Source organism: Microplitis mediator, chromosome 1, assembly GCF_029852145.1.
Source record: "Microplitis mediator isolate UGA2020A chromosome 1, iyMicMedi2.1, whole genome shotgun sequence".
In the NCBI taxonomy this organism is placed as follows: Eukaryota; Metazoa; Arthropoda; class Insecta; order Hymenoptera; family Braconidae; genus Microplitis; species Microplitis mediator.
Window position 1 is genome coordinate 19,137,959 of NC_079969.1, and position 72,089 is coordinate 19,210,047.

Below are 72,089 nucleotides of genomic sequence, written 5' to 3' on the forward strand. Positions count from 1 at the left end.
ATATAAATTTAAATATTTATACTCATACGGTGAAAATATCAAAATTCCCTCTAATTTAACAGAATGTTGCGATAAATCCGATTATACGAGACTTTATAATGAAGGTAGAACACGTTTCACTACTCACCATGACAAAGTTTGTGAAGCGAGCAGCAAAGTCCACTGATCCATATTCATAAACTCAAATCTCCTGGAAATTTAAGCTGTCCGATGAGAAATAGGGAGTAGAAACAAAACGTTGCTCTCTTCTGTCCAGCTATCTGTTGGTGTCGAGGATCGAGGAAGATACAACCTAAAAGGCAATCATACAAGCAACGGCAGCAGGAGCACGAGGGTATGATGACGATTGAGCTTTTCTAATGAAAGGGGTTGTCGGAGCGCCGTAAAGCGTCGTTAAGATTAACATGGCACACCCTACTTACCTCCACCCTACACTCTGCTTATTCTGTACTCCTGTTCTACTGCTGAGGTACAAGTTCTATGATCAATAACGCTCCACCTATTTATATTGAGACATTGTCATTTTCTCTTTATTATATGGGTCATTCCATGTCAAATCGACCAATAGTTGGAATCGACCCCTTCCGATTTGGATGGAATTTGGTCACAAATTTGCTTGTGTCATAAAACAGTTGTGTCAAAGGAAAAAAATGAAAAACATTTTTTCGAAAAGTTATGCGAAATTTCACCATTTTCAGGTTTTAAAATTTATTTTTGTAATATCTCGAAAACTATCATAGTAACAGACATGGGTTAAAGTTCAATTTAAAAGGGATACTTAGGACTATATATAGACCTATTTTATATATGAAAAAAACTCTTTTTTGAGTAAAATTTTCTGATTTAAAAGAGCTGTTCTCAATAAAAAAAAATCGGTCTGTCAGTTGACCCTGCGGGCCAGCCCCAAAACTTCCCGCTGTTTTCGAGCACAAGAACCTCGAAAACATTATTGTGAATACATTTTCGAGCTCTTCGAGCTCGAAAATACGTTTGTATGCTGTTGTTTTCGAAAAAAAACGTTTTTCACCATTTTTTCTTCAACGATATCTCTCAAACGAATCAACCGATTGAGACGTTTGAGGTGGCAATCGACGCGTTTTATCAAGTCCTAAAGCTGATCAAATTTTGAATTCGATTTATCGAGTCGTTTTTGAGATATTTGAAAAAAAATAAAAAAAATTTTTAACTTCCCGCTAAGAAAATTATAAATTTTCAAAAATTCGGGAAGTTATTGGTTTCGGTCCGATTTACGAAAATCGAATTTCCATCAGATGTCGACGTTTCGAGGTCCTAGGAAGCTATCCTGACTAATTTCACGATGATGTCCGAGTGTATGTATGTGTGTACGTACGTACGTACGTACGTACGTATGTATGTATGTAAATATTCATAACTCTTGAACGGATGAACCGATTTTGATCGTTGAGGTGTCATTCGACGCGGCTTGTTAATGTCTTGAGGCCGTAAAAATTTGAACTTAATCGGTAGGGTGCGTTCAGAGATATTTCAAAAATAAAATTTTTTCGAAAATGTTTTATTTGGATAACTTTTAATTTGCTCGATGGATTGATTCCAAAATCTAATCAGCTCTAAAACTCTATAAGCCGCGTCGAATGCCACCCCAACTATCAAAATCGGTTCATTCGTTCAAGAGAAGCCGTTGACGAAAGAATTCAAAAAAAATTTTTTCCTTGGTTTTTTTGAAATTTCTCAAAAACGGCTAAATAAATCAATTTCAAAATTTGATCAGCTTCAGAACTTGATAAAACGCGTCGATTGCCACCTCAACCATCAAAATCGGTTCATTCGTTCAAGAGAAACCGTTGTCGAAAGAATTCAAAAAAAATTTTTTCCTTGGTTTTTTTGAAATTTCTCAAAAACGGCTAAATAAATCAATTTCAAAATTTGATCAGCTTCAGAACTTGATAAAACGCGTCAATTGCCACCTCAACCGTCTCAATCGGATTATTCGTTTGAGAGATATCGTTGGAGAAAAAATGGTGAAAAACGTTTTTTTTCGAAAACAACAGCATAGAAACGTATTTTCGAGCTTGAAGAGCTCGAAAATGTATTCACAATAATGTTTTCGAGGTGTTTGAGCTCGAAAACAGCGGGAAGTTTTGGGGCTGGCCCGCAGGGTCAACTGACAGACCGATTTTTTTTAATTATTTTTAATTATTTCGACAACGGTTGCTCTTGAACGAATGAACCGATTTTGATGGTTGAGGTGGTATTCGACGCGGCTTATAAAGCTCTAGAGCCCAGTTTATTTTGGAATCAATCCATCGTGCACATTAAAAGTTATCATAAAAAAAACACTTTTGAAAAAATTTTATTTTTGGAATATCTCTGAACGAGCCCTACCGATCAAGCTCAATTTTCTCACGGCTTCAAGATATTGACAATCCGCGTCGAATGACACCTGAAAGTTCAAAATCGGTTCATCCGTTTAAAAGATACAGGTATTTACATACGTACGTACATACATACATACATACATACACTTGGACATCATCTGGAAATAGTCAGAATAGCTTCCTAGGACCTCAAAACGTTGACATCTGATGGAAATTCGATTTTCGTAAATCGGACCGAAACCAATAACTTCCCAAATTAATGAAAATTTACAATTTTCTTAGCGGGAAGTTGAAAATAAAAAATAAATGTGTTCGCTTAAATTACGATGATAAAGTATGTATTGTTTCTTTACTTCATGAATCATTGGATTCATAAAAATTGAAACATAAGCACTGTGTATATATTTTTTAGATAATTTTGAATTTTATACTAATGTTTAATTTTTAAGAAACAAAATTGGTGTGTACTAAGTATTTATAAATCAACATATACGTGTAAGTGGCTGTGTTACACAGATATACGAGTAATATATCTATATACAGAGAACAATATAGTGTGAATCTCCCATTACAGTTTATTTGTTCTTGTAACTAACTGGTTCATACATGTCTATACTCTTTCGTCCAGTAGCGCCAAGTGTATCAAGTAGGTGTATGTGTGCGTGAATCTAACATTGCAGTTTACTTTTGTGGGTTGTGACTTACTGGTTCATGCGTGTCTAATTTCTTTTGTTTTATTATTTAACTAACAAATAAAAAATATAATAAATAAAGTAAACTTGTCACACTCAAATTTACTTGTCTCGCGCAGATAATCGTATAACCCACAAAAATGTAGCGGCAACAGTTGAATAAGCAAAACGCTACTTGGTGAACAAAACAGCGAGAACTAAAATAGTACTCATATCCCATTAATAGTAAAAAAATGTATGTTCAATTCGTGTGGTGTTGCCGATTACCCACACGAGCAAATGAGTGCACTCACTTCGTTCGTGCGCTCAACTTTGCTCTTGTGGGCAATCGACAACTTACTGCACTAGTTGTACAATATACTATTGTTGCATTAAAATTTATTCACGTAAATTTATATTTTTATAGAATCTTTAAAAGAGTTTATAAGTTTCAAAATTAGTGAACAAACTGCGTTACTTTAGCGTTCTTTACTTAATGAGAAAAAAAGCATGCAGTATGATTTAAAAAAATATGTAGACGAAATAAAAAATAAATTAATAGCCAACAAAGCAGATACAGATCCTCGACAAAGTGCTCAAAGTGCGATCGAAACCCTAAATATGGAACTTTCATAAAAAAATCTTGAGGACTTTCAAAAGTATGATGCTGACCTAAAAAACACAAAATCTAAAAAAGAGGCATTGATAAATATTATACACATTATTATTATACTTCATTACTATACTAACTTTGAAAATGAATTTGCATTCATTAAATATTATAATTTAGCTAACTTAATTAAATATTATCATTTTTAGCTTACATTCTTCCAGGTCAAAATTTTTGGAGAAAAAACAGATAAAGGATGCATCAGTAAAATGTCAACTGCATTGATGACGAAAAATATTGATAAAGAATATTCTGGAACTGGCGAAAAATCAAAAGGCGTTGGAAAGCTTAATTTCAGTGCAACAGAAACATTTAAGTGGATGGAAGGTATGACAAATAATATTTATACTGATACTTCAGTAACGATTTTTATATAATTGCGTTTTTTAGCTCATTAAATTATTTTTTCTTTGTTTTTATTATTGTAGTTGTAGTGAAAGAAAAAATTGGTGATTGTGACGATTGTAAAAATTTTGCTGGAAAAGTTGGGCGGTGGTTGTCAGGACAAGGAGACCGAGAACATGGTCGAAAAGAAAGATCCGTGTCTTTATAATATACAATATTACATACTTTAAAATCATTAATCAATTACAAACTTTAAGAATATTAATAAATTATAAACTTTAAAAAATAAATAAAAAGTGTAAGTAATTAATTACAATAATTATTATCATTCCAGCGATCAGCCATTGAAGGGCCAACGATTCAAATGATAATCGGTATACAACAGCTGGCCATTAATAGGCTGACAGTTAGAATAATGTCTGGTCTATTTCTGTTTGCCATCAATGGGCCGATAGTTAAAATAATGACTGGCCAATTGCTGTGTGCCATCAATTGGCCGACATTATCATTCCGGCCATAAGCCGTTTATCGGCCAATAAAAATTGCCGTTGCTGAGCCATTAATCAACATTCTTGGCCCGATCTAGGGCTGGTTTCCAAATTTTGTATGGGTATAGACTATAGACAATTGAGTTTTTATGTCTTTTTATTTAATAATTAAGCTATTAAGTGATATTTATAGAAAACTTTGATTATGCAATCTAAATATCTTTAAGAATACCGACAAAAGATACACTAATAGAAAATTTATATTGACTCAAGAAGTATTCTCTTGAACCAAGAATTTATTTCGGAAGAAAGTCAATTATCTTGCTTCGAGAAATTCTTGTCTTGATTTAGAATTTTTTTTTGACTGTAAAAACTTTACATCTTCGATGGATAACTCTTGTGTGTTGAGAGTTTAGAGATCAGTGGCGTGGATGTTTGCATGCGTGCTAGTCTTGGGCCTAGTCGGTCACTAATGAGAGCGCTCAATTTAGTTCATGATCCAATGGCGAACTAGTTCGCTCTATTAGTTCATTAGTTCTTTTTTTGAAATAATTTAGTAAAAACAATAAATAAAGAAAAGAATATATTTACGATTATTGCAAGTTCTGTTTACTTTTATTTAAAATGTACAAAGTATTAGATAATAAGTTCATACGTCTATTTATGTAACATAAGATTTTTTATTTAAATTATAATGGAAAATTAAGATAAGTTATATTAATAATTAGTCAACAACTAGTCTCGTTCTTAGTATAATACGGAATCATATTAGAAAACTTAGAAAGTACGAATTTTTACAATTAAAGTTGACATTTATTTCATAGCAAATAAAATCTTTCACTTAAATAAAAATGAAAAAATAAAATAATTTATATTAATAATTAGTCAACAACTAGTCTCGTTTCGATTATAATACGTTGTTATGTCCGCCGCTTAATTTTTAATTATTTATCCGGGATTTCTCCCTTTGGTAGCGATAGTAATTTAGGACAAGCGGGTTGGAGGGTGCGGACAACAATAAAGAATACGAGGAAGAAATTATCTTCCTATAATTTATTATTTATAGTGGATCTTTTCGAAAATTAAGAACCCGAACGTCTTCAAAGAGACTGGTGCTCTTGTTTAAGCCAAAGTATTTTATGATGATAGAAAAATAGTTCTTTCACCTACCTATCGATGTCAATTCTTCTAGTGCGGCAGCTACTATCCCTCCAGGACTAAACAGCTCACTCGACCTTCCTGAGGGTTGGTAGAATGGGTGCGGCTGGGTTGGTAGGATGATATCTTATGTACTACTTTCGAATGAAACCGCAAGGTTGGAGTGATGAACTTGATCTTTTATTAATTATTTCAAATTACAACGTCTTAACTGAACGTCACTTGTTCACTCTAGTTTTTCACAATTTTATAATTAATTTATTTTATAGGATTATTTATCCTTAACTGATATTTTTATTAAGATTTTAATATATATTTAATGCGTCCTTTTTCACACCCGAAAAGTAGTTTTATGCGCAAATTAACTCGGCACGAGATGGAATCACAAATTCACGTGATTTGCGTCACTGGTTCGATCGTACCGGATGGTTTTTAAAATCCGACAAATATTGTACTAGACGAACGATTACTACAGTTGCGTCAGATCGAATTTTAGATCAATATTTGAGGCTTTTTAATATAAAATTTAAATCCCTTACTGACTTTTCGACGCCTAGGGCGGATTCCTGCAGTAAGGTTAATAGAATTTAGCAATCTTTGACTATTTCTTATTGACTTTTCGACGCAGATGCGGATTCCTGCAATAAGAATTAGCCTAGATTATTTAAGAAGTGCCCTATTGACTTTTCAACGCATATGCGGATTCCTGCAATAGGGTTTAAGTTAAAAATTATTAAAAATCCTCTTATTGACTTTTCAACGCGTAGGGCGGATTCCTGCAATAAGAGTGCACGAAATTTCGACGTTCGAATATTCGCGGACCGTAAGTTTTAAGAACCGACTAGCCCTGAGCTATGGGTGCTCAGGCTTTTTATAAACTTTGGTTGGTGATTTGATGGGGAATTTATAATCATTGTCATTGGTGGAAAGTGACGACAGTTTATTATTTATTCGTTAAACTTATTGCAGGTGTCTTTCCACTATTCTTTGCCGCATAAAAAGGTGAAAAAGTTGACGCTGCGTTTTCGCGCGCTTTGCAAAGAGGAGCTCAGAAATAATTATTTTAAATAATTATTGAAATAAAAAAAAATTTCTTTGGACATAACAACGTAATCATATTACAATACTTAAAAAGTGCGAATTTTTACAACAAAAGTTCTCACTTCTATTTATGGCACATAAAATCTGTTATACAAATAATACTAAGAAAATAAAAAAACAAAATAATTTATATTAATAATTAAATAAAAACCCGACTTGTTCATAGTATCAGATTAAAAATATCACGATAGTCATTACACGTTAGGAACTTTAAAGACTATTTTCTACATATTACTATGTAAAAATAAGAGTGTCGAAACTTTATTCGGTTTCGATAATTGGCGGCGTTGAGTAATGATTTATCCTGCCCCTGAGAAAACTCGTTCACAAGGAACAGATGTTGCGACGATACAAAATCTTCTTAGAATATATGCATACAAGTGAGGGTATGTATTAGACTATCTCAAATTAAGGAACTATTTTTTTTTTTTTTTTGAAGAACTTTGAAAAATTAAAAGGGTATCTTAAAATATGGAGACAGTTAAAATTTGAGCTCTTAATATTGATATTTAGTGGTGGCTGTTGATAATTATCGATTTTTCATTTAGTAACATGGTAAAAAATACATAACTTCCGAAAAAATCAAGATATAAATAATTTTTTCACACATTTTGTAGCAAATTTACTGATCTATGTTACGTCCTCGTCACCCTTCAACACCTTTTTCAAATAAACCTACCAAAATTATCATTATTATTCTGGGAAATGCCCAGCATGAACAACTCATACGGACCATCCCCGTATGATACTTTCACAAAACTTATATCTCAGAGAAAAATGTAAGTTTAAGTTAATAATTATATATATATATATATATATATGATTCGAAAAGTGTACACATATGTATTTATATTTATATATGCGTACATAAGAGATACATATATATATATATATATATATATATGTATGGATATATATATATATATATATTTATATATAACTTTTATTATTATTAAGAAAATGTATAATATCGTTTAAATATAAATAACTACGACATACATAGAAATATATATTAAGAAGATAAACAGGTCTATAGGAATTTTCTACCAATAAATAAATAAAGTTAAAACAAACATTTATATCTGTACATATACAGATGACATATGTACATATGCGTACATATACAATATTATGTATATGTACTTATAGAAATATATGTGTAGGTATAAATGCAACAAAAATATCTAAAAATTAGTTCCAAAATTAATTATTGATATGAACATACATATTAAATTTAATAGAGAGATACCGCATGTATGACATACATACACAAAACATTTAAAATGCAGCATGCATAAACATAATTTAATTAATTATAATACTTATAATAACAATTTCTAAATACACCATCTTTGTACGAAAGAGAGCATACGAGTAGGCGAAACAAAACATGAGTGGGCGTTAGGAATACCATACGGTAACCTGAGTACCGGGCGGAGTAAAACAATAAGAGCAAGGCCCAAGAATAATGAAAAGAAACGCCCGCAGCCAGAGTAACCGACCAACTTACTCTTGCTGCTATCCTAATACTAAAAACCAAGAAAAGACAGTTCAGAGGGCTGTAAAACCCTCAAATTTGAAAGTAAATTTACCAAATAGTAAATTTGATTATTACCTAGTATTTATTATATTTTGGCTTTGAAATATTTAAAAATTATCTATAACTTTAAATAATTTTTTTTTTTTAACTTCCCGCTAAGAAAATTGTAAATTTTCAAAAATTCGGGAAGTTATTGGTTTCGGTCCGATTTACGAAAATCGAATTTCCATCAGATGTCGACGTTTCGAGGTCCTAGGAAGCTATCCTGACTAATTTCACGATGATGTCCGAGTGTATGTATGTATGTAAATATTCATAACTCTTGAACGGATGAACCGATTTTGATCGTTGAGGTGTCATTCGACGCGGCTTGTTAATGTCTTGAGGCCGTAAAAATTTGAACTTAATCAGTAGGGTGCGTTCAGAGATATTTCAAAAATAAAATTTTTCCGAAAATGTTTTATTTGGATAACTTTTAATTTGCTTGATGGATTGATTCCAAAATCTAATCAGCTCTAAAACTCTATAAGCCGCGTCGAATGCCACCTTAACCATCAAAATCGGTTCATTCGTTCAAGAGAAACCGTTGACGAAAGAATTCAAAAAAAATTTTTTCCTTGGTTTTTTTGAAATTTCTCAAAAACGGCTAAATAAATCAATTTCAAAATTTGATCAGCTTCAGAACTTGATAAAACGCGTCGATTGCCACCTCAACCATCAAAATCGGTTAATTCGTTCGCGAGATATCGTGGGAGAAGGAAATGCTAAAAAATGGTTTTTTACAAAACAATGACATACAAAAGTATTTGCGAGCTCGAAGAGCTCGAAAATGTATTCACAATAATGTTTTCGAGCTCAACGAGCTCGAAAACAGCGGGAAGTTTTGGGGCTGGCCCGCAGGGTCAACTGACAGACCGATTTTTTTTTTTTTTTTTTTTTTTATTTAGAGATTTAGGTCGCTTCAACATCAAGGTCATTAGCGACCGCCATTTACATAATTAATATAAAGAATATAAAGAATATAAATAATATAAATATGGATAAATGTTACATTATACAATTTGTTTAATATCTAGTTTCCCTTGCATTATACAAATTTATAGTAGTTTAAATCAAATTTATTAATTTTGTTACTTTCAAAAACGATTTAACTTTGTTGAATCCACTAATACTATTTAGGTTTTCATGTAGAGTATCTGGAATATCCAATCTTCTACGCTGTAGTTCTAATTTTGTGCATTCTACTACCCAATGATATATAGATGCCAACTTTATACGACAGAATTGGCATCTCGCCGGTGTTGATTTTTCGAATATATATTTATGCGTATAGTTAGTATGACCAATTCTCAATCGAGTTAATAAACATTGGTCCTCCCTTTTGTATGGGTGAGGTGTCAGTTGCCATATATTGTCTCTACACGCGAATATTTTGGATGGACTAGAACTCAGCCATTCAGCGTTCCAATATGTATCTCTGTTTATGCGTGTTAAGTTATTAAGGTCATTGTGCGGAACTTTTATGTTTGTGTTTAGAGGAGATAGTGCAGCCATTTTAGCTAATTGGTCAGCTCTTTCGTTACCAGCGATTCCTATATGAGAAGGTATCCAGGCTAGGATGAGGTCCTTGTTTTTATTATAGCTCATCCATAAGGCTTCTTGTATCTTCATTATCAATGGATTCTTTGAGTTTGGGTTGTCTATTGCTTCTAATGCTGACTTGGAGTCACTCAGTACGATTCCCTTATTCTGATCTGAGCATATGAATTGTTGGATAGCTTGTTCGATAGCGTATGCTTCACATGAGAAGGAGGAATATGCGTTAGGCAGTCTCCATAATTTTTCCTGGCTGTTACTTATTAACGCACATCCTTTATTCAGTGGGTTTGATGAACCATCCGTGTACATCTTTACATAATTAGGGTATTTGGAGATCATCTCGTTAAATAAACCTATATAGGTGTTATCTGAGGTATTTTCTTTTCCTGTTGCCAAGGTTAATATATGCCAGTCAATTTTAATAGCTAGAGTTGACCAAGGTGGGAAGCTTGGGATGATTCTATCAAGTGGTACATACGATTGTATATTCAGTTGGTCTTTATATTTTTTAACTCTAATTTTGAGGGGCTTAGGAAGTGATTGTTGCTTTGTCATAAGATCCCATGTAGCCTTATCCATATCATTCCAGGGTTTGTTGTTATTCTTGTTGCTATAATTTATTGCCAAGGTCCAACGGTGTATTTCTAAGGGGATTTCATTCGCTTCTGCTAGTATACTATTGGTCGGGCTAGTTTTAAATGCTCCAATGGCAAGCCGTAGGGATGTTATTTGTATTGCATTTAGAGTATTGAGTATTTGACTATTGGCCGACATATAAAATATAGCTGCATAATCTAATTTTGGTTTTATTATAGCTTTATAGGTATTTATCAGAATTTTACGGTCCGCTCCCCATTTAATAGATGCCAAGGTCTTGATAATATTAATTCTACGTTTGCAGTCATTTTTTAATTCCTTGATATGATTATTCCATTTTAATCTCGAATCAAACGTTAGACCCAGAATTTTTATAGAATCTACCTTTCTTATAGTATCTTTACCAAGATATAAGTCAGAAAGTGCCGAACTGATTTTATTTGATCGAGTGAATATCATAAATTCTGTTTTAGTAGGTGAGAATTTGAATCCTGAAGTTTCACACCATTTTATTAAACTATTCAGAGAGTCTTGAATAATCTCGGTACAAGTCTGGATGTTTTTCCCTTTGACCATCACCACCCCATCATCAGCAAACCAAGCACCTATGGCAGGGCGACTGATGCAACTGACAATATCATTAATCGCTAACAAGAATAGGACTACTGCAAGGACTGTGCCTTGAGGGAGACCATTTTCCAGGTTGAATTGATTGGATAAGAACTGCCCGATTCTCACTCTTATTGACCTGTTATCTAAAAAGTTAGTAATAAAGGCTATAATATGACCTTTCAGGCCTATTTTAATTAGTATAGTGATGATTCTATGTTTCCAGGTAGATTCATAAGCCTTCTCTATATCCAGGCTTACTAATATAACATGTTCCTTTTCGGCTAGCGCTTGGCAGATAACTTTTTCCAGCATTGCTAAGTGGTCATAGGTGGATCTGCACTGTCTAAAACCACTTTGGTACGGCGACAATATATTATTATTTTCGAGAAACCATTTTAATCTATAACTAACCATTTTTTCCATAATTTTCCCTATTATGCATGTTAAAGCAATAGGTCTATAGTTGGTAGGGATTGTTTTATCTTTATTTGGTTTGGCAATAGGTATCACTATAGAGCACTTCCATATTTCCGGGAAGGAGCTTGCTGACCATATTTTGTTATATAATGATAATAGGAGATGCTTACAGTTAGGTGACAATTCTTTAACTAGAGCTAATGGAATTTCATCTGGTCCAGGGCTGTTAGATTTACAAGTTGCCAGGGCTCTCATAAGTTCGTCCATCGTGAATTCCTGATTTAGATGATTTAGATCCGAGCTATCATAGACCTCCGTTGTAGGTAATATAGGATTTTCCCTTTCTGTTTTCCTTTTATATTCAATGAATTCTTTGGAATATTTATCGTCACTTGAGTTATGCGTAAAAGTTTCTGCAAGCAAGTTAGCCATGTCAGATTGAGAACTGATCACTTTATTTTCTCTATTTGACAGAGTAGATGTGAGGTATGATGATTTTGGAGCTTGAATGCGTCTAATAGTGTTCCAAACGTGTGTAGTTGGTGCTTGAGGATTTAGGGATTTTATAAATTTTTCCCATGCTAAGGATTTACTTTTTTTTAGTGTGTTTCGGGCCTTGGCTCTCAGTTTTTTATAATTTATCTTGAGCTCCTGTGAACGTGTCCTACGATATAGGTAGAAGGCGTGCTTGGCTGCTTTTACGTCATGTTCACATTCGGTATTCCACCAGGGCATCTTTCTTTTCCTATTTTTATTAGTGGACGATGGAATCGATTGGTTAGCTGCAAATTTCATCCTACTCGTAAATTCATCTAGGAAAGATAATCCATTTGAGTCCGTGCATAATAATTCCTTGATTGGTGTGATGTTTTCATCCATTAAATACGCATAGTACTCCCAATCTGCCCTCTTTAAATTCCAAGAATGCTGACGTATAGTGACGTCATTATTATCAGTAATATTTATGTTATTATGGATGTTTATGAGCACTGGAAAGTGGTCGCTGTCGTTAGGGTCATCTTCTGCATCCCAACTAAATCGATGAGCAATGCTAGGTGAGCATAGACTTAGGTCTATGATGCTTGTTTGGCCAGTAGCTGTGCAGAAGTATGTAGGTTTGTTTTCATTCAAAATAATAAGATCATTGTTCTCTATAACTTTTTCGATTAGCTTTCCTCTATTATTGGTAATTTTCGAGTGCCATATCTGATTGTGGCAGTTGAAGTCTCCATTTAGCATGAAGGGCACCGGTAGTTGTTCAATTAAATTGTCTAGCATGTCTGTATTATCCATTCTTAATGAGTTGGGTATGTATAAGCTACATATTGTTACTTCGAAGGGTATTTTAACTTTAACAGCTACCGCTTCCAGTGGGGTAATTAAATTTATATTGGTAGCTTTAACATCATCTCTTATATATATGGCTACCCCGCCACTCGCCTGTACTATATTAGTTCTATTTTTGTGAAAACAATTATAGTGTTTGATCTTTTCTGCATGTTTATTTTTAAAATTAGTTTCTTGAAAGCTAAATATGGCTGGATTATATTTTTGTTTGAGTAACTGTATTCGTTCACGACGGGGGGAGAAGCCGTTTAAATTCCACTGAATGATGAGCATTTTTACAATCAAATTTTTAAAGATTATCATCACTTTCTGAATAGCTAGAGAGTGAGTCTGTAAGACTGTCGTCCAGGCAGTTATTTTCAATTATGTTTTTTATTCTAGTGAATCTATTTTTCATTCTTCGTGTGGTAAGATAAGGGTATAATTCCTTGAGTGATAGTGCCAGGTACGCACTATCTTCTGTAAATTCCGCCACAAGTTGCCCGATATTTCTACTACCATATGTTCTCTCGATGAAGTTCTTAAATTCCAAATATTTAAATTTGTATCGAGTAGGATTTGTTTCGATTATTTTTCTTAGCGGTTCCAAGTCATTATCTTGGCTTATTTTTACCTGATTGACATCTTTCTTTAATTTTTTCTTTTCCCGTTTAGATTTGATGACCTCAGTTGGCGGCTTAAAGTTAGTTTGATTCGTTTCCATATCCCTATTTGTGGTTTTCGGGAAATCGTCCGATGATGTCATGGTTGACTCAGACAAGGGTCTTTTATTATTAGTAGCATTATCTACTACCTTCGTCGGATTAACATTCTCTGTGCCTGCTATGTTGGTTTCCTGGGATTGAAGACTATATTGTTCATTAGCAGCAATATAGTTACCTACATTTGTGTCCATAGTTTTCTTAGGGTTATCAGTCTTGGTATGATTTTCTGTGTTTTCAGGGCACACCCTCGCTAGGTGGCCTTCTTTTTTACATAGGAAGCACGTTAATGTATCTGGTGAAAAATAGATCCAGTAGTTTGTGTTATCATAGGTGATCTGCTCATGATCTGGGACTTTTTCCGAATCATCAGATGCTATATATACTTGCCGACGAAAGCTGAGAATGTGAGTGAAACCTTTATCGTTGATTCCAGCTCTTAAGAATGTTATTGGTGACAACAGTTTGACTCCCCGTTTATTGAGTATATCTACCAAGAATGCATGGGGTACAAACGGTGGGACGTTGGAAATAATAATACGTTTATTTTGAGATATTAGATGTCGCATTTTCAGAGGTGTTTCGTTTACCATTACTATTTTATGAACTTCCACTAGCTTTTGCGCGATTTCTTTAGTTGACACGTATATACAAATTCGATTATTTGACATACGTGAGACGAATCTAATAGCAGTCGGTGTCACTAAATCAGCGATAGCCATGACGTAATCCTTGATCGATACACCCTCAATACCATCTAATACGATAGCTTGATCTTTTGTAGGGAATGATTCTGATTGTGCAGCACTTACGTAACTAGTCGGTTTGGTGGGACTCATTTTTTAATTAAAGAATGGGGCTTCTGTAGTCAGAAGGGCACCCAAACTTTGTTTGTTGAAAATTTATAGCCAATTGCCAAATACGAGTGAGTCTTGCTTTATAAATTCTTGAAGATTATCCTTGCACTTAACTATACCGTATAATCACTTTATACACTAAGCGCTTTAATCACACGCGTCCGATCAGTTCGACTGTTCGAACACGACTGACTGTTTATTTATTTTCATTTTTATATAGTGGAAACCTAAACATGCAAACATGCAAATAACCTTCTCAATAAGACAATTTATAGATAAATTGAGAAAAATATAGATAGCCCGAACTGGGAATCGAACCCAGACCAATTCGGTAACGCGCCGAGTGCTCTACCTAATTATTTAAATAATTTATTCATTAATAAATTTATCAGATGACGACAGCATCTCAGATTTGTTTAAATAAATATGATTGCTTATAAAGCATATCGTATTTATTTAAATAAATAAAGATTCCGGTATTCCATCTCCGGTAACGCCGGAAGAGCCGGATCATTGATAAAGTTTTTGATGATTAAACGATAACTATGGGAGAGCGTTTCTGCGTCTTTTCTCATAGCCCCTACCATGGGGGCCCATCTAAGATTACAATGTAGAAAGAAAGTCACTGCAGCCGCTAATTTTAATCAGTTCGTTTTTACATTTCGTTACTGCCGGGTGCGACCCCGCTTTGAGTTTTTCTTACAGAGTACAGTTTCGGGTGTGATCCCGCTTTCATTTCAGTTTTTATCTTACGAATATTATTTCAAGGATTTCAATTGTTAATTTTTACGAGTATTTCAAGGATTTCAAATTTTCATTGGGAGATTTCAAATTACGGATTTCAAGGGTCCACGGATTATTTCAAGGATATATCAAATTGCAGTCAAAATTTTCAATAAGTTCGGTTAACATCAAAATTAAAAATCATTTCTTTTCCCTTCGTTAAACGCTAAAAGGGTGCAGTGATTTTCTTTTCTTTTTTTACTTGTGTTGTGAATATATGGGCAATTAAAACAAATAAATTAAAATATTACTCGAGAGATATCTATAAAAATTTGGTAATTTTAAAACAAGTGTGTGAAATTTAAAGTTTAGAATTTCTTTTCAGTTTTACCACAATAACAGGTAACGATTTTATTTGGTTTACGAAAGTATGCTCTCTTTCCCTTTTATATAATAACAAAACACAGAATTTGTGAACAATTTGTGAAACAATTATTTTTCTTTTTCTTCTAGAACTTTAAATAATTTTTATGAATAAATTTAATAAATAGACTTTGCATGTCAATTTTTAAACAAACCTTCCACACGGACAATAACCATTAATTTAATCAAACAAAATTAACATTAATTTCTAAATAATAAAATCTAATAAAATTTGAGGTTTCGTTAGTTAATTCAACTTAGTTGAGTTATCCGACGGACAAAAATCGGAGGTTATTAGATTGAGAGAAAATATCATTATTGTTATTTGTTTAATTCAGAATCGTCGTTGGAGAAATATTGTATTAAAACATAAACATTTCCTATAGAAATTTTGTTTCACATTAAGGAGTTTCATAATCATTATTTTATTTCGACGAATCAGTATTTTGTTTTTTTTTTTGATAATTCAGTTAACTTACAAGAAAAATGTCAAATATAAAAATTCTCGTTTTACTGAAGTTGTTCTTTAAATTCTATCCAATTTAATGCAGTTAAATTTAATTCAAACTTGTTTATAAAACTTTCTTTTTTTTTTCATTTAAATCTATCCAAAATATATTAAATAAAATTTCTTTTATTAATATTATTTTCGAGGTCATTAACATTTTGAGCTTCCCTCAAAGGATTCAATTTAGACAAGAATATATAATTTATTTAAGTTATTTTCTCTGTTTACAAATTTTATTTGAGAGCTTTCAATTCATTGTAATCGGTTGGTAATATTTAAATTATAATTTTCTTTTCCCTATGATTATTGACATGTTTTCCGAAAGTTTAATAAAAAAAAAGGTTTCTACCCTTTTATTTGATTAGGAAACATATCAATTAGATTATAATTGGAAATCTATTATATTTGAAATCCTACTCGAAACTCAGAGATTCGCTTACTGATTAAAATATTTATAAAACAAAGTTTGCACTCAAAGTCTAGTTTTCTTGTCAGTTCATATTTGTTTTTTTTTTTTTTTTTTTTGTCTTTCAAGGTAAAATCAATCCCACTCAACCCACCTGTACCTGATACTCAAACCTTGTTTTCCACCCATTCCTATTACCAAAGAAAATAGCTATCCCAAAATTCCCAAAAGGATACACGATGATGATGGATAGCAACAAGAGATCGACCCGGGTTGGTCAATGATCATTTCGTTGATTCGCTGAGTATATCCAAAAATTCCTGTAAATCCACTACCTCCCTCTTATCTATAAGACACTAAGCATAAAGGATTACAATCATTCAAATCAAGTAGAACATTTAACTATTTTCCTTTGTTTCGTATTACGAGTCAGTGAGTGAATTCTGCGTCACGAAGTCAGGAGCAGACTGATTACTTTATCTTCTTCTTCTAATTACTATTATTATTTCTGAGAGCGTCTTTCGAGACAAAATATCGTTATAAAAATGTTTTCGAACAGAGTCAATGGCGCCGAAATTACACCGGCCTAAGGGCTCTGATCTAAAACCCAAATATTGTGAGTGTGACTCCTGTACGGAATATGACAGGTTGTGTTCTGGTGAACGTTACCACCAACCACTAATCAGACCTAACTTGTCCTTCGTAAGGAGTGTCACTTCACTCTCAAAAACCTTTAAGGTCAAGAAACTTCAATATAAACTGTTCCCGATCACTGAGGTCGAGAGGCCTATACCTCTCATCTACATCGGCGACGCAGATCCAAGGTTCAACTTTTACGCGGATAAATTCCTGTCCGGACCTTCCCAGTTGGAGCCGTACAAGGGGGTTCCTGACGACCACGTGGAACTGATAGTTTTGGAATAATAGTAAGAGGAAAAGGTACCCTTCTTAAAATCGGTCCCCTTTTTCCACCAACGTAAGTAAAAATAAAATTTTTGAATTATTTTCAAGATCAGGGATTATTCCTGGGAATCTGTAGATTCCTAAAATATAAAATCTCTTTTCCCCATTGTCTCAATTACCACCGGGACGTAACATCTACAAAAACGGTCTTTTATGACTTTTGCATAAATTCAACCATTCACAAGATATCCGACGTCAAAGTTTGATACAATTCGAAGAACTTGTTTTCGCTCCTTCTGAATTTCATACCATGTCAACTAATGAGAATTCAGAAATTTTCAATACCGTTTTTTGTAGGAAATTGAATGCACTACAAAAGAAATATCTTATTATTTTTTAATAAATCCATCTGTTCAAAAGTTATTGGAGCTTAAAGTAAAGTTAGAGTAAATTTCGAGATCTTTTTACTTTTCCGGTGAAACTATCGGACTTATCATAAAATGTCATAGAATCTTTTTTGTAGACAATTTTATTTCCTACAAATTGTCTCAAAAAAATTTTTTTCAAATTCTGCACTCTAGTTATTTCCATTTTAATGCCAAGCTCTTAAAATCGATCAGAGCACTATTTTTTTAGGAGCTTGGCATTGAAATTGAAATAACTAGAAGAGAATGCAGAATTTGAAAAAATTTTTTTAAAGATAATTTGTAGGAAATAAAATTGTCTACAAAAAAGATTCTTTGACATTTTAAGATAAGTCCGATAGTTTCGCCGGAAAAGTAAAAAGATCGCGAAATTTTACTCTAACTTGAGTTTAAGCTCCAATAACTTTTGAACAGATGGATTTATCAAAAAATAATAAGATTTTTTGTAGATCAGTAAATTTGCTACAAAATATTTACGAAAAGATTTTATGTATCTTGATTTTTTCGGAAGTTATGTATTTTTTACCATGTTACTAAATGAAAAATCGATAATTATCAACAGCCACCACTAAATATCAATATTAAGAGTTCAAGTTTTAACTGTCTCCATATTTTAAGATACCCTTTTGATTTTTCCAAGTTCTTCAAAAAAAAAAAAAAATAGTTGCTTAATTTGAGACAGTCTAGTATGTATGACGTCGTTCGCGCCACCACTGCAGAGGATCCATCTTACGATCTAAGTACTCCTCATTCAAATACTTATCAATTTCACGAATACCAGCCACAGATTTGTTTTCAGGTCTTGTTATCCTACTTGTTTCATTATCATTTTCATCCCATATGCTCACACAATTTTTTTTATTTCCATTTTCATCTACTGATGATACCGGCACAAGAGCAGTTGTTGTGTTTGAAGAATTTTCTCGATTATTATATTGCAATGACTGCAATGGTGTTTTAGTGACTTTATTTTTAAGACCTTCGATTGCGCGCCCACGATAGTCTTGATTTTTCAATGATCTTGCTTTAAATCTAGGATCCAAAATTGTACTTTCAGCATATAGAATATTATTTTCCAAATTTTTAAATCGAATCTCCATACCTTTTTTCAAGGCTAATTGCACTGAAATAATTTTTTTGATTCTGGGAAAAATATTTTCTCAAGAAATCTTGAATCAAATTGTTAAATACTATAACATTAGATGAGGTTACATTTTTTTTGGCGCTTATTTCAATTGTTACTTCATAAAATGGCTCAAGTAAAGGTAAAACTTCCTCTATGACCTCCCAGTCTTCTTGCTTTCTATTAAAATCGGGACGTAATAGAGCAATCGTGGTAATCACAGCATCCTTCACCTGTATTATTCGCTGAAGCATGTCATAAGTCGAGTTCCAGCGTGTTGGGACGTCTTGCTTCAATTTTAGAACGGGTAAATTTAGTTGTTTTTGCGTGGTGGCTAATTTGTTTTATACTTGGGTACTTCGGTTAAAGTATTCAACAATACTTTTAACTTGCACTAAAACATCAGATATTTCTTTACACGGAAAAAAATAGATAGGAATGATTACTGTGCTACACAGGAATGATCGTAAAGTATGTAAAAACTAACCTTAGCACATTACTAGTTCTCGTTATAATAGGAATGGGTCGTTTTTACATACGACTGAGTATGATCTAACATAGCAACCATTACTATGTTACACATTATGCCGAAAACATGACTGGTTATCGTGTTCACAGTCACTGTTCGCTTCCTAGATAATACAGATTCCTTTCAGCGGTCGATGTGTTACTATATAAAATAGGTATAGGTCCTGTGTGGAGATGCGAAAGACTCCCCGGTCAAATGCGTCCCATTGTCGTTCAGCATAGTAACCATTTCTGTGCTGGACAAGAACTGTTGCTGTCAGTCACATGTCTGAGTGCTGTTTATAAAATTAGTTCCTGCTAATTATAACCTTTAAAGAATAAACCGTTGGTTGTGTTATGTACTTTACATATGTGAAATAATTTTTTGTCGTTCAACACAGGAAAGTAAGTAATTCATTATTAATTAAATTTTGTATGTCTTAAAAAAAAAATATATTTTGTTATGTCCGACTATTACTTAATTTAATATTTGGTTGCGTGGATTCGGCGTTCGGACTAACCAATGCAATTTTCGACTCAAATTTTTAGTTCGAGCCTTATTTTATTTTTAGGAACACGTTTCGATGCGGATCTCCTTTTAATTCTAGTTATAACTAAATAGAAGTATCTTTCTATTTATATGTGTATATTATATGTTAAACGATACATACGATTATAAAATTATGACTTCCTTATTTCCTCCTAAGTTGAGGCTGATTGAAATTTTGTTAACGAGTTTAAAAGATAGAATAGCCACTTATAAACTTCTTACCTTTACGTTGATAATTCTTCTTCGATTTATTTTCTTTTCCCTGGGGGACTCCTTCGCTGTGGACCCTTAGACCCTTGAAGTGTGTTCCTTGGACTGGTTGACGGTCTCTCTCTCTCTCGTGCAAGCGATGTTCAAGCGAGGAGGGGTTGTTAATATTAACTAACTTATTTTTAATGAATACTACACAAAAACTGTTTTCACTTTGGTTTTCTTTTATTTTAATTTAGAAACTTTAAATTTTAGAGATGATAAAATTCCGTTAATTTTCCTTAATCGAAATTAGAGATGATACTCTTTAAAGGCTTTTATCTTTATTTTTGAACATTGGTTACACTTTTGTATACACTGGTATTTTCTTATTCTCTATGTTTTTAATTTTATGCTTTAACGGAACAAAATTCCTTTAATTTTCCTAAACGGAATTAGAGATGATACTTTTTTAAAGGATTGGACTTTTATTTTTGAACATGTATTCACTTTTAGTTACAATATTTATTATTTCAATTTAATTACACTGAACGATGCTATTAAGCACTTGACTACTAACTCACAACCGATAACACTATTATTTATTGAAATTTTCTTTTTCTTTGTATTATAACTTTTTCTTCGCTGTGTGATTTTATTTTTGCTTTCTTTGAGCTGTATATTTTAATATATATTTTCTTCACTGCTATAACTTTTCTTTTCTATATTTGTTATGAATATATAGTATATATATTTATTTAATTGGTTTAATAATTTCATTTCCCGAATTATTTTAGAAGTTGTGTAAGAATACTGCTGTACCTAAATTGCGACTCTTCGCTGAAACTAATCAACTGATAACCGAAAAGCAAACCGGTGCTCGGTAGAGTGATTTTGGTCTTCAGAATTTTTAACGCTGCAATTATGGGGGTCCGAGTTTGGAAAAGAGGGGGTTTTCTGGTGAGGTGCATCGTATAAGATGGCCCGTTTACGCGAATCAATTTAAGTCAATGCTAGTTGTGGGTGTTACCACGCATTAGAATAATTGTTGTAAAAAGTAAGTGGGGAACTTAAGAAGGATAAGGGGATGAAAGACAGAAGAAAGAAATCTGGTATGACGTTCTGTATCGCTCAATTGAACCCATCCTGGTTTCTCTTATGAAAAAATGGAATATTTATTCCTTAGGAACGTTCAACATGAGTTCGAAAAAGTTTGCGAAGTCGGACATAACAATTTTCATTTTAAATTATATTATTGTGTAATTCTATTAAACATGAAAATATTATGGTTCATTTGCTTACACTTATATCATCCATAAATAAGGTTATAGTATATTTTATTAACGTTGTTAGAATCTTTCTCATCTATTTATAACTTTACATGCTGTGTCGTGAACATTAATATTTTTAACAGTAATCTTTGCTTTCAATAAAAATACGTACATGTAACAGCAATTAATATTATTATTGTCTAAACAATAACAGAGCTTTGTTAGAATTTTGTACATGTCTTTGTTGTAATTTTGTAAATGTGTTTTTTATTTTTTTATAGTGTCAGCATGAATATTTATAACGAAAACCCCGATTTATTAGTTACAGATCAAATTGAATCTACTATCAATAATACTCTCACACATTGTTCTGTGCCATCATTGTCAGTAGCGTCACTAGACTCTGATCATTCTGTTATTGGCGACTCGACTAATTCAAATCTTAAGATTATTCGTTCTCATGCTGACAGCTCCATTAATAATAGCTCAGTAATCTATCAGAACGAAAGACAAGAGCTTGAATTGTTATTGCTACTATCATTTGATGGGATTCTAGCTTTGAACTCATTTAAATCTAATCAAAAAGTCCCTGATGCTTATATGAATAATGTAATAAAACAGATTGTAGATCGGGAAATATTAATAGTTTCGAAGAAAAATCAAGTATCATTGGAAAAGCCGTTGAGAAAATTAGAGTAAGCTAGATTTACTAATTTTTTAAAAATAAAAATTTTTCGTAATTTTAAAAAAGTTAAAAGGAAAATTTTTCATCATCTTTAGATCTACATGGAAACCAGTGTCTTGTGACTTTTTTTTGTTAGTGATATTAGCTCACATTCGTTTTTATTCTAATTTATTTTATATATTTTGTTACGAAGTTGATTCGTGCGCCTTCGCCATCACTCAATCCCAGGTAATATCACGTGGGACGGTGCGTCGGCACGTCTATAAAACGGAGTGCAATCAAATAAATTACAGCTTTAACGGTTAGGCAGTCTAGAGTCCTAGTAATACTCTACTCAGTTATTACCATTCAATCCAGTAGTGCTGTATTACACTTAGTCAATCAACAGTAAATTAACACTTAGTTTAATTTACCTCAGGTTGAACCAGATCACATTTAGTTGATTTGCGTAAGCTCCCGTTAATTAATTACGGTTATAAATTAATAAGACCGGCTAGTGTGTGTGAAAGTGGCATAATTAAGTCTTTCTTTTAATAAAGCCTTAATTAATATTATGTACCAGTGTTTGAGTGAATTCACCTGTTATCCTACCCGCCTTTATCGCTAAGGTATATTAAGCTCACATTCTTCAGTCAACGATCCAGAAGGGTCTTGCCAAGTCCAAGGTCAACAGGGACATCATCATCTCCACGAACTGATATTTAGGCTAAGTACTAGTGTTAGTCTAGATATGTAAGGCCCGTTCGGGTATTTATTATAAAATAATATAAAAATAGAGTCTCATTGGGTCTGAGTTACCAGGGTAAACCCACGAAAAGGCTGTTTCAACATCTTTTACAGTTTTGAACGGCAACCCACCGTTTCAATTTTGATAGAGTTTCGTCAACCATTTTTAAAAACTTAGCTGCGGAAATTGCAAAACTGTTTGGTGGTCGACCAGATATTTATCATTCGCCTGGAATATTTGAAGGAAATACTAAAGTAAATGCTACTGGAAAATTACTTCAAGCAGTTAATTATGCTCGTAAAAAATTAGCAGATACAGGTCTCTTAATTCATAAATCTGATATACCAATTAATATACCTGAGTTCACTCGTATGTTTATTTTTCTAATGAGTTATAAAAAAGGCTTTCAGTTTTAATTTACATTTTATATTAATTTGTAGAAACAACAGAAGAAAAATAAAATTTGTTGAAAAAACCTTGTGACGACTGGTCGACTGTTGAAAAACATTGGACGGACACACGTTTGTTAAGACAGTAATTAAAATCTCAGAAGAAGGAACAGATTAACGTTTTTTCAGAGTACCCATGTTTGTCAGATCCGCGAGCAACAGAATTAGTAAGTTCACTGTAAGATATTGAATAATTATTTTATGCACTAGATACAACATGATTCTTCGTGTTTAGATTGCAGCCAACTTCATCAGTGTTTACTCTGAGATAAAAGCTATTGGTGAAGTTTGGCCGGTACTCCGTATTGTATTTGAAAAATTGATTTTATCAAAAATCAGAAACGATGAATTTTCTCAAGTTTTTTTAAACGAATTGCCAAAGTTAGAAGAAGGTATTCTGTTCATTTCATTACAAAATACACATATACAATTTAATTGAAATATTTCAAAAAAACAATACACTTTTCTTTATTTTCAGATAAAAAGGATGCTGCAATTTTAAATTTACTTTCCATAGCAATAATATTAAAGACAAAACTAATTAATTTAACAGCAAAGGCTCCAAAGAAACGAAAAACTAGTTCTACTCCTTTTGAAAAAGACGACGAAAAAAAAAAAACATTTTCGGGAGTCTTTTATCCTAACTGTTGACGTAAGTATATATTTTTATTATTTATTTTTTAATCATTGATATTTTATCTTGATACTTACATTTTATTATAGAATCTTCAAAATGTAAATTCAGAGATTGAGAGAAGGAATACTTATATTGTCACAACCGGGCAGCAACTTTATCCGTATATGGTGTTCGAAGGTTCTGCGACTTTGCCAAGTGCTTTCCATGTCGTTTATGATAAAATTAAATTTACAGTAAATTCAGTTATCGAGGCCCTTGATCTAGCGACTAAGATTTTATGTACGAGTACTTATTCGTTCCCTAAAAATAATCACGTGTGGTATATTATTTTCAAAGTAATTTACCGTATCGCTCCACAAAGTCCGAAGTCAACTATCAAACTCCATAACGCCATCAGTTTTTTCTGAAGAAGAGTTGAAGATAACGTTCAATTAAATTACGAACTATTATGGATCCTCTAATCTTCTCAAACACCATCACAAAACAAGCTGCTTTATTAGTAACTAAATTATACGATTGTACTGACTTACCTCGGACACGAGTCCAAGAAATTACTACTAGTATCACAAACTTGTTACAAAATGATTCAATAACAGCTTTATTTAATCAATTACTTGACAGAATGCTTTACCTTGGTGAATCTGCTGATGCTATCTCTGTTTATAAAACAATGATCGATAAAATACAAAACCCATTCGACACGTTGAGGACAGAACACCAGTGCATCACATACTTTCAAGGAATTAATACTTATTTGCCGCCTAATGAAGTTAAAGTAGGAAAAAAACAAATTTTCAAAAAAGTAAATGACCGTATGATTTCGATAACCGAAAACGTTACTGCTCAAGTTATTAATCTTCGAGAAGCATTAAAAAAATTTTTAGAATTACCCGGGATTTTCAGTGAAATAATGTCATACAATCGCTACCTTGAAGCTCAAAACATTTTGGTAACAAATGTAATTCAAGGAATATTTTGGCAAAAAAAGAAATTACAATTTGGAAATAAAATCGTATTACCGTTGTTCTTTTATCAAGATGATTTTGAGACGAATAACCCCTTAGGGAGTCATCGAGGATTAGGGAAGATGGGTACAGTATATATAAATATACCTTGTTTACCTCCACAAATACAGTCGAAAGTTGAAAATATATTCCTTTTAGCATTGTACAAAACGAGTGATTTAAAGTATGTAACATTGAATGCAATGTTATCTACTGCTGTTGCTGAATTAAACTTTCTGGAGACTACTGGTATAGATATATTTACGTCATCAGGTCCTCAAAAAATTTATTTTTCCTTAGCTGGTGTTATTGGAGACAACCTTGCGGTGCATTCAATTCTTGGTTTCACTGGTAGTTTTAGTGCTAAACACCCGTGTAGATTCTGTTGGATCAATCGCGATAGTTTAAATTCAATATTTGATGAATCAAACTCTATGATACGTACAAATGAAAGCCATAGCAGTGATTTAATGATGAATAATTCAAATGAAACTGGTGTTTGTGGGCCCTCAGTGTTAAATGATATTAAATCGTCAACAACAATTGATCTCTTGACTATAGATGTCATGCACGACATCTTGGAAGGCACAGCGGAATACGATTTTGGTTTAATATTAAATTACTTTATAACAGAAGCTAAGTTTTTTACCCTAAATGAAATTAATAACAGAATTGCAAGTTTAAGTTATGGTGCCGATGATGTTCATAATAAGCCTAAAACAATTACAAAAACTCAAATCAGCAACAAACACATAAAAATTTCTGCAGCTGAACAGCTTTGTTTTATACGCAATATAGGTATTTTAATCGGAGACTTGATACCTGTGGATAATCCTCATTGGAAAGTATGCATTATGATCAAAGACATTGTAGATATAGTTACTTCATCTGTGATTCACGCGGGCTTATGCGATTATCTACAATCGTTGGTAAGTGAATACTTACAGCTTCTTACTACATTATTTCCGGGATTTCTAAAACCAAAACACCATTTTTTGACTCATTATTCTCGTATCATGCGGCTAAAAGGTCCAGCATGGAATATGAATACGATGAGAAATGAAAGCATGAATAGAAACATCAAAATAACAGCAATAGCATCACTAACTAGAAAAAACATTAGTCGAACTCTCGCAATTAAGCACCAGCTGCATTTGAATTATCGTTTTTTGTCAAATAGTTCGTTAAATAAGGATATATATGAATTAGGACCATTTCATCGCGGGAAAATAAGTTCTATTCCACAATTTCACTTAATTACGAATTGTTCATCAGTAAATGTTCATGATAAAGTATTGATATGTGAACGAATTAACTTCAAAGGTGAAATGATTAAGCAAGATGTTATTTCAATGATACCCTCTGAAATGAATCCTGAATTTTTTATTACTCATGCTATCTTTATTGATAATTCGAGTGAATTATTTATCATTGCAAAAAATATTAGTGACTATACATATTATGACGAGCACTATCATGCGTATAAATTATTTCAAGATTATCATAACTCTACAAACTGGAAATGCTTATCAATCAAAGAATCAACTTATTGTTCAGTAACACATAAAGCTGTAAGTAAAAATGGGTATGAGTATATTTTGAAAAGATGGATCTAATAATAGTAGTCTTAAAGTTAATTAATCTATCTAATTTATTGGAGGATTTTTCATTAGTATATTTAGATTTTTTTTTTTTACCTTAAGGATATTTTATACAGTTAACATATATAATTTAAAATTCGGTATTATACTGATTAAATAAAAAACCAATAAATTAATGACTTTTATTTTTTCTGAACCTTGCTTTAACTCTTTAATCCATGATTGCTTATTTATATTTCAAAAAATACTCATGTGATGTTACAGAGTATGAGGATTACTGGAAAACTAATTTTAAAAATCGGTTTATCGGTTGACCCTGCGGGCCAGCTCCAAAACTTCCCGCTCTTTTCAAGCTTCTTGAGAATTACACAAAAATATTATTTAAAATGAAAATATATATATTTTTTTAAGACATACAAAATTTAATTAATAATGAATTACTTACTTTCCTGTGTTGAACAACAAAAAATTGTTTCACATATGTAAAGTACATAACACAACCAACGGTTTATTCTTTAAAGGTTATAATTAGCGGGAACTAATTTTATAAACAGCACTCAGACATGTGACTGACAGCAACAGTTCTTGTCCAGCACAGGAATGGTTACTATGCTGAACGACAATGGGACGCATTTGACCGGGGAGTCTTTCGCATCTCCACATAGGACCTATACCTATTTTATATAGTAACACATCGACTGCTGAAAGGAATTTGTATTATCTAGGAAGCGAACAGTGACTGTGAACACGATAACCAGTCATGTTTTCGGCATAATGTGTAACATAGTAATGGTTGCTATGTTAGATCATACTCAGTCGTATGTAAAAACGACCCATTCCTATTATAACGAGAACTAGTAATGTGCTAAGGTTAGTTTTTACATACTTTACGATCATTCCTGTGTAGCACAGTAACCATTCCTATCTATTTTTTTCCGTGTAGTAGCAGTTTGGACGACAAGATTTAAAGTGTGAGCGAAGCAACCAATTGATCGCCAATTTCCAAGTTTAACAGCATTTATAATGTTCGATGCATTATCACTAACAACAGCAGTAACTTTATCCAAAATATCCCACTCTAACATGACATTCCTCAAAAAGTCACATAAATTCTCGCTTGTATGTCTATCATTAAATGATTCACAAGTGAGTAATATAGAACAAAGCTTGGTTTCATCATTTATAAAATGGGCTGTTACAGCGATATAGCTTTCATTATTACTAGAAGTCCAACCATCAGTAGTCAGAGACAGTGCAAATGCAGCTTTAATCTTTATTCGAGCCTCGCTTTGTAGTTCTTGATAAACATTAGACATTAAATTAGTTAATAATGTTTTTCTAGAGGGAAGTTGATACCCAGGACAATTTGAAACTAGTTGAATTAGTTTACGCATTTCAGGTTCTTCAACGATTCTTAAAGCATGATGTCCCTTAGCAATCGTCTTGACAACTTGTCGGTCAATTTCTTGAACTTTTCGAATGGGTGGTGGCTTATGAATATATTGAGTTATTGAATTTTCAAGCGATGATACTGTTGATATCGATGACGATGATGAAATTACTAAGAATTGAGAATTACCATTCCTTGATGGAGTTTAACTTGTTTGATGAGGATCTGGTTCAGATAAATTTATAAAATCTTGCCGTTCCGGAGCTTAAGAAATCGTAGGATGCTTTGTTTTCATATGTCGGGTAAGATTGCCATTTGAACCACCAGCAAAGCTAATATATGACGAACAATATTTACATTTTGCCTTTTTTACTTTCAGTTTCTTCAGTAAAATGCATCCATAAAGAACTGTGTCTTCTTCTTGATGTCATTATTACACTCAATATTCAATCTGAAACAAACAAATTTTATTAATTGAATTATAATTTTAATTAGTAGAACTTTCATTATGTTTATAGATATTAATGAAAATAAAACATAATTTGTATTAGATATTTTCTTACGAAAATATATCATTTAATAAATAAATAAATAATCAAAATTAAGATGAGTTGAATAAATGTCATTCAATAAAATTTGATTTCACTTTGTAAAAATACCAATGATTGATTTTTTATGAAACTAAGTATTGAAGACTATTTGATGATATGGAAATTGAAATAAAATATTATAAAAGAAAACTAACTAAAAAAGTTTTCATATTTTTTGAATGAATCAAACCAATGAAAATAATACAACTGAAATTCATAGGTTATATGTAGCTATTCAACGTGATATATAATAGTAATCAATTATTTATAACAATTAATGGAAATAGAAGAGTAAAATGTTAATTTTAATTAAACTTACCGTAAAATCAGATATAAACAGTATTAGTATACTGTTTGATAATGAGTCAGCAATACTTCAGTTGACGATTGTTGTGATTTGATAAAATTTTAACGATAGGCTAAATTATGATGAATTTTATACTTTAATAAGAAACGCGGATTACGCGATTAGACATTGAATTTTGTCAAATATTTATTTATTCATTAGTTCAAAATATTTACTTAATGTCCGTTATTAGATGTGGATGTGAAGTTGTTTAGTATCGACATCGAAATATTCGAAATATCAAAGCGCATATAGTAAAAGTAAATAACTCGGTTGGTCACATAGCGCCACTGTCTAGTAAAGCAGACGCTAAAAAAAATAAAAAAAGAACTAAGAGCGAGATTATCGATGAACTAGTTCGCATAGTTCACCTAAAGGAGCGCTCTTCCCACGGTCGTTCGCGAGCTACCAAGACTAATGCGTGCGCGCGTGTATGCATTGCGCATGTGCGAATGCGTGTGTGTACACATGTATGTGCGAGTTCAAATGTGTTCGCGCGTGCATGTTTTCCCGTGTATGCGTATGTACGCGTGCGCGTGTGTGCATGTGTGTGCAAGTGTGTTTGCATGTGCTTGCGAGTATGTACGCGCTAGTTTCGCGATTGTGTGTGTCTGCATACGTCTGTATTTGTGTGCGAGTTTGGCGACTCTTACTTACCCCTTTCCGGAACGACAGGATATCAAAGAAATCATTGAAATCCTTTGTTAATTTTGCTTTGTTTAATTTTATGATTTTTTTTTTTTAATTAATTAAACAGTTTTTGATATAAAAAATTTTACTAAATAGTCCTATGCGTCTTTTTCTAAATATATTTGTAATTTTTATATCCGTAATTTGTATAGTGTAGTTTTTTGTCTCCAGTCGGTCCAGTGTCAAGTCTTCTTTTTTTAATTTATATTAGTCTCTGTTTCGCTGTCTCTTTCGTCGTTATCTGTCGTATAGTATCAATCGGTGCCCCTGATCCCCACACTATTTCTTCGTCACTTGATGAAAATGTTTTTTCTTGTCTTTTAACTGTACATCCTGGCTTTTCTTTCTTTCTCTTTCTTATATTCCTTTCTTCTTCCTTTTTTTCCCTTTTTTGTCTCTGTATTGTCAGTGTCGCTGACCGCATTGTCTGTAGTTTGTTCGTCAATGTCGTCAATTTTTTTCAGTAGTACTTTAAGTAAATTAATTTTTTCCTGGCCTGTATTTTTTTAATATTTTTTTTTATTATTGTTATAAATTCCTTGGCCTTTTTTTCCTCTGCCTTCCTCCCTTCCCCATTTTCTTCAACTTTCTTCAATCTCTTTACCATTCTTCTCAGCCGATCTTTACTTTCCTGAAGCATTTTAATAATACAGAGATGATTATTTTTTATAAGCCTATATATGGTCAGACCGACACTGTAAAAAATCCGGAATAAACCCGGATTGAAATTAAATCCGAATTCACTCCGGATTCACTCCACCACTCGAAGTTCAGGAGTTTAAAAAAAATTACCCCGCATGCGGAGTGAATTGGGAGTTCTTTTAGCGGAGTGATCTCGGAGTGATGCGGAATTTATTTCACTCCTAATTCACTCCGGTCCGGAGTTTTAACATTTAAATTAATTTATATTAAACTGTTAAACAGCGTGTGTGTGCGAGTGCGGGTGCTTGCGTGCGGGTATCTGTGTGCGCGTATCTGTAGATCTGTGTGCGTGCATGAGTGTGCGTGCGAGTGTGCAAATGTGTACGTGTATGTGTTCGGGTGTGTGCGTGCGTGTGCGTATCAGTTGCCCGGGAAAAACGAATTATATATGGTCATATATAGATCATATATGGTCATATATAGATTATATATGGGACATATGTTACTTCATTCGGACATACATAACAATACATGGGAATATATAGTTTTTGATTGTTATTGTATATGAATCCATATAACTATATAGGTATATACAGTGTTATATGGTCATACATAAAAGTGAACATGAAAATTTCATACATCTCAAATTCTATATATGACCATATATAACTTTATTCGGACATATATAACTGTTGCGTAAATATCAAATGTTCGCGCCAAAACACTTGATAAATCTACGCTCTACTATACCAGAGGTGCTGCTATCGACGCGCCCTCTGATACTCGGAATTTCAACTCGATAGCCAGCTACGCGGCAACTGGCATTATTCTACAACACCTGTTATAGAACACCACGTGCTGTCAGTATTCATAATATTCAAGTACATCGTGCAAATTATCCTGCTTCATTGATTATATCAATTAGATTATTACTCGCTAATTCAGCAGGTATTGTTATTTATCTATATTTTTAATTTATATTCTCAACTTAATTCATAAAATCTGTGATCATTTTTGTGTTGAGCGCGTGTCAAAATAACCTGCCGGCTATACCTATACATATACTCGCCATCACGTGACTTTGCAGCCACAAATAATTCTTCTTAATTTACATTCGCTTTCATTACTCATTGCTTAATTATTCACTCGTACTCGATGTCAACTGGTGTGACTGATGTCATCATTCAGTCATCCAGTAATATTTAATCTCTAAAATAAATACCAAATTTTATTTGTGACTGCAAAGAATTTATACGTTCAGACTCGGCTCTCTACGCATCTAATTATTATTACTCGGTTCTTACTCGTACTCTTCATGTCGCGTAATTAACTTTACCTGTGAATTAAAATTATACTCTAACTAATTGTAATATTTATGAATCATTAATTGTTAATAAAATTATAGAAAATCGTAATCTTTAAACTCGATAAACTCAATTTTCACAACTGCGCTCTATATATATGTATATAATATTTCATGTGTACGGTGCTATGTAATTTATATTGAACTCAAGAAAACTAAACATAATCAAATTACATTCAATAAGTGCTCTGATGTAAACTCGTGATCGACTCTTGTACTCTACGCTATTATCTGTGATTTATTTTTATTAAATATGGACAATATACTAAATTAGTGACTTATTATTTCTTTCACTATCCCGATTCAGCAAATAAATATTTAATGTAGTTTTTAAGTTAATATTTTACAATAACAATACATGGAAATATATAGTTTTCGATTGTTATTGTATATGAATATATATAACTATATATAGGTATATATGATAATATATGGTCATACATAAAAGTGAACATGAAAATTTTTTACATCTCGATATCATACACATCGCATATCAATCAACCAAGCTGTAATAACAATAATCTATCAACCAAAATCATTATATTTTGCTTTTTCGAAAGTAATTATATTCTTTCAATCATATGTAGCACAACTAAACTTCGTTGTCACTGTTGGCCGCATAGCCTAGTCGTCAAAGCGTCGGTCTCTCGTACGGAAGGTCCCGGGTTCGAATCTAACTGAAGCGGGTGCGGTCAATAATAAGTCTATCGTTTTTCCTCTGAATTAAAATTTCCAATTCGATTAGGAATTCAATTATTCGTTGCCAAAATAATTTAAAAAAAAAAAATTTTTAATTCAGTTAAAATTTCTATGCATAGTCATATCAAGTCATATATAGCCATATCAAGCTATATATGGCCGTATAAAATTATGAATTGTTATATATCGCCAATTTCTATACATGGCTATATATGTCGCATTAATATATGGCCATGGATAATTCGTTTTTCCCGGGTAGCCATTATTAGTTAAATCTAATCAGATCTAATTATATATAGACTTATATATATTTACACTGAAGAAAATTCGCGGAGTAAATGTGGATTAAATCCGAAGTGAATGCGGAGTGAATGAATTTTTAATTTTTCACTCTCCTTGAAGTGAAATTCACTCCACAGGGGAGTGTTTTGTCTGGCAAAAATTAGACGATTTTATTTTAATTTTATAATTTTTAAAGAAGTAAAACAGAATAATGAGAGTATACATTAAGTGCCTCGATGGTCAGTTTTAGAAATCGTTTTGGTGCGTCACAAAAGCTTTTAACGGCTTAAACCAAATCAAACAAATAAATATAAATTTTATGAGTTTTTGAGTACTAGATACGATCTGAACACATTTTAAACTCATTTAAAAAATGTTTAACTAAACAAATGACTCATTTTTAATATTTTAACTAAAAATATTTCATAAAGATAAATCATAAAAAAATTTTTTCATAGTCCGATAAATAATAACATTTTATTATTTTTATAAATAATAATTAATAAATAATGTTTAAAGGTTCTAGGTGAAAATACCAGACCTAGTAAATAATATAATGAAAAATACCAGACCTAGTAAATAATATAATATTCTATAAATAATAATTAATAAATAATGTTTCAAGGTTCTAGGCAGCTCGCCAGGCCTGATAAATAATAGCTAATAATAAATAGTAATTATTAAATGATTAATAATAATTAATAATCAAAGGTTCTAGGCAGCTCGCCAGGCCTGATAAATAATAGCTAATAATAAATAGTAATTAATAAATAATTAATAATAAATAATAATCAAAAATTCTAGGCAGCTCGCCAGGCCTGATAAATAATAACTAATAATAAATAATATTTGATAAATAATAAATAATAATTCATAATAGTAAAGATGATGTACATGAGTACATGATGTACATGAGAATATGTATGTATGTGTGTGTGTGTGTTTTGCTCACGTGTAACTGTGCTTGCGTGTGGGTGGACACATATACGCACACATATGTACACATACACATAAGAGAGCATACACCTGTAGTGGAAGTTCATACGACACTCTCTGGAAAATTAAAGAGTGAGGGTAAGGGCCCAGGAATTTGGACACCTAATTGGTCACGGTTTTCCCCCAAATGAGGTCAACTCGAACGCCCCAAAAATCGAGACCTAAAAAATTGGTCATGTGAACTCTCTCTCTTGACCTAGATCTCCAAGTGTGCGGATCGTAAATCAAACTTAAGTTCAGCGGCCGGATTTTTCCGCGTAGAACAGTAAAGTATATTTTTAAATAGAGTCAGTGAGCGTTATACTAAGTGTTCTCTAGTATATCTTTTTATATAAATATTTTCGCGACGATAATACTGCAAGGTAAAAACCCAGGTATGTTAATAAATATTTTATAAATATCACAGATAAAATTTTGTAGGAGACTTTAAGAAATAGTCTGGTCACGAATTTTATATTTGAAATTGTATTTTGGATAATTAATTTTATTAAGTGTTGTTTAACATTTAATTTTGCGATTAGAATTTATATTGGAATAATTAATTTTTATTCGGTTTAATATTGTATTTTGAATAATTATTTTTATTAAGTGTGGTTTAACATTTAATTTTGCGATTAGAATTTATATTGGAATAATTAATTTTTATTCGGTTTAATATTGTATTTTGGATTATTAATTTCATTACGTGTTGTTTACACTTAATATTGCGTTTAAAATTGTAATTGAATAGGGGAAGGTGGCCTAAAGCGGGTATGTTAACATTAAGAGCCGAGAAAATCTAGTATTTGTATGATAACAATAATGATTTATTTTTTTTTTGATAGAGGACTTATCGAACTTTAAAATCTATAAGCAATATTGTATAAACTTGTATTAATTTATGATTTATTATTAAAATTAAAAAACACTCCCAAAAACCGCTCTGCCCTAGGAGGGGGCCTAAAGCGGGTAATCCGTTCGGGCAAAGCGGGTTAGCACTACAATTAAGGAAAGTATGCTTATTTTAGATATTTAAATAATAATTTTAGTTTCAATTAATCAGTCTTTAACAACTTAAACGACTAACTTATTAAATATAGCAATACTTCAATATAAATGACTATTTAATCGGTAACTTGTAATTAAATTTTTTTGTTAAGTATATAAATAATAATATTCGACTAATTATTCAGTCTTTTGCAGACTTTGGTGTATTACTGTACAGTACGCACCAGGTACCGGTAAAAAATAATTTTAGACTATTTTAATTAGTCTTTAGCAGTTTTTGCCCTACCCGCTTTGCCCGAGAACACCTTTTTAATTTTTTTTTTAATTGCGTGTAATTAACCCATACCGCTTCATTAATGCTCGTTTGGAACTGAGCGAAACTCGGCAGTACTCGGGTAACCTCGACATATGCATACCTTGTCCCTTGCGTTTCATGCGTAGGCGTACAAGCACCTACCCGCTTTAGGCGGGGTACCCGCTTTGGGCCACCTTCCCCTAATTTTTAATAACTAAATTTTTGTAATAGTTATTTAGCAAACAATATAATTTGTACGGTTTTACAATATATGTATTGATTTTAAACCGATAATTCATTATTTAATTTAACCTTCACCAACAATATTATTAAGACAAAAACCTCTGGAGTTCTCGGTCTATAGGCTTCGGCTTGGGCCAAATACTCACAAACTTAAATAACTACGTTCCAAATTACTGGACGTAACAGGAGTTATCGCGGAGTGGATAATTTTTTATTAATTGAATTCCTCCGGAGGGGAGTTTTAAAAATATTACTAATGAAATATAACTCCACTGAGTAAAATCGAAATAAAAATTCGCGTATTACAGTACTGATCATGCCCGGGAAAAACGAATTATACATGGCCATATATAAATACGACATTTATGGCCATACATAGAAATTGGCGATATATAACAATATATAATTTTATACGGCCATATATAGCTTGATATGACTATATATAACTTGACCTGACTATGTATAGAAATTTTAACTGAATTAAAAAAAATTTTTTTTTTTAATTATTTTGGCAACGCAGAGATTATCAGATCTGCAAATAATTGAATTCCTAATCGAATTGGAAATTTTAATTCAGAGGAAAAACGCTAGACTTTTTAATGACCGTACCCGCTTCAGTAGGATTCAAACCCGAGACCTTCCGTACGAGAGACCGACACTTGGACGACTATGCTATGCGTCCAACAGTGATAACAAAGTTTAGTTGTGCTACTTAAGATTGAAAGAATATAATTACGTTCGAAGAAGCAAAATATAATGATATTGGTTGATTGATTATTGTTATTACAGTAAAGATTGGTTGATTGATATTCAATGTGTATGATATCGAGATGTAAAAAATTTTCATGTTCAATTTTATGTATAACCATATTTTATCATATATACCTATACATAGTTATATAGATTCATATACAATAACAATCGAAAACGATATATTCCCATGTATTGTTATGTATGTCCGAATAAAGTAACATATGGTCATGTATAGAATTTGAGATGTATAAAATTTTCATGTTCACTTTTATGCATGACCATATATTACTATATATACCTATATATAGTTATATATATTCATATACAACAACAATCGAAAACTATGTGTTCCCATGTATTGTTATATATGTCCGAATAAAGTAACATATGGTCATATATAGAATTTGAAATGTATAAAATTTTCATGTTCACTTTTATGTATTGTTGGGTAAGGCATGAAATAATTAACTAAACATGTGATCGTCCAATCACTTTATTAATTAGAAGCGAACTGAATAAGAGAAAAAAGAATACATGTATATACTTTTAGTAATAGCACAATTTGCATTAAAGGAGAAAGGAAGGGATGATGCGCATGCGCCGTTGTCATTCCAACACTTCCCCTCAACGGTAGCATGCTAAATAATTTATTTAATTTTTAATTTTCATTCAGTTACAAAGCCAATCATTTTAACCATGGTCAAAGTTTTCTGCGCCCCCAATGCTTTGGTCAGGATATCCGCCTCATTGGATTCAGATGCACAGTAAATAATTTTGACGATGTTTTTTGCTACCAAATCTCGAGTGTTGAAGAATCGAGTATCTATGTGTTTGCTTCTATTGCTTGGGCTGGCTGCCAGAATACTAGCGATACATGGTTGATTATCTTCGTATAATACTGTAGGTTGGTCTTGTACTTCGTCTAGGAAATTGAGAAGTTTCCGTCACCAGGTACACTCTCTGGCGGCCTCAGACAGGGCTACTATCTCCGCTTCGGTTGAAGAGATGGATACGCATGTTTGCTTTTTGCTTATCCAGGAGACAACACCTTCAAATATTTTAAACAAAAACCGGTGTTAGATTTCCGAGAGGTTCTGTCTTCGGCCCAGTTAGCGTCCGCGAACCCGATGAGTGGCTGGTCTTCGAGTGCATTATGATGCAGTTTTAGCATATAATGTTTAGTGCCTTTGAGGTATTTGCAGACGCGTTGTAACTCGTTCCAATCTGTTTGTCGAGTTCTCTTGATATGTTGTGCCAGTATTGCCACAGGTGCTGCGATATCTGGTCGGGAATTCACAGAAACATATAACAATTTCCCTATCAGTTTACTATAAAATTCTTTATCGATTTCAGGTGATTCAAGACGGACCTTTTCATAATTTGCATCCATGGGATAGCTTGATGGCTTTGCTTCTGGGAGTCTCGATTGCAAGAGAATTCTTTTAATATAATTCTGCTGATGGATGAGAAACTCGCCAGCTTCGTTTCTTACAATCTCAACTCTTAAGTAGCAGCTAACTTCACCTAAGTCTGTGATGCTGAACTTCTGCCTCATTGCGCTTAAAATTTGATTTAATCTTGTAGAAGATTTACACGCTACCAATATATCATCTACGTGTACCAGAAGATATGTGATAGTATTGACTCCGTGTTTATATAAACATGGATCAGCATCAGACCGCGTAAAGCGGAAATCTGTTAGTACTTGGTGAAGTTTTTCGTTCCAAACATTGGCGGCTTGCTTTAGTCTGTAGAGACTTTTATTCAGCCTGCATCCCCAGACTTCATGATCTTTGTTTTCGTATCCGGGGGGTTGGATCATGTAGATGACTTCCTTCAGGTCTCCGTTGAGGAAAGCAGTTTTTACATCCCAGTGTCTTACGGAGTAGCCCCTTTTTCCAGCAGTTGATAGCATACAGCGCACTGTGGACCCTTTGACTACCGGAGCAAACACTTCTTCGTAGTCTACCCCGTATTTTTGGGAAAAACCCTGAGCTAATAGTCTAGCTTTAAATCTTTTGGTTGAGTCATTGGAGGTAGTCTTGACTTTGAACACCCATTTGCACCCTATGGGTTTTTTATTCCGCGGAATGGGTTCAAGGTCCCATGTGTTGTTTTCATGTAGTGCGTTGATTTCCTCAGACATGGCCCTTTTCCAATGCTCTGAGTTGGATCCTTTTAAGGCCTGCTCAACTGTCTTTGGTTCATCATCATTGTTACTATCATCGTCATCATCATCATTGTTATTATCAGCTTGATCATCATCTTGGTCCTCAAACGTGATATCAATGACGGGTGGTTGGAGCAGTGCAGGTGTTCTTTCCTCTGATTCTTTGTTCGGTATTGGATTTATTGAGATATCTGAATGTATATATACTATCTCTCCAGTGTTCTCAGAAATCTGTGTGTTATGTTTTATAGATGCGGATTTTAATGGCATACCCTCAATACCTTCTCCTTCATTACGAGTTCCTTCAATGAACCTTACATCCCTGCTCGTGATGACCTGTCCTGAGGACCTTTCCAAAAGTCTATAGCCTTTTGAGTCGGGAGAGTAACCAATGAAAACACATTCCGTAGCCTTGTCATCTAGTTTCGTTCTTTTCTGTTTCGGTATATGCGCAAACGCTTTACATCCGAATTCCTTCAAATGTTTCACATTCGGCTTTTTCTTCAGTAATAGCTCGAAGGGTGTTGTTTCTCTCCCACGAGTCGGGAGTCTATTTTGCAAGTAAACTGCAGTTACCGCAGCTTCTCCCCAATATTTATCCGGTAATTTCGCATCAATTAACATAGTCCGAATGGCTTCAACTAAATATCTGTTTCTTCTCTCTGCTACGCCATTTTGTTCCGGTGTGTATGCTGTTGTATGTTGGAATTTTATTCCTTGATTTTGTAAATGCTCAGTTAACTCATGGTTTACGTATTCTCTTCCAAGGTCAGATCGAAAAGCCTTAGGTTTTCGCCCAAATTGTGTCTGACAAAATTCAATAAAATTTTTCATGACTTCTTTTACTTGTGATTTGTTACGTAACAAAAATATGTATGTGTATCGGCTAAAATCGTCTATGAGGGTCATTATGTACCTGCGTTTTCCCGGCGTTTCCACAGGCGTCGGCCCACATAAATCAGTATGAATTAAATCCATGGCTTCGCTAGTACAGATTTTTGATCTCTTTGGAAATGGTGACCTCGACATCTTGCCCTTAATGCAGCTCTCACAGATCTGTTTCACAGAACACTTATCAATTTTCATGTCTTGAACTAAATCGTTATTTAATAATTCCCAAATCATCTTAGGATCACGATGCCCAAATCTATTGTGCCATTTGTGTATATAATTCTCTGGATGTTCTATTGATACAGCAAACGCACATTCAGGGACTCGTAATTGATAAACGTGTCCTGATTCATCTCCGACAGCGACTCCATTACCAGTGTTGTTGATAATTGTCATTTTGTTATCTTTAACTCTCAATTGATAAACAAGCTTGTCTAACGATCCAATAGATATCAGGTTACAGTCGAAATCTGGGACGTCAAATACACGTTTTAAACCTAACGAATGTATTTCTCCTTTTTCTGTTAAACATTCAACTTTTCCTTCCCCTATTCCCAGAATTTGGCAAGTCTGCCCATTAGCTATCTTTACTGAAGACTTATAAGATGTATCCAATTTTGCAAAGAAGTTAATATTATTACTCATATGGCTACTAGCTGCGGAGTCCAAAAACCAATTTAACTCTGAACCCTTCTTTGTTACTACGTATGCATGGTGCATTATCGGTTCTTTACCACTATCATAATCACTTGATTCGTCATTTTCTAATACTAACCTGGCTTTCGGTTTATTTTTCCTCAAATTTCTACGTTTATTCCATTCAACGTATTCCCGACATTCTGATTTATAATGTCCAAGCTTGTGACAAAAGAAGCACTTAATATGATTTAGGGGTTTATCGGTACTAATCCTCATTGCTGTCTCACATTCTTCACTTACACTCAAACTTTTACGTCTCTTGTATTCACTTAGCAGGGTTGCTTCAACTACATCGATTGATAATTCTTCTTCTGGCCTTGATGCTAATACAGATATAAGAGTATGATACGAGGCCGGCATACTTCGTAGGATTATCCACGGCCCAAACTCAACTGCACTTCTGTTTCCAAGAGCCGTGAGATTATCAATAAGCTCCTGTATGCGTGCTATATGTTTTTCCATATCTTCGTTTTTCGAAAATTTTAATTGTAGGAGTTCAACAATTAAAGTAAACTTATTTATACCACTAGCTTTTTCGTGATAGCTTTTTAAAGCGTCTCACGCTTCTTTAGCTGTACTTTTATCCCTGATATGACTGATTTGCGAATCTTCTACTAGGAGAGAAATTGTTCCTAACGCTTTGTCATCCCGAATTTCCCATGCCTCAACCACTGCACCTTCTGTAGTAGGCCTATTCGATGTGACCGCTTTCCTAATACCTTCTCTCTTCAGCAACTTTTCTACTTTAAACTTCCATGTCTGATAATTGTTGTTATTGAGTTTTACAATACCAAATGCCGTTGAATTGCTGTCCGCCATCTTAACCACTTTAACTGAAACTTTATTTCAAACTGAACTTTACTGTAACTTAAACTTTAGCTGTATGTTAATAACCTGGGCCCATAACTTTTGTTGGGTAAGGCATTAAATAATTAACTAAACATGTTATCGTCCAATCACTTTATTAACTAGAAAGGAACTGAATAAGAGAAAAAAGAGTACATGTATATAATTTTAGTACTAGCACCATTTGCATTAAAGGAGAAAGGAAGGGATGATGCGCATGCGCCGTTGTCATTCCAACATGTATGACCATATATTACTATATATACCTATTTATAGTTATATATATTCATATACAATAACAATCGAAAACTGTATATTCCCATGTATCGTCATATATATCCTATATATAATCTATATATGACCATATATGATCTATATATGACCATATATAATTCGTTTTTCCCGGGTAGGTATAATCATATATAAGCCTGTATATGATCAGGTTTAATTATATATAAGCCTACATATAATTAGATCTGATCAGACATGACTGATATAAACTTATATGTAGTTATATGTATATTATGGTTTGTCATTTTGAGGCGACTTTTTTTTCAACAAAAAAATAGGCTGAAAACTTGAGGGAAGGTGAGAAAAGAACCCTGTCAAAAGCGGAGCTCTTAATATTAATATTTAGAGGTGCCTATTCCTCATTTTCCATTTTCTATTCAAATAACATGGGATAAAAAATTTTTTAATCTTTTATTTTTCTAGCTCGGCATTCGCACCTCATATCAATGAGTCCATGAGATATTCTTGTAGAGAATTTAACGCTCTACAAAAAAAGGTCTCTCCTCATTTTTTGGTAAATCTATTTATTCTAAAGTAATTGAAGCTGGAAGTCAAATCTATAATAAATTTCCAGATCTTTTTACTTTTCCAGCAAAACTATCACTTATCGAAAAATGACTTATCGAAAAATGTCATAAGATCTTTTTCATAGACAATTTTATTCCCTACAAATTATTATCAATAAAGTTTTTTAAAGTTCCACATTGTTGTCTAGTTATTATCATTTTCATGCTAAGCTCGTAAAAATAATAGTCTTCTAATCTATTCTGAGAACTTAACATTAAAATAAAAATGACTAGAAAACAGTGGAATTTTAAAAAACTTTATGAAGAATAATTTGTAGAGAATAAAATTGTCTATAAAAAAGATTTTATGTCATTTTTTGATAATTCTGATAGTTTTGCTGGAAAAGTAAAGAGATCTGAAAATTTATTGTAGCTTTGACTTCCAGCTCCAATAACTTTCGAATGGATGGATTTATCAAAAAATGATAAGTGACCTGTTTTGTAGAGCGTTAAATTCTCTACAAGAATATTTCATAGACTTATTTATATGAGTCGCGACCCGGGAAAAAATGATCAGACATGAACAGGCATGAGTCTTCAGGCCTGATCAGACATGAAAAATGACAATGCCTGATCAGGCATGTTCAGGTCTGATCAGGTATGTTCATGTCTGTTCATGCCCATCCGGGTAAAAAAATTATATATAAAAAATGGCCCTATATAATTATATATAATTATGTATAACTATATTCAATTATACATGTATATAATTATCGCTATCAAAATAAAAAAAATAAAAAATTCGGGCGTGTGCAGAATTTGAACCGTGGACCTTGCGCTCGAAAGTGTAACTCGCTACCCACTGACCTAAGAGATTTAGTTGAAAAGTAAGTTTCGTATGAACTTCAAGTAATAAAAATCTTATACGTGATAGATTCTTGGTCAACAAAATTTTAGATCTATGAGCAGACATGAACAGCCATGAGCAGACATGAACATATATGACCAGGCATGGTCAGGTATGCTCAGACATGAGCGTATTTAACGCTTCAGACATGAACAGGCATGGACAAGCATGAACAGGCATGATCAGACCTGAGCGTATTGAACGCTTCAGAGATGAACAGGCATGAACAGACATGACCAGGCATGGACAGGTATGATCAGGCATGAGCGTATTTAACGCTTCAGACATGACCAGGCATGAACAGGCATGGACAGGTATGAACAGGCATGATCAGACCTGACTGTATTTAACGCTTCAGGCATGAACAGGCATAATCAGGCATGGACAGGTATGAACAGGCATGATCAGACCTGACTGTATTTAACTCTTAAGACATGAACAGGCATGATCAGGCCTGAGTGTATTCAACGCTTCAGACATGAACAGACAAAAACAGGCATGGACAGGTATGATCAGGCCTGATCATGTCTAATTTCAGGCCTAATCATACATGAACAGGCACGATCAGGTCTAATTTCAGGCCTGATCATACATGGACAGGCATGGTCAGATCTGATCATTTTTTCCCGGGGAACGCCAAGCTAGAAAAATAAAAAAAATAAAAAATATTCTATCCCATGTTATTTAAATAGGAAATGGAAAATTAGTAATAGACACCTCTAGATATTAATATTAAGAGCTCCGCTTCAAACAGGCTTTTTTTCTCACCTTCCCTCAAGTTTCCAGCCAATTTTTTTGATGAAAGAAAAAGTCGCCTCACAATGGCACACTCTAATATATATATATATATATATATATATATATATATATATATATATATATATATATATATATATATATATATACACACTTATCCAAAAAATTAAAGGAACAAGAAAATTTTATAAATTTTTTAGTGATTTTTGGAAGGCTGTATTTTCGTGAAAAATGATCGTATCGAAAAAATAAAAAAAGCAAATTGAAGCTTGAAATCTCTAGTTTGAAGATCTTCCAGCAAAATATATTTTTGTTCCACGGTTTTTGCGGAATCATAAGAAAAAGGTCGAGACAAAATTTTTCTAAATTTTTTGATTTCGCAAAAACCGTGGCTCAAAAAAATATTTTGCTGAAAGATCTTCAAACTAGAGATTTCAAGCTTTAATTTGCTTTTTTTATTTTTTCGATACGATCACTTTTCACGAAAATACAGCCTTCCAAAAATCACTAAAAAATTTATAGAATTTTTTTGTTCCTTTAATTTTTTGGATAAGTGTATATATATATATATATATATATATATATATATATATATATATATATATATATATATATATATATATATATATATATATATATATATATATTTATATATATATATATATATATATATATATATATATATATATTGTTACGGGGTAAATAAATCCATAATAATAATAACATTATTTACCGTCGTTCGGTAACGCGCGCGATTCTAATTCAATTTTGCCGCGTCAACTTTAAAAAGTCTTCGCACTTGCAATTAACCCGAACGCATCATTTTCGACCATTATTGGTGATCTCCGAGTCAATGGAAAAATGAGGGGGGCATTGCGGTGTAAGACGCTACGGCCGACACCAAGAAAAAGACCACTAAAGGGCAAGCACGTATTGTTTTTTGCTCCACCGAGTTTTTATTTTAACCATTTCAACTTCAATAAATTCAAGAGTGAATATTAGGCACTATTGTTGCGTGCGCTAATATTACTCAACAGTAAATAATAGAGTGAATAATAGGCACTATTGTTGCGTGCGGTATTATTACTCAATAATAATTTATTAAGAGTGGACCTCAGGCACAAGCTAGAAGTGCGCTGTTGTCACTCTAGTAGTAGTTTTTTTATAAATAAAATAAATAATTTATACTGATCATCAGACGCAAGTCGCGTGCTGGTGATAGTATTATAATACTTATTGTTGAGAGATAAACTCGAGTCCCTGAGTGTTATCTCTAACAATACCGGTATACGTTACGGCGTATATCATCAACTTGGTGAATCCAACTTGGTTGAATCTTGTCGCACCTGCGACGAAGCAAACGCACGAGGGTGCACATAAACTCCAGGGGAAGCTGAAGTGGCCGATCCTGATTCATCTCCAAGGAGTCGTCTCCGTCGCCAGAGTCTACGTGAACCCGCACGAGATCATCGTAGCATAAAATAAGTGAGCGTGTCGAGAACTGCGTATTGTAAGTTTTGGATAATTTTTACGTATACTGTTGGCTTCGCGAGAGTGATCTTTCTTATTTATTTCTTTTCTTCTATGTAATGTATGGGTTATGATTTATGTCTCTTTTGTAATCTATAACTAATTTCCTTTAATATATTTCTATTTCTTGACTATAATATTGTTTATAATAATAAGTCGCCGTGGACAACCCACACCCACGAACTCCTGGTTGAGCCTCTTTCTATCACTATAGCTAGTCGAATTGATTTTCTTAGTTTTTATCTTTTTCAAAACTAAGTGGCGCCCTTAACATCATATCAGCACCAGGGCATCGCTGCTTGGTCCTGGTCGGCAAATTACTTTCAGCAGCAAATATGGGAAACGTGGATATCGGGTCTATTTTATAGTAAAATATAGATTATACCTTAACAATATATATATATATATATATATATATATATATATATATATATATATATATATATATATATATTGAGACAATGTGAATTGTCATCTTCTCCCTCAGCCTTGCGGTTCCCATTTTTCCCCATCTCGTTGCCGTCTGAAACCACCTAAAGCTAGTCATAGTGCCATGGTCACATGACTAGTTATCACCTCAACGCATGACCGTGAGGGGAAGTGGGGAGCGAGCCCAAAAACTCAGCCCTAAGACCCTACGGAGATTGAACTTCACTTCGATCCTGGATTAATTAGCATTCAGACGTCTTTATTATTCAGTATCGATTATTAATCAGGCAATTACACTTGCAATATTAACGTACTTTATATTCTGTAAAATTTATATTTCGTTCTGGCAATTAACTTGCAAAGTAATAATTTTATTGTTTATTAGTTATTAATTATAATTAAATTTAAGTGTATTGAAAGCATTATACGTTACCGGCGATATATTCGCGATATAAAATTATACTGTGCCACGTATCTGTCTACATCACATCCAGCGCTTGCACTTTCTTGTAAGTAATTTTTATTATTATAATTGGCAATAAACAATCATTGCACTTGTTAATCATTCACTGTATCTTTTATCTGTTCATCCTATTTATTTCCTATTTTACTGGTAAGCTTATCGAATAGTCTGATAAAGTAAATATTAATTAAGTAACAAATAGTAATTTGACCATCAATAAGAATATTCTATAATTTTATAAGCCGTGAGGTAAGTTGATAAGTTTTCTCATACGTTGCGAGTTTGAATAAGTGCGGGTCTTTGCTTTGCAAGAACCCCAGCCCACTGCTCTGTCCAAGTAAAATAAAATTTGTTAGAGGCCAGCCTAAGCCAAGGTTCAACCCGCGAATTCTGGTGGCTGCTGGTAAGAATCGCGAAGACGAAAAGCGATTTGTCTCAATATATGGGCAGATCCATTAATTCTCGACGAAAGTGTGCGCACTCAGGTCAACGATTTTGATGCCGATTTTTTCCTCAAAAGTACACCTTAAAAAAAGAAGATCCTGAAAATTTAGGACCGATATAATCAAATCTGGCCGCTGGAGAATTTTTTGAATTAAAAAAAAAGTCGATTTTTCACTGATTTTCGAATATTTGTATCTCAGCTTCTATATAACTTAAAGACTCCTGCCCAACGGCATTTTTCTCAGTAGACTCTCTACTTTTAAGAAAAAAATAAGAATTTGGTCTAAACGCAAATAGGGCTTAGCTGACAGCCTCTAACTAACGAACTGTTTTGGTTAAATTTCACCTATTTATAAAACACTAGTATACGTACAGTGTTCGTAGTTGAGGATCGACCAGCAGCTAATGTCTTCTATTGGGGTACACTTTAGTAGAATCTATGCAATTTTTACTTCATTGCTTCTATTAAATAAAGTTATAGCCATCTGAAACCAATCAAATTTTAAAAAATTGCAGTTTTCAGATGGCTAGAACATTTTTCTCGGAACTTTGATTTCCTTCAAACTTTCAGGAAAGTTGCTTTATTATGTTCCTAAAAAGCCCTGAAAATCAAGGCTAGGGAATCGAGCTTGTATTCAAGTTATGAATTTTTTAATATTGCCAAAATTGCGTTGTTGAATATAATATTTGCTGATAATTTCTTACATATCTATCGAATTATTCATATCTTAGAGACAAGTGAATTATGAATATTTTCTGTACATAGATATAACTGCTGTCAGTAACCATTTGAGTAACGTCTCAAGTAAACATTTTACCCTCAAAAGCGCTATCGTTCTTATATTTTTTGAAGTTGTTTCAAAAGTCGCGCTGAGGCTACTCTGTTACTCAATTTATCCGCTTCGTGGCGTGACTGAGGTACCAATGTTATCATACGCTCATGAAAGCATTGCAATCTACGTTGAAGTTCTCTAGGTATGAAGGTCTACAGTATTTAGTAATTTTTATGTGTTTAATTTGGAGTGTTTAAACTATCAAAACTTGAAACAATGGATAAGTGTTATATTGGTCAGTCACGCCACGAAGCGGATAAATTGAGTAACAGAGTAGCCTCAGCGCGACTTTTGAAACAATTTCAAAAAATATAAGAACGATAGCGCTTTTGAGGGTAAAATGTTTACTTGAGACGTTACTTAAATGGTTACTGACAGCAGTTATATCTATGTACAGAAAATATTCATAATTCACTTGTCTCTAAGATATGAATAATTCGATAGATATGTAAGAAATTATCAGCAAATATTATATTCAACAACGCAATTTTGGCAATATTAAAAAATTCATAACCTGAATACAAGCTCGATTCCCTAGCCCCGATTTCCAGGGCTTTTTAGGAACATAATAAAGCAACTTTCCTGAAAGTTTGAAGGAAATCGAAGTTCCGAGAAAAAAGTTCTAGCCATCTGAAAACTGCAATTTTTCAAAATTTGATTGGTTTCAGATGGCTATAACTTTATTTAATAGAAGCAAGGAAGTAAAAATTGCATAGATTCTACTAAAGTATACCCCAATAGAAGACATTAGCTGCTGGTCGATCCTCAACTTCGAACACTGTACGTATACTTGTGTTTTACAAGTAGGTAAAATTTAACCAAAACAGTTCGTTAGTTAGAGGCTGTCAGCTAAGCCCTATTTGAGTTTAGACCAAATACTTATTTTTTTCTTAAAAGTAGAGAGTCTACTGAAAAAAATGCCGTTGGGCAGGAGTCTTTAAGTTATGTAGAAGCTGAGATACAAATATTCGAAAATCAGTGAAAAATCGACATTTTTAAAAATTCAAAAAATTCTCCAGCGGCCAGATTTGATTATATCGGGTTCAAATTTTCAGGATCTTCTTTTTTTAAGGTGTACTTTTGAGGAAAAAATCGGCATCAAAATCGTTGACCTGAGTGCGCACACTTTCGTCGAGAATTAATGGATCTGCCCATATATATATGTTTATATTTATATATTGAATTATTATTCATGGGTATATAGTTGAATAAAAAAAAAAAAATTAAAAAAAAATTGTGAGGTTACCGGCGTTGACACACAAAATATTAATTTTTTCTAATTTTATATTTTATTTTTAAATTCACTTACTTTTATGATTCTTACTCGAAATAATTAATTTTTATTAATTCTAATAATTAAAAAAATACATCTATAAATTTTTTTGTAATTTAATTCGTTTCCAGCGTTCTCACTTTCCGTACGGCGTCTTCAGTTCTACTTAAAAGTTAGATGGCAACACATTCATAAATAATTTAATAAAACACAATGATTCAACAATTGCAAGTACAGACAACAGTGACATAAAGCTGGTGAAAAGATACTAAACTAAAGAAGGCTACGGTTCAGCGTTACTAGATGTGAGCCCAGAAATACATAAAATAATCTTAAAAAGAAGTGATGTCAAGATAGGCTGGAAAAATTACAAAGTTCATGATCATGTTACTGTGATTCAACGCTATAAATGCTGTGGCTTTAATCACTTCGCTCATAAATGTAACAAAGGTGTGATATGTAGATTATGTGTTGACAATCATCGTGAATCGGAATGCACAAGTATTGTAAATAAATGCATAAATTGTGTTGATTCGATAAATAAGGATAAATCACTGACATTGAATGTAGATCACGTAGCTACAGACAACAGATGTGAGAGTTATTTGAAGATGATGAGAAGGAAACAATCAAATATTTTAGATCAAAAACAATAGCAACAAAATAATCGATACAAATTATCTCGACTGGATATAATTGTACTGAATATTTGTGGATTAGTTAGCCATAAAGATGAATTGGAGTGTTCCGTGTATCGTACAAAACCAGATGTAATTTGTTTATCAGAAACTCATGTCACAGAATCCGTATTGGACCATGAAATTAACATCGAAAATTATAAACACGTGAGAACTGATACTAATAATCCAAGGACTGGTGGAGTAATTACATATGTAAAAAAAGATTCGAATTTCAAGGTTTTGATGAATAAAAACGAAGTAATTGATGGAACTTGGCTGCATGTAAGCGAGATTTGTAAAGAAAGCTTAACGATATGTAGTTTGTATAGTTCTCCCAATAGTAGTTTAAGTAACTTTTGCAACAATTTTATTAATTTAGCTGATGAGTTACAGGATATATTCAAATTAATCGTCGCTGGAGATTTTAACATTGATGTAAATAGGATTAATTATTACAGTAGAAAACTATTATATGAATGAGCTTATGTGGGTTTAAGCCAAAAAGTTAATTCCTTCACTAGATGTACTGTCACGTCAAATACTATAATTGACTTAGTTTTTTCTAATTTTAATGTATTGACAAGAGTGCTAGATACACCAAGAATCACTGACCATAATATTCTTAAAATAACTATTCCAAGACATGATGTAAATCATAATAGTACGACACAAACCTATGATTCGAGAGATTTACAAAACATCGACAAGGATGTTTTCCATTCAAAATTAACAGATAAACTTAGCACTTTAGAGTTTAATTATAATTTTAATGATATTTGTGATATAAGTAATTTTAATTTTTATGTTAATAAGATTTTAAGTGTTTTTGAGAATGTTTTAGATGAAGTTGCACCAATAAGTAGGAAAATTATAAAACCCAAGTGGCAGTTAAAACCATGGATAGATAAATTAATTATTAATAAAATAAAAGAGCGCGATAACACTTTTTTATTTGCTAAGAAATCCAAATTATTGTCAGATATTGAGAAGTATAAAAAATTACGGAACGAAGTTGTTAATACTGTAAGACTCAGTAAAAAGAGTTACTATGAAAAATGTATAACTAATAATAAGTGTAATCCAGAAAAACTGTGGAAATCGTTAAAAGAGTTGATTGGTAATAAGAAAAAATGTGATTCTATGGCTTTAAATGAAATTGATTTTAATGATAATGTGATATCTGACCCACGTATAATTGCAAACAAGCGAAACGAGTATTTTATAGACAATGTTGGGAAAATTATAAACGATATTAAATGCCCTAACAAAAATAACATTCGCTTAAACTATGATATTGTTAGATGGGAAAATTTTGATGAAGTTACAATTTCACAAGTTGATAAAATTATTAAAAATTTAAATTGTAAAAAAGGTTCTAAACTTGAGATTAATGCGTACATAGTGAATTTAATTTGGGAGGCTGACAAAAGTATAATATTATTTATGCTTAATAATTCATTAAAATTAGGATTGGTACCTGATAGATAGAAAGTATCTACCGTTATACCAATCCAAAAAGTTAAAGGAAGTTCGAAAGCTGAAGAACTTAGGCTGATAAATACTTTACCCATCTTCGAACAAGTACTGGAACAGATAGTTAAGGCTCAACTCGAAAATTTTGTAATTGACAATCATATTTTAAATGAGGAGCAATCGGGTTTTAGAAAAACTTACTCGTGTGAGACTGCATTACAAAATTGTTTTATAGATTGGCGTAACTATCTAGATGCAGGTATGTTAGTAGGATTATTATGTATCGATCTCTCGAAAGCTTTCGAGACTATCAACAGACTTGAACTATTAGCAATATTAGAAAAATTAGGTATAAAAGGTATGGTTCGTGATTGGTTTGCATCGCACTTACTAAAAAGAAAGCAAAGAGTAAAGTTCCAAAATACAATATCAGAGGAAAAAGAAATTGACGATGGTGTCCCTCAGGGATCTAAATTAGGACCACTGCTGTTTATTATATATATAAATAGAGTAGTTGAAATATTTAGGAAATATGGTATTATTTGTAGATTGTTTGCGGACGACATGATATTGTATTTCCACAGTCGAGGCTTGAAACTTATAGAAACTAAATTGAATAAAGCTTTAGAACTCTTACATGATTGGCTAGTCAATAAACAGTTAAAAATTAATATTAAAAAAACAGTATTTATGATTTTAAATGATGATAGAATGAAAAATGTTCGAGGTAAATGCAATATTAATTTAAATGGTGAAAAAATACAGGAAGTCGAAAAAACAAAATATGTAGGGGTCTTGATTGATGAAAATTTAATGTTTAATGAAAATGCAATGTATACGGCTAGAAAAGTAGGTACTAAAATTAATGTGCTATCGCGGCTCAGAAATACCGTGAATAACTATACAAAAAGTATGATATATAAAGCAATAGTAGCTCCTCACTTCGAATATTGTAACACGGTAATGATAAACTATAACGAAAAACAAATCAATACATTGCAAAAACTACAAAATCGCGCTATGCGCATTGTGCTAAATGCGAACAAGTACAAAAGAATAAATCTCATGTTAGAATCGTTGAAATGGATTTCAATTAGACAGAGAAAAAAGTATAATGCCTTAATACTAATCTATAAAATGATCCATAAATTGACTCCATCTTACCTAAATGAAAAAATTAAATTGAATAGTAACAAACACAATTATTGCACCCGGCATTGCTTTATGTTAAACATTAATAATACCCGAACTTATACTGCTGAAAAATCGGTAACTTATAGAAGATTTCAATGGTATATTGACTTGCCAAATGATATTAAAGATGAAATAACACTGGACCGTTTCAAACGATCTCTAAAAACGCATATTAAATTACATTGTAATATTTAATTGTTAATGATTTAATTGTTATTGTGATAATGTACAAAGATATGTAACAAGTAGCAAATTGCTAATTTCAATAAATCTATTATTTATAAAATGGCTACCGGAAAGATGCTTGGCCTTGGTCTGGATGAATATTGAGCAGCATTACCAACTTGATAGCCTTTGTTATTAAACATCCGTGGAAACAATGTGACGTTTTTTTTTTTTAAATACATAATTTCCGGTTTTTCGTGAAGGGCCAGTTTTTTAAACCAGGTTTATTTTTACTCTGGGTTTAAATTATAATTGCTGGTCTGTCTTTATATCGTTAATATATAGATATACTAGCAACATTAATTTAAACCTGGATAAAAATAAACCTGGTTTGACGAACTGGCTTCAAGACTCCAGAAAAACGCTAGGAACTTTCTGTTAATCTTTTCAATTTTGGTCGAGACAGTTTATTTTTTTTAATATATTTTTTGTTGAAATAAATTAAGTTAAAAATCATTTGCCATTACTTCTTAATGTATAATATTTGGGAATCCCAAACGGAGTAATGGCAGATTTTTATCAAACCACGTTGTAATGATTTTATATGAATTTTTGTAGACACACTATGTGAAAATTTTACTTTATCGACTGCTTGTATGCTCAAGACCTACTATTTCGATCTTAGTTTAAACCGGCGTACTTTTTTTTGCCTACGATTAATAGACTACAATTATTGAACTAATAAATTATGAGGTTATAATAAAAAATTTTATCGTAATTAAATGAGTAAAAATTTAAATTCTGATGAATAAATAACAACAATTTATCATAAATGAAGCATTATGCATATACAAAGATATAGATATAAATGTAGTCAAAAAAAAATGTATCTGAAATAAATTGCTGTTTAAATAAATTAGAGAGAGAAAAAACTATGGACCAAGTTGTTTATTAAAAAATCAAATACTTATTTTTGGAAAGAAATAAAAAAAAATACTTATGCTTAACTTGATAAGAACTATATTTCTGTTTATACATTCTTTAATTCATTATCTTCAATTTCGTTCCAATGTTCACTGTATAAATATATTAACATACACATATATTGTCACTAAACATTGTTGACCAAGGAATAGCTGAAAAAAAATTTGTGTATCTAAGAAAGAGCTTTCTTTGATTAAAATTCAATGTCTTTTGTTTAAACGTTTTTAAAATGCTTAATTTTTAATTATCAGTATGCATATTGGTAGTAATTGAAAAAAAAAAATCATAAAATAAATAAAAATGAAAGTGGTTAGCTGTTAGAAAGAGAAAAGGTAGAACACTTCATTTATATACGAGAAATGATATAATGTCAAATTATCAGAATTAAGATTATAATCATTATAATTAAACGGGAAGGATATATTCTATGATTATTTCGAAAGGACTCTAACCATAAAAAATCCGAAGCTCATAATAAAAAAAAAAAAAAAATAAATTAAACTCAAAATTCTACACTAATTATAATACATTTTAAAAAATATTCCGCCTTTTTATCTTAGATGTCGCTCTGACTTTCAATCCTACTATTGTCATTACTTACGCTAGTGCTGCTGCTAGTAGTTGATAGAGAGAATAAAGAAAAACAAAAGAAAAATAATAATAACAGTAAAATAATAAAAGTATTAAAAATAAAAATGGCAGCTACATTTTTCGTGAAAATTAGTTTTATTTATTTTATATAATTATAATTAAACTAGACGGATTTAGATAGTGCGTTTCAATAGGGTTCTTGTGATAAATAACACGAATATAATGGAAAAAAGATTGGGTCGATTAATTGTGTCTATCGAGAGTTATTTGGTTTACTAAGTTTCATACAGAACAATTGACAACTCGCGTCACTCGGATTAAAATAATTTATATTGAATTAATGGAATAATCAATCGACTTGAGATTAGGTCGAAATCATTCTTTAATAAATTGCCTTTGTGTTGGTATACAATTTGACCCATTTTATTGTAATCAAAAGAGTATAGAGAAAATTTAATGTGAGTGAATGAGTCAAAAAATTTAGAGCGATCATAGAGCACGCCGGCGCTTTCACGCTTGAGGTGTGCAATAGAATTTATTTCAATAGAATTCCTTCCACAATACTTTAATAAGCGTTGGCTGAGCATCCTTATTTCCTTTAAGTAGGATTGGAACAATTCGAGCTAATGTTTCGAGATTGCCTGCATTTAAAAATTTATCTGTCCCACTGAAAAATGAATTTATAACTCCGATAAACGTCGAAGGGTAAACTTTGTCTCTTATTAAAGTAGATTCTAGGCAATTTGATCGTTTGAAAATTACGAACGGTTTTTGAAATTCTGGGATTTCTTCAAAGGCTGCATTAATTTTATCGTCCCCCACTTCACATGTCTCTAAATAATTACTTTCAGAATCTCTTATTTCGAAAAGAAGTTCAATGTTGGATTGCCTTTCTTCAAAAATTTTATTTTCAGAATTTGATAATGTTGAACAATTTTAACTTATAGGCAATATTTTTAGAGAAATATTTTTAGTATCTGAAAGGATTAAAGGTTTTTCCAAAATTTGGGCACTTCCGGACCTTTTTTCGACTAACGTATACCTGGACTGGAAAGCAGAAATATCCGGACTGCTCAAATTAGGAAGAGACTCCTCAAAGAAAGTTGCTTCTGGAATAATTTGAACGGATGCTTGATAATTTTTTTGTAAAACTTCGACTTTTCTTAAACACCCAGATTGTAGAACAAAGTAGGTATCAACAATAGTGGTATCAACAATAGGATTTGGTTTTTGAATGGGACGAGCAGAAACTCGATTTTCGTTAAAACATCGTCCCCCACTTTTCTCATAGGAACGATAATCAGAGGATTTACAGCTCGGAGTGCGATGAGGCTTATAAAAAAATGCCTCTTGTCTAACCGAGAGGTAGAGTTCTTCCAGAGTTTGAGGGTCTTCCCCCACTGCAATACGCTTTATATAATTAGGTAAATTATCGTCGAAAATGTCAAATGTAATTTGATACGCTTTTTCGGACACATACCTGAAATCTCTCTTAGGGGTAAAGGACACCCAAACCTTAATCATGTCACACAACCTAAAATAAAATTCAGTTATGCATCCTTCATTCTCTATGAAAGCATTAGCCAAGTGCGTTTGCCATATATCTGGATTATGAAATGTATCGCTCAAGGCTTCAAGAATATCAGAGACGCAACGAATTGTAACGTCGTCCACAATGCTACGAATATGACCAAATATTCGGTGATAAATTCTAGTCATAAAAATACCGTTGTAATTAGGATGGATATACGGCATCCACTTTCTAATTATCGCTTCAAAATTCTCAAAATCTCGTTTGCAATTTGGACTTCTACTATCAAGCTTCGGCAATTCGCGATAAAATGCAAAAGACAATTTATATTGAGATGATACGATGTGTTCATCATCTATCGGGCTATTTAACTGAATAACGGGTTTAGGATACACCATGTCTTCTCCTAAACCTTCCACCAGAGGTGGCATCTGTTCTCTTCGCCACCTATTTCTGTTGCCGCAAATAATGGTAGACATCACATTCTAAGGTGACACGTGAAACAACGATATTATAAGTCTCTGTACTCAGGACAAAATTGCTGACTTGGCCAGAGAGAGAAAGAAAGAATTAGTTTTTACAGCACGAAGCTGCAACAGTAAAGTCAATGTACGACTTTTGCCGACTCTGCAACAACGTCGCGACGTCGCGAGGTGTGGTACTGCGTACCGAGCTTGTATCTCGATTAAAATATCTTCCAGTAGAATCGGTAAAAGATCCATCTCCGGATCGGCAATCTCGATATGTTGGTGGTTAAAACACATTTTCAATGATGAACCCTGAAATTACCGAATTTCAGTGCATAAATTACGGAGTAGAGTTCAGATAAGGAGTTATCAAATTCCTCACTTTTAATTGAAAATGGGTTTAAATAAAGAAAAAACTCATTATGATTTTTTTTTTTACCAACTTACCCCTTAACTGTAACAAATATCCACTAGCCGTCAGAACAACTTGATAAAACGTAATGTCTGAATATCATCTTTTCCTATTCCTCAAGAAAAAGAATATAATAATAATCGTGGCCTTGCTAAATCAGCAAAATTGAAAACCGACCACGAATTAGACAAAGCGAAACACGGAAATAGCAACCAAAAGCAAATCTCCAAACTCAAGGCATTACAAAATAGCCAGGAAAAAAAAAAAAATCTATTTGAGAAATCAACGGATACATTGATAACAACCTGTGAAAATCATTCCACATGCATACTACACATACAAAAGACCTTCATTCTTAAATAATCAGGGTGAATTCTTCAGCATTATTATTAAAAGCCATCGATTATTCACTTTATTCATGATATAAATCATACCATTGATTTCTACATAAAATTAGCTGGTTTAGAGAATAGTCCCTCCAGTGACTGTAAGATGGAGACATTTGCCAGTAAAATTTAAGATCAATACGACGGTCGATATTTAGCATCTCGTCGATGCTACGCGGTCGCGTGAGTTGCGAACGCGGGCAAAGAAGAGACCGATTGGACTTACCCGGGGACTAAGTCATCTCCCTCTCCTTTACTCGAGGATATCTCGCGCTCACTCACTCTCACGTAGCAAAATCTAACAGGTTAAACTAAATAATTATTCAAGGATTGATATATAAATATATATATATATATATATATATATATATATATATATATATATATATGGAGACAATGTGAATGGTCATCTTCTTCCTCAGTCTTGCGGTTCCCATTTTTCCCCGTCTCGTTGCCGTCTGAAACTACCCAAGTCATAGTGCAGTGGTCACATGACTAATTATCACGTCGACACATTTCCGTAAGGGTGAAGTGGGGACGGTCCCGAGGCTAACCCTACGCCCAAAATTATCAGTTAATCACTTCGATCCTGGATCAATTAGCGATAAGACGTATAATTTAGTTTTACTGTCGTATACTAGCAATTTATGTGCGACTTTGTTAATACGGATAACTACTTTGTAAATCGGGAAATTAACTTGCGTTATAGTTGTGTTACTGGTAATTCTCTTGCGATATACTTTACTGTCCAAGTTTACTGATTATTATAAACAAAGTTAGTTAAATTAAATATTACTGTACGTTACCGGCGATATACTCGCAATATAAAATTATACTGTGCCACGCATCTGTCTACATTATATCCAGCGCTTGCACTTTCTTGTAAGTAATTTTTATTATTATAATTGGCAATAAACAATCATTGCAATTGTTAATCATTCACTGCATCTATTATCTGTTCATCCTATTTATTTCCTATTTTACTGGTAAGATTATCGAATAGTCTGATAAAATAAATATAAATTAAGTTACAAATAGTAATTTGACCATCAATAAGAATATTCTATAATTTTATAAGCCGTGAGGTAAGTTGATAAGTTTTAACACGCGTTGCTGAGTTTGAATAAGTGCAGGTATTTGCTTTGCAAGAACCCCAGCCCACTGCTCTGTCCAAGTAAAATAAAATTTGTTAGAGGCCAGCCTAAGCCAGGGTTCAACCCGCGAATTCTGGTGGCTGCTGGTGAAAATCGCGAAGACGAAAAGCGATTTGTCTCAATATATATATATATATATATATATATATATATATAGTATATATGTATTGTATATATGTATATATATACTATATACATATATACATATATACTACCTTCCTGAATAATTATTAAATTGCCTACCTACTTGCACTTTAAAACTAAACTTTAAATTAAACTAATTTTTGAACTAAACTAAATCCGCGCTTACAGATTATTAATATAACTAATATTACTTAAATAAACTAACTTGATAATAAATAATTAAACTAAATTAAATTTTTAATTAAAACTTAAAAACTGAAACTAATAAATAAAAAAAAAAGGGGGTGATAGGTATAAAAAAAAAAAACGCCAAACACGGAAAATTCATAGTGATAAAATATATTAATATAAATGTATCCATTAAATATATTTGATAATGATCTATTATCATTCTGGACACCCCTCGCCGGATGGACGTGGTCACTCCTCGCTGGACCCTACTGGAGCCTCATCAAAGCTCGTGTCCAGTCACTGAAAAAAAAAGGGGAAGAAGGAAACATTAACAAATTGAGGCAGACCGATAGCGTCTCGATCTGCTCGTGGTTGGGGGCCATAACTACCTCGAATGGCCCCGTTGACTCCAGGGTACCCTCGACGAACCAGCGGGCCTCCGCTTACTCTGGTGGAAGATGCCCCGCAGCCATCAACCACACGCTATCGATCACCTCGATAGCGTTGGTCGGGTTAATATAACCGACCAGACTCCCGACCATGACGCCCAGATGTAAAATCGTCTAAAAAAAAAAATTTTAAATAAAATAGTTAGTAGAGAAAAACAGACAAATATTATTAATAAGTGGAGCCACACTTACCCTTGAGCCGTCGCGGTGGATTACAAATTGTAACGTAAAAGGACGAAAAGCCCTGGATATGTTCCTCCGTAGCGTACATTTTAGTTTTTTTTTTTTTTATTACACCTGGCACTGATGAAGATCAATTATACACTGAGAATAACTCTCAGCGTCAACTGGAATGTGTACCAAGATAAGACGGTAACCGAAGATTAAATTCGCTCGTGCAGACGCGGCAAAATCTAACTTGCAATTAAACATCGCTAGATGTCGGGTCAATGCAGATTTGCACTAATTGCGAAATGTTCTCTCCAGCTTATGTCCTTGCATTATATTTCTCAAGGTCATCTTTAAGCATATGTGTATGCATGTGGAAATAGTTAAGAATAAATAAGATTTTGATCAAATAAATAATTGTAACCCTAATTTTACGTAATTTTGTTTTTGTCCCCCTTATATTTAAGTTATGTAAACTTTCATTTAAACATTATTATTAGTTGGGTGATATGAAAATCGTAGATTTTAGGGGAAAAATTATATAAAATTTTCATATATATACATATATATACACTAATGCAAAAAATTAAAGGAGCAGAAAAATTTTATAAATTTTTCAGTGATTTTTGGAAGGCTGTAACTTGGTGAAAAATAATCATATCGAAATTTTAAAAAAAGCATTTTACAGCTTGAAATCTCTAGTTTTGGTGCAATTTTTTCAAAATTTTTTAAAAGCTCCGGTTATTGCGCAAACAGAAGAAATACCGCGAGACCAAAAATTTCTCAATTTTTTTTTTTTTCCGAAGAGCCCACGGACCGTGGAAAAATTCTTTCAACTAAACGAATCCATAGCTCGTTTAGCAAATTTATTCCGCTTCACTTAGGTTTTTTTTTAACCTCGTAGGACAATTTGTCGCAGAGATATCAGCCTTCAAACAGGAAATGATCCTTTTGGCTTTGATCATCGATATTTCAGGTACCAATGATCGCACAGAAAGTTGAAAGTCGACGTTAAGAACTTGAATAAATTCCCTAAAAAACCCTGTCATCATGTTCTGAAAAAAAAAATTTTTTTTTATTTATAACATCCATTAGAAGTAAGTACGAAAAATGACTTTTTTGGTTTTTTAGTAAATCAACCGCTACTCTGAAAATATCGATAAAAAAAATAATGTTGCCAGGGACTTTTTTAGCTTAATGTACCCCCAAGACCCCTGTGCATTTTTTCATTGATCTGTCGAACCGTTTTTTGGGAATCATTGTTGGGAATTCAGGTATGGTAATCGTGAATAAAACAAATCAATTTATTAAACAACTGAATATTATATCTTTTATTAAAATACGCGCTCTAGGGTAAGTCTTCACTCGTAAGAGATTTAGCTTAGACTAACTTATTCTTTTAATATTATTTAACACTGAGGTCCACCAACCTCTCCTCTTTTTGTATAACAAAGATCTCTAAGTTCAAAATATATGTATATGAGTGCAAATGAAGAAAAACATATTGCCTTGCATTTACTTGGAATCTCTCGTCGACCCAAGTACCTAAGGTCATAAAATTTGATCCATGCTAGCTTTCTTTTCTTTAAGTAAACATATACACATGTTGAACTCAACTCAAATATATATACTACGACTTAAATGCGACACTGTTCGAAATATTATTTCGAACAGAATATTTACTAAAGAGAAATAAAATTAAATAAAGTATATATAAGAATAAAGATTGATTTTTGTACAGAGAATCCAACAATCATCGATCAAAGTTTAGCTAAACAATTAAAGGAGCAAGTTTTGTTCCTTTAATTGTGTAATCATAATCAAAATGAAAAAATTTTTTTTTTTCAACTTTTCCCAAATTTTTGCGTTGGTGACTCAGCAAATGCAAAGAAATGACAAAAAAAATAACAAATTTCCACAAAATGTCAAAAAAAATTGAAACTTTTTTTTTTGTTCTGAATTTTTTTTTGACATTTTTTGGAAATTTTTTATTTTTTTTGTCATTTCTTTGCATTTGCTGAGTCACCAACGCAAAAATTTGTGAAAAGTTGAAAAAAAAAATTTTTTTCATTTTGATTATGATTACACAATTAAAGGAACAAAACTTGCTCCTTTAATTGTTTAGCTAAACTTTGATCGATGATTCCCAAAAAACGGTTCGACAGATCAATTTAAAAATGTACAGGGGTCTTGGGGGTACATTAAGCTAAAAAAGTCCCTGGCAACATTATTTTTTTTATGGATATTTTCAGAGTAGCGGTTGATTTACTAAAAAACCAAAAAAAGTCATTTTTTTGTACTTACTTCTAATGGATGTTAAAAATAAAAAAAAATTTTTTTTTCAGAACATGATGATAGGGTCTTGTAGGGAATTTATTCAAGTTCTCAACGCCGCCTTTCAACTTTCTGTGCGATCATTGGTACCTGAAATATCGATGATCAAAGCCAAAAGGATCATTTCCTGTTTGAAGGCTGATATCTCTGCGACAAATTGTCCTACGAGGTTAAAAAAAAAACCAAAGTGAAGCGGAATAAATTTGCTAAACGAGCTATGCATTCGTTTAGTTAAAAGAATTTTTCCACCGTCCGTGGGCTCTTCGGAAAAAAAAAAAAATTTAGAAATTTTTTGTCTCGCGGTATTTCTTATGTTTGCGCAATAACCGGAGCTTTTAAAAAATTTTGAAAAAAATGCACCCAAAACTAGAGATTTCAAGCTGTAAAATGCTTTTTTTATAAATCTCGATATGATTATTTTTCACCAAGTTACAGCCTTCCAAAAATCACTGAAAAATTTATAAAATTTTTCTGCTCCTTTAATTTTTTGCATTAGTGTGTGTATATGGGTCATTTCACCAAATAAAATTAATGTTACGGGGCGACCCTCGTCGATGTGGTTTAAACTTTGTGGAGTCGTTCTATATATTAAAAAAAAAAATTCTCTGAAAATTTGGTTTGTAAAATATATATAATCTATATTGTACTAACTATAAATGCACAAATACATAAGTGATCGGGTACTATTTTCCTGATTAGGTATGTCTCTTACCTTACATCAATCTGTAATCTTTAAGATCAAAATAGAAAAAAAGAGAGTCAAGTTTGAGAGTTGTTGATGCCACACTACCTTAATTAGAAATATTATTACAGCTATAATTTTTTTTTTATGATACATGTATTTAGTTAACATACAGTAAATTCAGCTCCATATATTATAAAGATTAACATAAATATGATATTTAATTAACGAATTATTGTAATAATTAAAGACTTCTTTTCTTGTATCTTCTCTCTTATCGATTTATGTGCGAGTAAGAGGTAGAGGCAAAGTCATATTTTATTGGTTGAAACATCGACTGTTTTGAAAGAAATTTAAGACAGTAACAGTCTTCCTATCATTTTCCGAGGTCAAGAGTTATTAGAGTATTTAAGTAGGAGGCATTAACTCTATATCAACTACGCAGTGAACTTCCCAGACAGCATTCAAGTCAGAATGACTGCTTTACGACGTATTTTTGAAGGAGTCTTCAAGAAGTCTTATAATGATTTCGTAAAGGTGTCATTTTTAAGAATTCTTAATTATGAGTTCTTGGAGACTCTATAAATAAGACGTCAGTTTTGTGACGTCTTAATGTATTCTTTTTTTAACTTTTTTGAAGTCAAAATGAAGTCAAAATTAGGAGCTCCTTAAGACGTCATGGTAAGTTCATTCTGAAGTCTTTTTTGCGGAGTCAGAAAAAAGAACTCTTTGAGAACTCTTTTTAAAGACGTCTTACTGAGTTCGCTAGATGGCGCATTCGACATCTTGAGAACTTCTTAAAGACTTCTTTAACATGTTTTTAAGACGTCCAAATCATAAATGGGAACACATTCAGAACTCATCAAGACGTCATTTTGCTATCTGGGTTTGTGCATACTAATTTCTCATTTACGAAGCATAAAAGATAATTACGTATATTAATGGACAATAACCAATCTATACTAATTTTTGGTTGAAGAAAAACAGACTAAGCAAAAAAGATAAGAATAATGCAAGAAGTGGAAGAAGCAGATGTCAGAATCAAATACACAGTACTAAAGAATTATCTGTAGATAGATAATATATAATAGGAAGATATGGAATGGCCACCCTGCAAATTTATGAGGCGTTGCCGTGGTCTTGCAAGGTCATATAAAGAAATTTATGAACCGCATCTTTCCGCACCCGCACCGGACGAGGTATATACGAACAGAAAAACGAACGCTTTTTATACTCAGCACACAGTATTAGGCAATACAAAAAATACAAATACAAAACGAATTGTATGATTAAGTAACATACAGTCTTGCTCGTGTGTATTATTTGTTTACTTATTTCGTTTTTTTTTTTCAATTTTTTGCATATGAATTGTAAATTTATTGTGCAGTCCTTAGATTTTTCATGTGACTCAATCGTAGATGGAATTTTTAAGTTGCTATACTTTACATACTTTATGAATACTTCAAAGACTGTAATTTTTTACTTTGCACTGAGAAAATTGAAAACTTAAAAAAAAAGGGAAAGTGTTAGTGTCGATCCGATTTTTGAAAATCGAATTTCTAACAGAAATTGATGTTTTGAGGTTTTAGAATGCTATTATGACTAATTTTAAGATGACGTCCGAGTATATGTATGTGTGTTTGTACGTATGTAAGCATGTATGTGAATATTCCGTAACTTCTAAACGAATGAACCGATTTGGCTTTTTGAGGTAGTGTTTGAAGCGGCTCATTAATTCCAACAACTTTTGAGAAATCGACCACAATCGGTACAGTGCGTTCATAGATGTTTCAAAAACAATTTTTTTTTTTTTTTTTCGATAACTTGTAATGCAATCGATGGATTGATTTCAAAATCCGATCAGCTCTAAAATTTTATAAGCTGAGTAGAATGTCAGTCATTTTATTTAATCAGGGAGCTCGAAAACAGCAAGAAGTTGTATTTGTGCTCATGGTCGATTTTTCAAGGAATTTTGTCATAACCTATCATAATTAGTTGAGTACGGTTCAAAAACGCCTTTCATGAAAAAATTTATGTATGTATATATTGAGACAAATCGCTTTTTGCTTTTACGATTTTAACCAGCAGCCACCAGAATTCGCGGGTTGAACTCTGGCTTAGGCTGGCGTCTACAAAATTTATTATTTACCTGGACAACGCAGATGAGTTCTCATAAAAGAAAAACCTGCACTCAATCAAACAAACAGTGCAGAAAATTTTTGAAAAATCTACCTTTCATTCTAACTTTCAAGTGGCATTTTTAGGTAGTTTTTTAAAAAACCGCTCGTTTTTTTTTAAATTGCTATAACTTTCTCACAACTTAACCTTTCGGCACTTTTTTTTTTAATTTGTGTTTTTAAATGTAGTTTTCAGAAAAAAATACAAAAAATTTTTCGGAAGTCACGATATATGAAATATTTCAGTTTTTTCAATAAAACCGTCATTTTTTCGAAGGCCGAAACCTTCGATTCTCAATTTTTTTGTCTCACAAAAAAACTTCAACCAAGACAGTATTTATCCCCGCTTTTCCCATTTTGTGCCGACTTTCCTTTATATTTTTTTTTTTCGATTAAAAATAAAAAAATTTCTAAATTTGGCTTATTTTTTGTGACTGCGCTGAAGTTTTTTTGGATTGTTTTTAAAAGCTCAGAAGTTGAATAAAATTGGACAAAAACAACCGTAAAGTGTATTAGGGGCAAGGATTGATTTTTTCGGTAGAAAATTTCCAATTTTTAAATATAGTGAAACCTAAACCTACAATAAACCTTCTCAATAAGACAATTTATAGATAAACTCAGAAGGTATCAGGAATGTTTGCCCACGGACATTAAATCCGTGACTTTATAATAATTTATTTACTTTATTTACTCATTTAATTATCTCAGTAACATTGCAAGAATGAGTGGGTTACTATACTATTATAATTACACACACACAAATTCTTTGAAAAAAAGGCTCATTAGCGATTTACAACGTCGCGGATTTAAGGTCTGCGGATGAAACGTGTAATGGGTGTACTTATTACATTAAATTGAAATGTGGTCTCAACGTAATAAGTGTCTCACACATGTGCAAAACTTAAGGTGTTTTGCAAACCTGTCTAGCTGAACTCAGTACTTCAGGACGAGGATAAGCCTCGTACTGGACGACACAGTATTAACATTAGGAGAGAAGTCTTATACCTAAACTTATTAGGAAGGTTGTGATAAATTAATTTTATATGTCAAATTTAAATATAAAACAATGGCATTTAATCGAACGAAGTCGCTTTACAGATAATTGATGAGATGATCAATAACCAAAATGAATGATAAAACTGACTCGCCTAAATCAACAAAACTGACTCGACTATTTTTATTAACAACAATTTGACTCGACTAACTTTACTAAATGACGACTCCTCAATTAATAGAATATTATTTAACAAATGAAATAGTTAACTCGACAATAAACAAAACGAGTTCACTTACTCCAACAACCTCCAACCTTAACCAGTCCTTCATTCCACCGATTCTTTTCCTCCAAGACCAAAACCTTAACCAGTCCTTCCTTCCAAGTCCACCAAACCATTCCAATCCTTTCCAATCAACCAGATCCAATCTACAATAAATATTATATAATTAACCCGTTTAAATAACTTAATTAAACTTAAATTTGGAATAAGCTTCCACGAGCCGTGGGCTTATATGCTCTTGGCCCATTTTAAATGATGACTAGCAGCACGTGTAGTAGTGGTAGTAGTAGATGGAAAATTGTAGTGGAAACCAAGATGTTAGTGGTAGTCGTAGTAAGTTACGTCCGTCCACGGTGGTTGCTGCGAGCCGAGAGACCGACCGCTCGTCGTCTCTGGCCCTCCTACCTCTCCACTCAGGTTGATCAACCCCTAAAACCAAATGTCGGGACTCGACCGTAGCGACCCCGGTGCATCAGTGACTGTATTTCCTCAATTGTTGACAGTGGTTGAAGAAGGAGGGCGGATCTTTTGGCGCGAGTCGAAATTAAATTTAAATTGAAATGCGATAGCATTCCAACCTGTTGCAAACGTTAGGTAACCACTCAGAAAAACATCGATAGCCCGAACTGAGAATCGAACCTAGACCATGTTGGTATCGCGCTGAGTGCTCTACCAGTTGAGATATCCAGTACTATACTATATTCCGTTCAATTTGATCTAAAATTGTCTATAAAGCTATCTATATTTTTCTCAGTTTATCTATAAATTGTCTTATTGACAAGGTTAATTGTAGGTTTAGGTTTCACTATATTTAAAAATTGGGAATTTTCTTCCAAAAAAATCAATCCTTGCCCCTAATACACTTTACGGTTGTTTTTGTCCAATTTTATTCAACTTCTGAGCTTTTAAAAACAATCCAAAAAAAATTCAGCGCAAAGTCATAAGAAATAAACCAAATTTAGAAATTTTTTTATTTTTAATCGAAAAAAAAAAAATATAAAGGAAAGTCGGCACAAAATGGGAAAAGCGGGGTTAAATACTGTCTTGGTTGAAGTTTTATTTGGGACAAAAAATTGAGAATCAAAGGTTTCGGACTTCGAAAAAATGACGGTTTTATTAAAAAAACTGAAATATTTCATATATCATGACTTCCGAAAAATTTTTTGTATTTTTTTCTGAAAACTACATTTCAAAACACAAATTAAAAAAAAAAAGGCCATTCGGCAGCCGAAATGGAAGGTAGATTTTCCAATTAATCTATATAAAAATTTCAATACATACATATCTTGTGATACATGTTAGTTTATAGTCATGATATGCAATTAGGCTCGTTTTCTAAGAGTGAGGGTAAAAAAGGACAAGGACTATTTTCGGTCGCGAACTTCAGATAGTTGATTTGACAAAACATTATATCGGTAATGTACCGAACTAACCTTCACGTAAACAAAGTATAGATAATTTAGTTAGTATGAGATCATAATTGTACTCGCTATTACGATAGAAAGACCAGTAATAATTATAGGACGTACAGATACGATTGAAACGTCATAAATAATAAAAGAAATACTTTTAAAATATAAAATAACTGTGAAATTTACAGGTTATTTTGTTCACAATAAAATAAAACTAACGAAATTGGATTATAATGAAAAATGCCTAAGTCATGTGCAATAAAAACCATATTTTCAACATTTTTTGATTTCATTAAAAATTTCACGGCTATCAAATTATTGGAAGAAATAGTCAAAACATAAAGCTTAAGGTCACATATTAAAGATTATTAGACAAACTTTCAGATACGTTTACGGAAATTGTCTATGAATATTAGTTTTGAAGTTATAAAAGTTTGAGCAGTGATTAAAAGCCGATTTCTACGAAAAATCATGAAAATTTCTAACAGCCATAACTTTAAATCTATTCAAACGATTCAGCCCATCTTTGAACTCAATCAAGATAATCGCCTATAGAATAAGTGTAAAAAATTTCATAAAGATCCGATACGAACTGTAAGTGCTATCGTAATGACAAGACCAGTGATAATCATAGGGAGTAGAGGTACATTTGATACATCATAAGTAATAAAAGAAATACTTTTAAAATTCGAAATAGCAGTGAAATTTACAGGTTATTTTGTGCAAAGTAAAATACAACTGACGAAACTGGCTTATAATGGGACATGCATAAGTTGTGTGGAATGAAAACCATATTTTTATCATTTTCTGATTCCATTAAAATTTTCAAGGCCATCAAAATATTGAAAGAAATGGTCAAAATATTAAGTTCAAGATCATAAATTAAAGCTTATTAGACAAGCTTTCAGATACTTTTTACGGAAATTGTCTATGAGTATTAATTTTAAAATTATATGAACTTGAAAGTGGATAAAAACGGATTTTTTCGAAAAATTGTGGAAATTTCAAAAAGCCATAACTTCTAAACTAATTGATCGACTTAGCCCATCTTCGAACTTAACCGTGATAATCGCCCATAGAATAAGTGTGAAAAATTTCATTAAGATCTGATAAGAATTGTAAGCGTAGTCGTGCCCTCAAAACTGCGTTATATATATATATATATATATATATATTAGGGTGGCACAAAACAACCGACTATTTTTTTTTTCCAGCTTGCATGAAAATTTGTTGGTTTACGATGTTTTAAGAAGCCTCTCCACAAATCAGCTCGAAAAAAAATTTTTAAGAGGTCGCTCACGAATTTTGAAAATATCAAAAATGATCGAAATTCGGATTTTTATTTAAAATTTTTTTTTTTTCTCGTGGCAGCAATAGTTTATATTTGTGAAATCATGACTATGCTGAAAATTTCAGCCCAAAATTTAAATATTTAAACGGCGCTCAAGAATTTCGAATATTAACTGATAATATGTAACTAATAGATTGAATTAGTTTTTATAACTCAATTATTGTCATTTCACTTGAATATAACTTTTGCATAGCCAAAGAAAAGGCCATTCGGCAGCCGAAATGGAAGGTAAATTTTCCAATTAATCTATATGAAAAGTTTCGTACATACACATCTTGTGATTCATGTTAGTGTATAGTCATGATATGAAATTAGGCTTGTTTTCTAAGAGTGAGGGTAAAAAAAAGACAACGACTATTTTAAAGAGAGAACTTCAGATAGTTAATTCGACAAAACATTATATAGGTAATGTAACAACTAACCTTCACGTAAACAAAGTATATAGAAAATTTAATTAATATGATCATAATTGTAATCGCTATTACGATGGCAAGACCAGTTATAATTATGGAACGTACAGGTACGTTTGAAACAACGTAAGTGATAAAAGAAATCTTTTTAAAACATAAAATAGCGGTGAAATTTACAGGTTATTTTCTTCACAATAAGATACAACTGTCGAAATTGAATTATAATGGGAAATGCTTAAGTTATGTGGAATAAGAAACCATATTCCCAACATTTCTAGATTTCATTAAAAATTTCAAGGCTATCAAATTATTGGAAGAAATAGTCAAAACATAAAGCTTAAAGTCATAAATTAAAGATCATTAGACAAGTGTTCATATACTTTTTATGGAAATTGTCTATGAATGTTAGTTTTGAAGTTATATAAACTTTAGCAGTGATTAAAAACTGATTTTTACGAAAAATGATGAAAATTTCAAACAGCCATAATTTTAAAACTATTCGAACGATTCAGGGCATCTTTGAACTAGATCGAAGTAATCGCCTATAGAACAAGTGTAAAAAAGTTTCATTAAGATCCGATAAGAACTGTGGATGCTATCGTAATGACAAGACCACTGATAATCATAGGGATTAGAGGTACATTCGATACATCATAAATAATAAATGAAATACTTTTAAAATATAAAATAGCAGTGAAATTTACAGGTTATTTTGTGCACAATAAAATACAATTGACGAAACCGGATTATTATGGGACGTGCTTAAGTTATGTGGAATAAAAACCATATTTTCAACATTTTTTGATTCCATTAAAATTTTCAAGGCTATTAAATTATTGGAAGAAATGGTCAAAATATAAAGGTTAAGGTCATAAATTAAAGCTTATTAGTCAAGCTTTAAATTACTTTTTACAGAAATGATCTATGAGTTTTAGTTTCAAAGTTATATGGACTCTAAAAGTGATTAAAAACTGATTTTTTCGAAAAATAAGCTTTAATTTTCATGCCTATATATATGCCTAGACCACTGGAATTACTTATTTTACCATTCATTTAATGGAATTTTGCTATTGCATTAGTTCTCCTACTTCTTAGTAAATTCATCGAGCTACTTAAATTCATATTATCGCAGTGTGACACTTATCAAATCCAAACATCCTCATTCAATGGGTATATACAATTTTGTTTTATCGACAGTGTATAAATGATATGATATATCAATAACAAAATTAACATTAGTTATGATGATAATATTCTCTATATCTACTCGTCGTTTGATATTCTAATAGGCTTTTTATTTCAAATATTAGTACTAATTTCAAGTATGACACTTTGATGTATCAAAATCAATTTTTAATCTTAGAATATTTTATTAGTAGATTTTATTGGAAGCAAATTATCGCCTTTATCCTTATGGTAGAATTTTCGAGCATTAAAACCATAATCTATCATAATTTTTCGAATATTGGTCCGATAGTTTGAATATATGCATACGTATCTTTAAATAACGTTAAATCATTACATATAGTGCATTGTCATCAAAAATTCTTCTGAAGCTCATGTAGTTAGCTTCAATTTTTGGCATTATACTTATAATTTTTTGATTTTTTTGTTTTATCATCTTGAGAGTTTTTAAGGAAATGTAAAAAAAATTTTTATTTCCTTATCAACTTTTATTTGAACAGTGAAAAAAATTAAATAATGAGAAATCTACTTCCATTTCAGCTGCCGAATAGCCTTTTTTTATTCATCATTGCCGCCGGAATGATACCAGTGGCCGCAGTTTCCGATCAAGGGTCAACAAACAGAGGAGCATTTTATTCGGAGAGGGATGAAACTCCAAATAATTTTGAAAGGAATCACTTCAATATTAGTAATTACGCTAACGAGATTTATATATTATATGACATCGCCCATTTAATTAAAACCTCAAAAAATAATTTCGCCGGTGCTTTTGAGGGCTGGATAGCTTATCAGCAATCCCAGATTTATGCCAATTCTTATTCAAAGCTGGATCCCAATCCATTAATTTACGGCATTTAACCCAAGATGGATTAGAGAATTTTTTTGGCTTGATTAAAAACTTGCAAGGCTGTGACCATAAGCTAATGACTACTCATTTCATAAGTGCGTTTAAAACCTCCATATTGACAATTTTTTCTAATTGCAATGTTCGCGGGGCTAATAGTAAAATTGAATCCTCCCCAACGATAATTCAGTTTCAGGATCTTCCTGCTATGAAATCAAATAAGCACAGTTCATCGCACGATACCAATGTTGAAGACACCGCACAAGAAATTGCTGAAGCTGACGATGTTCCAAGATTACAGCTTGATGATACCGTTGATAATTTTGATGAACAGCTAAATCTTATATTTGGCGGAGCAAACGAAGGACTTGACAATGATTTAGCTGATGATGAGAAGTTTATACCGGAAAAGTTATTAGCCAGTATTTTAAAATTATTATCATCAAAAGTATGTGTGGAGTGTAAATCTTGCATTGTCATGAATAATACATCAGGGGGTTCTACAATTTCATCAACTTGTAGAGAAGAAATTTTGAAGGCCATAAAATTATTCGACGATAATATCAAATCACGATTATATGAAAGGAACATTTGTTTTTTTGCTAAAGGATTAACAGCAAGTCAGTTTATTAAATCCTCGTTTAACTGTTCTAAGCATGAAGTTTCTGAACAAATTCTGAGCTTTCTTAACTGACAACAGTGTTATCTTTTCAATAGAAATGTGGAATTGGAACAGTTCTGAGTTGCTAATGCAGGAAAAATTGCAGAGTTGAGCTGAAGAGCAAAGTAATTGCATCTCAAGAGAAGTAATTTATTATCAGCCACAGTTTCAGTTTAAAACTGGGTAAACATTATCAAAGAATCTTGCGTTACAGTTTCAATTTATTGATTGATTTGTTTTAATGTAAAATACTTTTTAGAAATTAGTTCTAGAGCGAAGTTTACATTTCAAAATAACGGCATTTGAAAGCTCAGAGTTTAAAGCTTGAACAAAAGCTATAATAATATACTATGAAAATGTTTTGAATACTGAAAATTTTGTAATATTTATGTTCAGAGTTTGTATCAGTACGAACCAAAATATACTAGTCAACTTCCTTAGCTCTAAGACTAAATAAGAAATTTAAAAAATTTTATTAATATACTTTAAGGTAATGTGATAATTATATATTTAAATACCAAAAATTATTTAATTTAAAATTTGAGTGTAAAGTCTGGTTATTTGTGATCATACATAATATTTTTATATTGATACATACTGCACTTATCCAAAAAATTAAAGGAACAAAAAAATTTTATAAATTTTTTAGTGACATTTGGAGGGCTGTATTTTCGTGAAAAATGATCGTATCGAAAAAACAAAAAAAGCAAATTGAAGCTTGTAAAATGAGCGAATTAATCTAGAGGATCTGGTGTAGGTGATGGTAATTTTAACAACTAAAAATTACACACTTTTTAGAGAAAATAAATTAACAGTTTATTTACACTTTATACATGTAATTATTATTATTAGAAATAATTATTACTAGCGAATTCAACTAAAGATATACGCGAGAGCAAATGCAACACAAGTGAAAAATAATCACGTATAAAATGTCGACACGTGGTCGATAGCGATTACTTCACAGACATTAATTCACTAATCAATTATCCGCTAATGACAATTTATTTATTCCCAATAAATAGCGGCCTTAATTTACTGACTAAATATTGAGAGTAATTAGCTGAGCGATTTAGTATAAGAATTCACGAAAACTTTTATGAAAACAAAGCGATTTCAGAACACGAGGTGAACTGTACTAGAGCACGTTGTGAATTAGTATGATGAAACGATGGCGTCTTCCTTCGTTCCCGCTTGGAGGTGATGATGACAGCATGGCTGTCCCAGCGAGTTTTCCCATTGGCTTAAAAGCGCGCCAACAGGAAGCAGTTAGTAGCTGATTTTTCTCATTGGTAGCTGAGCACGCCGTTATGAGACGAATTTTCTGATTGGCCAGCTAATATAATACGAATTATCTTATTGGCCGGCTAGTAGCGGGTTCTCATGCAGTTTTTACACGGTCATGAGCCATAATTGCAAGTGTCGGGCCCATATAGCGAGTGAGCCGGCACTATTCTGACCCTGAAGTCAGTAGCGAGCTCGGCAACTCCTGGAATAGCGAAAATGCACGAAGGACTTGAAATTAATCAAGCTCCTGACTAAACAAAGCTTAAAATCTCTAGTTTGAAGATCTTTCAGCAAAATATTTTTTCGAGCCACAGTTTTTGCGGAATCATAAGAAAAAGGTCGAGACAAAATTTTTCTAAATTTTTTGGTTTTGTTTTTAAAGTCTACGGGGCCGGGAAAAATTTTTTCAAAAAAACGAATTCATGGCTCGCTTAGGAAATTTATTCAGCTACAATTTGCTTTTTTTTGTTTCTCTGTACGTCAATTTGCTGCTGAGATATCAACCTTCAAATGAAAAAGGATCCTTTTGTCTTTAATTGTCGATATCTCAGGAAATCATGGCCGCACAGTAATTTAAAGGGCAGTTTGAGGAACT